Source organism: Acomys minous (assembly GCF_964271855.1).
Source record: "Acomys minous genome assembly, chromosome: 10".
NCBI classification, from domain to species: Eukaryota; Metazoa; Chordata; class Mammalia; order Rodentia; family Muridae; genus Acomys; species Acomys minous.
Window position 1 is genome coordinate 89,108,915 of NC_140491.1, and position 72,089 is coordinate 89,181,003.

At 41.4% G+C, this 72,089-nt stretch overlaps 1 protein-coding gene and 1 long non-coding RNA gene across 3 annotated transcripts; one reads left to right on the top strand and one right to left on the bottom strand.

The window, feature by feature from the left end:
• Positions 1-15,066: 15,066 nt before the first annotated feature.
• STAM2 (signal transducing adaptor molecule 2) lies at positions 15,067-52,797 on the bottom strand. 2 transcript variants are annotated; one of them, XM_084799164.1, is made up of 14 exons: positions 52,629-52,797; positions 37,074-37,158; positions 36,103-36,178; positions 35,896-35,994; positions 34,828-34,974; positions 33,673-33,742; positions 32,736-32,922; positions 26,966-27,060; positions 24,942-25,024; positions 24,720-24,807; positions 23,234-23,288; positions 20,483-20,633; positions 17,357-17,523; positions 15,067-15,428 (listed from the first exon to the last, which is right to left on the bottom strand). In XM_084799164.1, the coding sequence occupies exons 1-14, from the start codon at positions 52,666-52,668 to the stop codon at positions 15,200-15,202; spliced, it is 1,572 nt and encodes a 523-aa protein (XP_084655290.1). In that variant the 5' UTR covers positions 52,669-52,797; the 3' UTR covers positions 15,067-15,199. The 2 variants fall into 2 exon arrangements, with proteins under 2 accessions (XP_084655290.1, XP_084655289.1); XM_084799163.1 differs by lacking the exon at positions 52,629-52,797 and adding an exon at positions 46,973-47,087.
• On the top strand, positions 31,920-32,353 carry LOC311607458. Its single transcript, XR_014782598.1, has 2 exons — positions 31,920-31,986; positions 32,063-32,353. It is a non-coding gene; the product is annotated as an uncharacterized lncRNA (long non-coding RNA).
• Positions 52,798-72,089: the final 19,292 nt, after the last annotated feature.

Here is a 72,089-nt window from a genome sequence, read left to right on the forward strand (position 1 = left end):
AAATACATCAGACCATCCTCCAACAGAGGTCCCCTTGAGATAGCCCCAAACCTTCAACCACCCCTCAGTTTGATAAATGAATGGCACTAAAGCAGCCAGCTCCTCCATAAAGAGGAAAGTTTTCTTTTACTTGTTCCTTGGTTTTCTTGGTTTTCCTTGGTTTGGTCTTGTTTCTGGTACCAGTCTAAACTCCTGGCAACTAAAAAAAAAAAAAGAAAAAAAAGAAAAGAAAAGAAAAGAAAAAGAGGGGCTCAATGCAGCAGGGTCTCTGAGGCTGGAGGCTTGGGGAACACCCCAGTTCTCCATCTGGTACAGGGGGATGGATTACGATACACCCTTTCAAATTTGGGTGGGACTTTCATCTGAGAGTCCCAACATGCGGCACTGTCTTTGAAACTCGGTTTTGATGGTGCCTGTCCATGTCTGTAGTTTTGTTTAATTGCTTGATTGTTGCACTGTGTTTCATATTTTGGGGAAAGGCCAAACTTCATCTGCTGGCCATTTACCCCTTCACTTAGTTTTAACTCATTTCAAGAATTGCTGCACCTGCAGTTGGGAGTCTAGCACTCCTGGAGCAGCCCTGACTTCTGCCTGGATCAAGCTGGCAGCAAGCCCAGAGCTGGCTAGTCTGCTCAAGTTCCTCTTAAAGGAGCACCAACAGCGTCTCAGCTCCTCCAGTAAGGAAGCTGACAGCTAGTCCTGCCACAAAACCTCTGTGCCTACGAAAATTAGACTCAGCAGGTCACAAGGTGCTCCTCCCTTGGAATTATTGCTGGAGGAAGTAAGAAGAGTTTTGTCTGCTTTAAATATGTCAGTATGTATGACCACTACATGTTTGTTTCTGACTGGTCTTAAATGTATGAATTTACTATGTTCTGTATGTATATCTTGGTTACAAATTACTAGATATGGTTAAAATCTGTAGCATCCGTAACAAAAAGCTAACTTAAACTCGTAACTTAAGTGTTGCAGCCATTCTCGGAAACAACAAATTGCATAAGCCAACCAAAGATACCTTTAAATTGGGATAAGATTTTACACAATTTCTGTCCTGTCTTAAAAATCAGGTTTATAAAAAAAACAAGATTTAAAACTATGCTTGATTAATGAGTTATTAAAGCTGCACCTCCATGTGTGCAGATACCAGAACTTTTCTTGAAGGCAATAAACTTTATAACACTAAAACAATGCACTTGTTTACACTGTTAAAGTTTGGCTTTTGTCTTCTAGAATTTATGATTATGCTCTATGGCTTCATTCTTTTAAAAGGTACTTTATTTTTGATATTGCAAAAAGAGCTTTTAAAAAATATTTAAATTTATAAGGCTATGGGATATTTTAAAGTTTATCAGGTATTTTATTATAATATCTTTATTAATATATGATCTTGATGAATAAATAAACCAATTAAAAATGAGGGCCACAGCTAAATACCAGAGATTAAAGAATTCCTATCTTATGATACAATGAGACAATGACCTTAAAATCTAACAAAGAACTTAAAACAGTTTCTCAGCCTTTTGGGGGAAGTCAAAAGACCTTTTTACAGGGTTAGCCTAGGATGCCTACAAATCAGGTTTTTATTTTATGACTGATGTTGCCACAACAACAACAGAAATGTATATATTAAAAAGTAACACATTAAAGGGAAATAAAAATCACTGTTCACGAGGCTAGCGGAGACAGATTTAAAGATGTATATATTTGGCAACCTTGTTTTTACTAACATTATTAGAAGAACATTTTTTTAATAAATTGGGTCATACAGGAAAGTTATGTTCTATAATGATATGCCATATGGAGGTCAAGGAAGTTCCCAGACTGTTTTTAGGGATTTTGATGTTGATGAATCTTCACTTCAGTGGTTGTCATTTTTATTAAGATGATTGAGACATGCAAGTTAAATGTTGGTTGCCTCATGAATGATTGTATTCTTTGGAATATTCATGACTGACTGTGTTTATTGTCATGATTGACTGTCAGGGTAGGCTTTATTTGGCCACCTATATTTGTTTTCTTTCTTTCTTTTCTTTTCTTTTTTTTTTTTTGTTTGTTTGTTTGTTTGAGACAGGGTTTCTCTGTGTAGTCTTGGCTGGCCTGGAGTCACTTTGTAGACCAGGCTGGCCAGGAACTCAGAGATCCACCTGCCACTGCCTCCTGAGTGCTGGGATTAAAGGCGTGCACCACCACGCCCGGCTCTTGTTTTCAAAGGTAAACAATAACTAAATTATTGCAGAATGTTGAGGATAACCAGGACATTCAAGTTGATGATCAGCCACCTTATGGAGATCAGGTTGTTTAATACATTCAGAAGTATGTTTATAATGAAGTCATGCTAAGAACTGATGCAGTTAATTACAAGATTGAGCTTTATGTAGTCTCTTGTTTTATGCTTTCATGGTTAAGCCTAAGATGGGTAGCTACATACATACACCATTTGTTTAGCTCAGCTATACTTAATTGCCTTGATATTCTATAGTCCTCAAACCTGTCAGAGAATCTGTAGAATATGGCATTTAAATGTTTAATGAAAAAACTTACTATGACAGAGACCCCCAGCTCCTAGTGGTGACCCTAAAGTCTCCAAGAAAATAGGGACACAACCCCAAAGGACTCCGCCTGTATTGTGGTGACTTGAATCCGCCTGCCACAGGTCAAACGGATTCCAGATAAGTACACCTACCTATTACTGAAAATGAGATTTTTTTTTTCCACCTTGGTCATGGGATTCTTCACCTTCCCCAATTACTAGAAAATGTTAATTCTGTACCTAGTCTATTTTTGTCTTGGCAGATTTTCACTTAGCTGACAGACTCTATCCAGGGATCATCTGTGAACTAAAACCTGCTGAGCTCTGGGCTTCCTGAAAGCTGATATAAACCAATCCAGCCGATGTGGTTACTCCCTGTCTTTCAACTGGATCAGCTAATCAGATGCTTCTGGTAACTGCCCAGATTCTGACTAGCATTTCATTTTTCCTGAGCCCCAGTAACAATGTCCTGGTGCATGATACAAAAGAGAATGCATCGTCCATTTTCCCACCTAACAGGCCAAAAGGCTAAGTCAAAAGGGGCTCCCTGACATAAGGGAAAAATAGGTACCTATAATGGCACTGACTTGCCACCCTCATCACGAGTCTGATAGGGCCCCCTCGTTCTGTTCCTCCTGGTTATGCTTTATGCCCCTTGCGTGATAAACTCCATTTCATGCTTCATTCAAGACAGTATTAAGAGCTGGGCATGGTGGTGCATGCCTGTAATCCCAGCACTTGGGAGGCAGAGGCAGACGGATTTTTGCGAGTCTACAGAATGAATTCCAGACAGCTAAGGCTACACAGAGAAACCCTGTCTCAAAAAGTGAAAACAAAAAATGTATTAGTACTGTCAAACTTACTATAGTAAAAACAGTATAACCCCCTAGCTTCAGAAATACTTAAATGATTTGACTTATAGCAAGAACTCAAGTGGGAAATGTTGAGACCTGCTTTAGCTTTTAACATAACTATAACCATTTTGACTTCAATCTCCATTTTGATCGTAAGAGGAAATTTAAGTTCAGGTTTCTAGGCTTTGCCTCCCAATGATTAACATGCTGACACATTGTAAGGTCAGGATAACCTCTTGTCATGTCTCTATGGTTTCATTTCTCAAACTTTGTATACCTTGTTGCCTTGATATTCTGTAAAGCCCTCAAGTGCAGGACCAATCAAATTAAAGGTCGGTTAGAAATGATTTGTCTAACCAGTCAAAATGATGTAATGCTGCCCTCCCCTAGCCTTCTACACCTGGTTGCAGTTTTGTTATCTGGTTACAGTGTTACTTATAAAAAGCCTACCTTAGAAGAGGACCAGCCTCAGAGTTTGGTTCCCAAATCCACTGTGTCCCTGACCATGATCAGTCCTGGGGTGTGTGTTCAATAAACTATCCATATCTGACTAAGACTGAATGGTTTGTGTGGCTATTGTTGGACTACAACAGAAATCATACACAAGAAGTCACAGATTGTATGATTCTTTTTCTCTAAAATGTCCAGAATAAGAACAATCCTTAGACAGAAAATAGGTTAGAGATTGCTTAAGACAGGAGAGGTTCGATAAATAGCTACCAGGTTATCAGGTTCCCTTTGTTTGTATGTGGATGTATAGTATGTGTGGTGTGTGCACGTTATGTGCTCTCCTGTGTGGAAAAAGTGCATGTGGAAGCCTAACATTCAGTGTCTTCCTCAAGTTTTCTCCACTTTATCTACCGAGGCACAGTCTCTTGCTACACCCAAAGATCACGGAGTCAGCTAGTTAGCTAGAAAGCCTGGCCCAGAAGCCCCGTCTCTGTCTCCTGAGCTCTACTTCTGTGTGGGTGCTGGGGATCTGAATTTTGGCCCTCATGCTCATTTTACCCACTGAGCCATATCCCTGGCATCCAAGCGCTAAATACTATAAATACAAATGTCGTCATTATTGCATACATGTATGTATACTAAAAGGCATTGAATCATCTGAGCACACTCAGGAACCGGAGGCAAAATAAGTGCTTGAGTGTTTGAATTTGAGAGCAGCCCAGACAACACGGACTTTGTCTTAAACAAGAGGCTTGAATTGTATTCTTAAAATTGACAAATTGCAAAGTATGTGAATTCTACTAGTTAAGCTGTTATTCTCAATTCTTCAGATCTTAAAAAAATAACTCAGAGCTAAGAGCAAACAGAAGACAAACCACCTCTAATGCAAAATGTCCCTGCTCTGGGTATAATGAGGTTTTTAGATACACAAGGCTAAAGCATGACTTATCCAAGAAAGTAAAACACTGATTTGGGGGCTAACTTTACAGTAAAGCCTGCTTGGTGACAGAATTTGGGTTTTGATTAAAATTCAATTAACATTTAAAAAAATTTTATCAAAATTTTGAAAATTTCATACAGTGTTATTTTGGTCATATTCGACCCTCCTCAGGCCCTTCCAAATCTAACCCTTTCCTTTACCCAACTTTGTATCTTTTTTTTTTTTAACTATAGAGTTCAATTTGTGCTCTTACAGGTGTGGGCCTGAAAACTGATTGACCCTTAAACACCCTTAACCAAGGGCAACACCCTTAAACACACTCCCTCCCCCTCTCCCTCTCCCCCCTCTCTCTCCCTGAGTGTAAAATAGTCCTTCAAGACATAATAAGTGGTTCAATAAATGAATATGTAAGAGACAAAAGAAATCTTCAACACAGAGCTGCAGACAAATGCAGCAGGCTAAGGTACAACACTAGTGTAGGTAATGAAAGTCTCTGAATTACCTTCATAATAGTTCTATGACTCTATTTTATTTATTTTTGGTTTTTTGAGACCAGTTTCTCTGTATAGCCTTGGCTGTCCTGGACTTGCTTTGTAGGCCAGGCTGGCCTCAAATGCAGAAATCCTTCTGCCTCCCTGAGTGCTGGGATTACAGGTGTGTGCCACTACACCCAGCTCTGTATGATCCCCTTTAAAAAATTTATTTATTATGTATACAGTATGATCAGATCACATTATAGATGGTTATGAGCCACCATGTGTTTGCTGGGAATTGAACTCAGGACCTCTGGAAGAGCAGTCAGTGATCTTAACCACTGTGCCATCTCTCCAGCCCCTATGGCCCTATTTTTAAAACAAAACTTATTTTTAAAATTTTAGAATTCCAAGAGAATTTAGAACAAATTTCACAGTTGGTACACTAGGAACCTGGGACAAAGGGAACGAATTACTCAAGAGCAAGGGCAGGCTACTGTTTTATCAGGACACGGAACGCTGCTGGAGCACGGTCGCGTTTTCCTCACAATGTCCCAAGTGCTTCCTGGAGCCCAAGTACCAGTCGAGGTACTTTATATAACAAGATGATGATGATGACAACAAAGGCAGCTCAGCAGTGAAGAGCACGGGCTGTTTCTTCCAGAGGACCCAAGTTTAATTCCCAGCACCCACATGGCAATTCATAACTGTCTGTAACTCCAGTTCCAGGGGATCCAACACTGTCACACAGGCATACATGCACACGAAACATCAATGCACATAATTAAAACAAAACAAAAGAGCAAATAAAGTATTTGTAGAACAAAGCCTAGGGCAATAAGATGACTGTGGATTTATATTTAAAAAATCAAACCCTATTTTGTCTGGGGCCTATGGACTTGGGATACTGTTTGCTACGGTTCAGATCTGAAACATATCAGCCAGGTGCATGTGTTAATAAGCACTTGGTCTCCAGCTAGCAGTGGTGTTTGGGAATGCGCAACCTTTTTAGATCTAGAAGTAGCCAGGACCCACCTAAGAGTGGGCATAAGTCACTACGGGTGGGCCCTTGAGGGCTATAGGCCACTCCCCAATTTAGGTCTGGCTCCTGATTCGTGAGATACAGCAAGCTGTGCTGCAAGCTGCCTCCACCTCGGATGGAGTCCAGTTTGACGATAACATCTTACATACTGAGCCCAAGCAAAATTCTTTCTCACTTAAACCGTTCTGCCAAGCATAGTTTCACAGTAATAGAGAGATTCGAGAGAAAACGCACACCGAGGAGCGGGTCGGCTGCTGAGTACACTTGACCATGTGGTCTGCAGGAAGAATGGGGCAGAAACCAGAGCATAGGAAACTCAGAAACACTGTGACTCCATCAGTCACTGTGGTGAGAGTGAGAAAGACAAGAATGTAACAGACTGTGCACAGGCTGGTGGGCGGGCTCAGCTAGTGAAAACACTGCGTATTATGGTTTTGTGAATTAGCCTTTTACATTTATGGCCAAACGCTGCATAAATGTCCTGAACTTTTGTCTTTCTTTCTTTTCTTTCTTTCTTTCTTTCTTTTTAAGCAGGGCACAGAATAGGGTTTTATATCATATAGCATAGGCTGGACTTAAACTCAGTGCAATCCTCCTGCCTCAGCCCCCAAATTCTGGCATTGCAAGGTATGAAGCATCACACGCAGCTCTCTCGTTCTTCCTTACTCAAAACTTTTTCTAAGATTATTCTGCTCCAGTGCTTTGATCCACATATTGAAATTCTGTCTAAAAGGTACAAAAGCTATGGATATTCACAATATTAAAGATTACTATCATGAAAATGAGTGACACTTTTCTTTAAAGCTTTCTGTACATTTTATTAGCAGATATTAACTGTACAAAAGGTTTTTTTTTCCTGACATTTCCTAAAGGTATTTTGATCGTCTTCACCCACTTCCCACAACCCTCTTTTGTGCCCCTCTTTCCTTCTGTTGATACCTCCTCAGGCCTGAAAATCCCACCCATGTGAAAGCATTCTTCCCTGAGTGTAATCTTGAAGGATACGAATGTTTCAGCCGGCTATGGAAACACAGCTCAAACTAAGCTGTTAGCAGAGTCACTGTGAAGATGAGCAACACGCATCTCTTAAGTGATGGCTTCTATTTAGGTACTGCCTACTAGCTAACTTAACTATTTTACCCTGTATTTCTCTCAGCCAACATGTTTCCCAGTGTTTTTACTGGTAGCCATACTGTGTGTCCTGGCTTGTAGTCTACGCTGTGGCTCTGACATACTCCCTGGCCCAGGCTGAAGCAGCAGCTACAGTCTAGGACATACTGACTCTAGGGAGGACTGACACCAGAGAAATATCAGACACTTACGCCACCTACTAAGCTTCTGAGCAGACGTAGGCAAAAAAGAGGGAGCAAAGAAATCATACCATTAACTACCTAAAATCACCTATAGTCCACACATTATATAGACTGAGCTGGCTCTATTTATGTATTTAGAAATATACTTGCACACCAGCTAATGAAAAAAAAAAAGAGTCCATTAAGTTGAAAGTGACCAAGGAAGGATATAAGGGAGGGCTTGGAAGGAAGAAAGGGAAAATGATTTTAATCTCAAAAAAGAAAGATAATTGAAAAGACTGCAAATAATAACCTTTAGCAAGAGCAACTTGCTCAGACAAGCCAGTCCTAACGTCTGATACCATCCTGTACACCTGTCTTGCACACTTGTTCTCCACATAGTCATTCTGCCATTTTGGGTGTTTATTGTTTTATGCTAATGATTTCTATAACATTTAGATATATATTTATAAAAATGCTAAGATAGAGGATGATGTAAAAACACCAAGGAATAACATTCTAGTTTTCTGAGGCTGGAGAGATGGCTCAGTGGTTTGGAGCACTGGCTGCTCTTTAAGACACAGGGATTCAATTCCCAGCATCTAAATGGCGGCTCACAACTGTAGCCAGTGCCAGGACGCCTGACACCCTTTTGTAGCCTCTGTGGGCACCAGGCACACACATGGTTCACAGACATGCATGCAGGCAAAAACACTAATACACATTACACAAATAAAATAAAAAATAAAGTTGTAGTTTTCCTAGTCCTGTGATGTACATTTCCTGCCACTGGTTGGAAAGAAGTGTGCACTCTGCTGCTTTCTGCCTTGGCTGCCACTCTTAGGCTTGGAAGAGTGAGTGGCATTGTTGGACAAACACTGGAACCAGCAAGGCACATGAAAAACAAGGCAGTGGTTTTCTTGAGCCTTAAGCTGAAGCCTGGCCCCCTTTTTTTCTTCTGAAGAGGTATTTATTAGTATTGTGTAGGCACGATGTGGGGAGGTCATGTGTACCACAGCATGGGTATAAGGGTCAGAAGTCTTCGTTGTGGAGTTGTTTTCTTCTTCCACCTTTTAAATGGGTTCTGGGGCTAGAACTCGGGTCATTAGGCTTGTGCAGCAAACACCTGTAGCTGCTGAGCCTACTTCTATTTTAAGTGCATTGGTGTTTTGCTTGGACGGATGTCTGTGTGAGGTGGGGTGGAACTGGAGCCATAGACAGTTTTGAGCTGACATGTGGGTGCTAGGAATTGAACCCGGGTTCTTTGAAAAAAAACAGCCAGTGCTCTTACCCACTGAGCTATCTCTCCAGCCTGCCAAATGGAATTTTAAGATGTATCATAGAGCAAGTATCTTTAGGCCAAATGAAATGAAATTCTACAATAAATTGAGAAATGTGAAAACGGGGGCTGGCAAGATAGCTCACAATATGAAAGCACTTACCGCCAGGACTGAGGACCTGAGTTCTACGCCCTGAACCCACACTGGTCGAAGAACTGACTCCCCTAAGTTGTCACCTGACCTCTACATGCAGGCTGTGGCAGATGGATCTCCTTCCACCCACACATACAAATAAATAAAATGTAATAAAAAATTGCAACTAGACTCCAATAAGTGATCACATGGATAAGAGGATACCAGGCCTTGGAAAACGCCATGCAGGTCCTGGCTAAGTTCTGTTTCAATCTTCATTTCAGAATATTACACATCTGTGCCAAGCCCTAGGAATACCACTAAAAATATGACTCTGCATTCAGAAGGCTTCTGCAGACTTGTGTAAGCTAGAAACTTCAGGAGGAAAACCCTACCTCACAGCCAATTGGCAGATAAGCTGGTAGAGATCTTGAATTCTCACTCATGAAGTGACACGGCCATTCAGAGATGCTACTGTTCTAAGCCATTAGGACTTTGTTCACAGTATTATTGCTTTATCTCCTGGCATGGAATCTGTGAGGCCAAAGCTTTTCTTTGTAAACTTTTTTCTCTCCTCCTAGGAATACCGGAGGTCTAAGACCTGTGACCTAAATCTCATTGGGTCAAAAACCATGCATGTGGTCACCTCTGGCTGCAAAGGAGTCTGGGAAGGCAATTACCATTATTTTTGCTTACTGACTTTGATACAGAATAATTTAAATGAGGTGAGTGATTGGGAACGCATATTAAGTAAAGCAAATTATATTGTCCACTACAGACACACATACACACAGAACACCAGAAAGTGGAAACTGCTTGAACGTAGTCACGAAAGGAGATGCTTCAAAGGCACAGCATTGTTCGGAGCCAATTACATTAGGGCCGACCATTTAACTCATTAAATGGGCAAAAGAATTTCAGTAAGGAGAAAAATGTAACATGACCAAACAACTGTGGCATGAGGGATTTTGGGGGTATGGGTCAGTCTAGCATACAGAGGTGGAACAACAGGGAAAGAAGGCTGCATACAATCAGTGTTGAATATGGGGTCCTACGTGATGCCCCTTCCATACTCCCGCACCACACTCACACACACACACACACACACACACACACACACACACACACACACATATACACACACACAGCCTTTTGTATGAAGACACACAGGCTGTGGGTGCATCTGCTTCAACACAGACCCTCTCTACTCAGACCCGGACATGCCTTGCTATCACCAATACTACGTCATAGAACAGTGCTGGCTACACTTTGCTGAGCTCGTTTCACTGGTGTTGGAGCTATAATCTGTGTGACAGAACCACACAATCTCAGAGCGCCCATCAAGTTGTGATATCAGAACTAGCACTTAAAGGCTGAACAGGAAAGATCTCGACTGTGAAGACAGCTTGGGCTACTAAGCTAAATCCTGTCTTAGCCGTGGTGTGTTTGTGCGGTGCAGTGTATAGCATTATCTAGCTAGAAAAAGATGTGAAGCAGTGATAAATGCTATAGATGAAGTAAACAGCAAAACCATTAAGCTTAGCCCAGTGGCAAAGCACCTAACAATCCCAGGATCTAGGCATGATCAAAGTAACACACACACACACACACCATTACTTTAAGTTAAAGTTGCTATGTGAAAAAGTTAAAACACAAAAATGTCTAGTTTTCAGACCCAAGGTGACTTGTAAATGTATATACTTAACTTCCATTAAAAGTATTTGCTCTAAAATGGTTAACTTATTGTGTGAATTTCACATCAATTAAAAAACAAACAAACTAACTAACAACAACAACAAACGCCAGGCATGGTGGCAACTCCTGTACTCCCAATACTTGGGAAAGCAGAGGGAGGCAAATCTCTGTGAGTTTGAGACCAGCCTGTTCTGCAAAGAGAGTCCAGGACAGCCAAGGCTACCCAGAGAAACCCAAAAACCAAACCCCCCACCCCACCCCCGAAAAGGATCACTGATCCATATACCTAATGTCAAGTAGTGAGTTTCTTGCTTTGAAGGTTTTTTTTTAAACTTCCCATTAAAAAAATTCATAAATCTCCTTTGTCACCAAGCTCTGCCACTGTCTTTATATTCATGGTGGGCAGAGGAGTGTACAGTAAATGCAAAAGCAAGTGACCGAGTTACTTGCAAACATTCTGCATAAAGGGACCCAATACTTAAATACAGATATGGGGAAACAAGTCATTAAAATGGGATTATAGGTTAGAAGGAGTTTTAGATTCATCTATCATACGTTTTCATTATGATTTAGCACAAGTTAAAAAAAAAAACCACAAAACAAAAACTGTCCACTGGACTACATGCACTTTTCACAACTCATATGCCAACACAAGTTAAGTAACCTTAAGATGTTCCCAATACAAGGTGCCCCTAGAACTGGCTGGGTGTGTTGTCTGTGTGCTAATTTCCCAGGACTTTGTGTTGAAGGATATGTATTTTCTCCCAGTTCTGGAGGCTGAAGTCTGTCACTGCTGCGCTCACAGAGCATGCTCCACCCCAGGCTGGGGGAGGACCGAGTCCTGTGCCTGGCCCGGCATCTATGGTCCCAGGCCGTGCTTCCTTTCCTTGTGTGCGCACAGCCTGTCTCCTCCTCCATGTGAGCTTGTACACTGGGTCCCGCCCGCCCTTTCACTTTCTTGTGAAGACCCCACATAGATTCAGGCTGTACCATGTGGGAACGGTTTCTGCTCACAACCCTTAGCTAACTTTACTTCAGACTGTTTCAAGTAAGGTCACATGACATTCAAAGTAAACATGAGTTTGGGGCAAAAGGAACACTTCACCTCACGCTCTTGTGTAAGCCACATCATTTCTTTTCTTCTTTTAGGGGGGGAGGGAGCATGGGAGCTTCAAGACAGGGTTTCTCTGTGTAGCTTTGGCTGTCCTGGAACTCAATCTGTAGATCAGGCTGGCCTCAAAGTCAGAGATCCACCTGCCTCTGCCTCTCGAGTGCTGGGATTAAAAGTGTCTGCCACCACTGCCCAACCACATAATTTCTTTTTAAGACCCAGTTAATATTAAAAACAAAGAAAAAAAAACAAATTAAAAACAAACAAAAACCCTCAAATTCAAACTTAGCTTCACAAATTGATAGCAATTTTTCCTCTGAGGAAAAACAAAAACCCAGAAACTTTACTAAGTATAAGATAAAGTGAAAAAACCTACAAAATCAAACTGAGTTCTCCCTTCTATCTATGAGCTAAAACCGAAGTAAGTAAAAAAGAAAATCACCTTTTGGTAGACTCATTAAGCCAATGCTATATTAATTATAATTCATTAGCCTTACGAACAGCACTGGTGGTACACTATGATCACAGTTCAATAAACCCCGTCCTAGCACTCAGGAAGCTTGCACTTTGTTTTCTCACTAAGAAAAGCTTTAAAAGAGATTCTGGGGTGGAGAGATGGATCAGCTCTGGAGGGCCCAGTTCAACTGCTCAAACACATGGCAGCTCACAGCCTTCTCTAGCTCCAGTCTTGGGGGATCTGATGCTCTCTTCTAGCCTGAGGGTACCAGGCAAGCATGTGGTGTACAGACGTACAGGCAGACAAATACCTATGTACATAAAACATGTAAGTTATTTTTAAAGAAAGGTCCCTAAGGCCATCTTCCCCCACTTTGCAATGTTGGGGTAAAATTTAAACCCTCTCACATGCAAAGAACAAACTCTACCACTGAGTTACCACCCTAGACCACCCATTTACAATTATTTTTCAAAGTGTGGATGAAACTTTATTATCTTCAGTATACAGTACAATCATTAGTCGAATATCAAGTACTTGAAATAGTATAATGGAAATCCATCTTTAAATGCTAAGTAAAAAGATGTGTAGGTAATTTCGTAAACAAATTACCAAATAAAAAGACAACATTGGCCGACTTTGATTTTCCAAACATATTCCACTTTAACACTCAGGGAAATGTTTCATACCATAAATTCTATATATTTTTAGGATTTTCTAATATATCAAGATTTATACGAAAAATGAAAATTAAAAATTTCGTTAGAAAACATTAAATATGAACCCAATGTAGAAATCTGAAGGTAGACTATTCCTTTGGCAGAAAATAAATAGCTACAAACATCTTAAAATAAGTACAGTTCATAGGATCATGGAAAGAAAAATATATCTTTACATTTTGCATTAATACTGAAACCAGATCAATACAGATTTAGTATCATTTTATGCTATCAATAACTGCAACACAAATTTATGAATGGAAAAAATAAAATCATTTTGAGGAGGAAGAAATTTCTGCATATATTAAACTTCACAGACACCAATATACACGATTTATATACAGGTCATGTTGCATGTCTTATTATTCCAAAACAGCTGAGCTTTACTGGCTGGTCCCCATTTAATGAGTATGCAGTATTTACACTGACTTAAAGGCTTCAACTGAATAAAGCTTTTATAATTTAGACAAGAACTAAACAGGAGAGTCGCAGATGCTAAAATGAGCTTATTAAACACAGTTTTGAAGAGAAAGGTAAGATGTGTTCATATGTGCAAACGTTATCAAGAGCAGCTCTGGACTTCTAAGTTTATTTACTTAATTTTAAATAACAGCAAGTTTGTTTCAAAACAGTAAGGTGCCGTGTTGCAGTACACTCCTGTAACTACATAACTGGATTCCCCTGAAAGGAAAATGTTGCGTGAAAACAGAACATGAGGGCTAAAGGCTGGACGTGTCTGAAAACCAGACACTCATAAAACACGGGCTCCCAGGCACTACTTGCTCTCCCTTCAGTGCTGGCTACTTTATGCAGCAGTATGTTTTAGAATAGTTTCTTTGAAAAAAGAACACTTATAATCAAATATCTTTAAATAGATAAATAACAAATTTTCCAAATTGTCTTCCAATGGAGTTTTAATAGAAAGATTAAGTGCTTAAAAATATAGAGAGTAAGTGCATTCATGCAAAAATTTTTAATATTAAAAAATTAAGCTTAGAACATTTTCTTAGTCCAAATATCATGTACCTGAAGCATGTGTATTTGTTTTCTAGTTTGTGTTATGTAAAAAGTTGGTACAATAAAGTAGTATGCAAAGTTTTAAGAGAAAATTCCTATGGGTTTACCACCAGTTCCCACAGTATATGGGATACTTACTGCACAATGACCTAATTAAAAACGTGAGCTTCAGAAAAACAGCCTGGCCGCTGTCCTGTCAGTCCTAGTCTACTGAACCACAGCTTGCTGTTGCTGCAAAGGCTCAAAACTACCTCTGAGGGAATGCACAATTCTTTCATGACGACCTGTGAAAGCTTGGCTCGATGACAGCTTACCAATGCAATGTCAATCACTCTGTAAGAAAGTCACACGCCCACCTCACACTATGAGGATCATCTCCTGACTCAAATAATCCCTAAGAAGGAACATGGCAGGAAGGAAAGCCAAAGCACAGCACCTTCATTAGACACCCAGCAAAGTCCTTGAAAAGGTCAGCAGCCATAACTCCAAATACTAGGGACAAGTGTGACAGCACACTTTTTCTCAGGGAAGGCTAACACTGGGTGGGGCATCCCCAAAGATGTCAGAGGAGTGGCTAATTGCTTTGCCATATTTGCATTGACATGATTTTCACTGTTAATAACAGAAAACATTTTTGTGCCTTCCAAATTGCTCTGGCTTCTATAGACAATTATATGCTAATTATTACTCAGCATAACACTGAGAGCAAAACTGACAGTACTGAAAACACAACTGTAATTTAAGGAGCCAAAAGGAAATATGCTGGCAAGCTAAAGGCTTACACTTTGTTCGCCTTTTAAAATAACAGGGTGTGGGAAATTCAAAAAAAGAAAAAAGTGCAGACAAAAATGTTTAAAGGTCTTTAGTGCTCCTCAAAATCACATCTCAGAGGAAACAAGGTTTCTTTAAAGAGAAAATTTCACACTCCTACCTCATACCATGTAGTGTCATAAGGCTACTCAGTGAGGGCCCAGAGAGTACAACACAACTAATGGGACACATCTTTAAGCTGCCTTTGATCAAAAGATGAGCTTCAAGCAAACTGGACTGAAAAAAAATCTTTTATGGCCTTCAGAGTGAGGTGGGGTTTTGTGCTTTATTTATTCATGGGTCTTTTTGACTGAGAGGGGAAAGTTTTAATATTTCAGATTAGAGTCTCCTAGGTTGCGTGACACAGCTATGAAGATGTTCAGCAGGCCCTGGCATGTCTCTAAAGGAGAGGCTGCTGATGGTAACTTGCTTGCGGCTGTGCGGCTGGAGGTGCAGGAACTGCCACTGGAAAGCCAGCCAGCTGTGGCAAACCGGACGCCGTGTTCTGGAAAGAAGACACATCTGCTGACATGCCCATGGGCTGTGTGTAAGCAGCTGTACCAGCAGCTGCCTGAAGATGAGGGCTCTGGTTCACGTAAGAAGGATGGGAAACAGTGTCCTGTCCAGTGCTGCAAATAAAATTTTACAAAGAAAATCACTTTTACTTTTGCTCAAGTAGTGGCAACAGATCATCATGAAAACATGCCTTTTCATCTTCTTTTCAAGCTTATGTAGTCACCATACTGTTAACATATTTTTTTTGTCTATTTGGTAGGTTTTTCGATATAGGGTTTCTGTGCATAGCCCTGACTGTGCTGGAACTCATTCAGTAGAGCAGGCTGACCAGCAACTCACAGAGCTCCGCCTGCCTCGGCCTCCCAGTGCTGCCTGGCAGGACGAGAGCTGTTTACTAGGGAAACATGAGGACCTAACAAATCCCCAGCTGAGCCCAGGTCAGGGCTACAGCACAGGCTTCAGATTCAGTGAGAAATTGGTGAAAACACGAGGTGGATGGTACTGGAGAGAGAGCTCAGCAATTCAGAGCACCTGCTGCTCTTCCAGAAGAGCCAGCGTGCTTCCCAGCACCCACATGACAGTTCACAACCATCTGCCACTCTAGGATCAGAGGACCTCATATCCTGTTTTGGCTTTGGAAGGCAGCAGGCACACCAACAGTGCACAGACACTCATGATGACAAAACACCCATACACATACAATTTTAAATAAATAGTGAAGATGAGACGGAAGAAGGCCCACACACATGTGCAGCAAACTGGCAAGGTAAATACACCCACATAAACATGCCTACACCACACACAAAAATAAAAAAGGAAGGAGAGAGTGGTGGCAGGCACAACATCAAGGAGATGGGTGAGGAGAATAAGGCTTTCAAACAAACAGTGAAGAAACTCAGGGAGCTAACAATGAAGGCACAGAGAAAGGCCTAGCTACAAGTAGAAGTAAGAAATCTGACGAAAGGCAAGCTGTTCCTTCTACCTGAGATGATGGTGAGCACTGATTAACTGATTGACTGATTGATTGATTGGGTCCTATACTCACAGGGATCTGCCTGCCTCTGCTTCAAAGTACTAAGATTTCACATTTTTTATTTAGACCTCAAGGCTGCATGCAGTAGTTAAAATGAAGTGTTCTCTTGTAGTCTCTTATACATTGTAATAGACTAAAAAAATTTTAAAAAGAGAAAAGTGCTCACAAAGCAACAAAATATAAGACTATAAAGCTTAATTTAACTTGCTTTCTCCAAAACCTCTCTTTCAAAGCACTGAAAACACTGACAATGCAAACCTTTGTTGTCTGTGGCTCACTTACTCTTCAGGTACTCTTTAAGCTTCCTACTGTGGACTTTAAGATGAAAAGGGACCTTACAGGACAACTAATACTGAATACATATTTTCTGTGATAAAGTAAATAGGAAAATTTAAAATATGACTCTCAGAGTAATGCTTGTATAAAAATATTAAACCGCAGTTAACCATCCAAACTTACCTCCTTTTATAGGTGAAAGCAGTGACTTTTTGTCATTTTTAAATATTTAGGAGCACATACAAGTATATGTCCCTGGCATTACTTCATTAAGCTAACTAACCAGAGCAAGTGCTAAGAACACTATGGCATCAATCCCTATGAAGGACCACTACAGATAAAGACTTTGTCTAAGATCCTCAATTAAGAGTTAAATCTTAGCAACCAACAAGGTACTAGGTGAGGTAAAGCAGCACATTCTGCTCAGTGAGAGCGGTAATGGCCATTTCAGCAACTCCACCGTAAAAGTAAGAACAGGAGAGCTGGGCGCGCAGCACACACCTTTGATTCTAGTACTCAGGAGGCAGAGGCAGATGAATCTCTAACTACACAGTGAATTCTAAGACAGATACAGCTATGAAGACAGACTGTCTCAAACAAACAAATGAACACACAAGCAAACAAGCACGCAACGCAACAAAAGTAAAAATTGGAAATATTACTGTAAGGAGAAGAGTCTGTAGGTTCTCACTCTAAAACTAAGGAAAATTAACACAGCTCTCTAAAACTTACCTTAAATATGGAGTTTGGATGCTGTGTGCTGTTACTGAACTCATATTTGGAGGCAGAGATCTCAGCGAGCCCATAGGATCTGGCCCTAGGTTATAGCTCTGGGCAACAGATACTTGATGAATGCTAGGACCCAGGTAGTGCCCACCATGCGACTGGACTGGGTATGTCTATTAATCAAAGAAAAAACATTGATGCCTTGATCTCTCAATCATTTACTAATCTTATCTGAAACTTTAAGACATAAAGGAAATAAAACGCTTAATTATTTGAGGAACAATCTGATTCTACCAATTTTTTTACACAAACAAAAAGTGGAGAGCTTCCAACTCATGATGTCAAATCAATGAACATTTACAATGTGCTTTTAAGTGTTCTTTGATTTTGCAGGAGTTTAGGGGGAAAGTGGGGGCTGCATCTTTCAGCAGAAGGCTGCAATCTATCAGGAGTGTTGCCACAGAGCCTTCCCTAGAAGAGAAGCCCATGATTACCCCAGGTCACCTTGAGAATGGCTTCTCCAGCTCCTCCCTGTTGGAGGAGAGGGTGAGGGGTCCAGTTGTCTGGGGTGCCCTATCTCCTGCTGTGCTGGTTTGAATGACAAAAGACCCATAGGTTCACAGGGAGTGGCACCATTAGGAAGTGTGGACCTGTTGGAGAAGCTGTGTCACTGGGGGTGGGCTTTGAGGTTTCAGATGTTCAAGCCTGGCCCAGTGTCTTTCTCTTCCTGACTTCTGTCAATCCAGATAGAGAACTCTCAGTTCCTTTTCCAGCACCATGTCTGCCTGGGTGCCACCAAGCTTCCTGCCATGATGACAATGGACTAAACCTCTGAACCTGTAAGCCCGCTCCAATTAAAAGCCTTCCTTCATAAGAGTTGATGTGGTCATGGTGTCTTTCCACAGGAATAAAACCCTAACTAAGAAACCTGCCTTCAGAAGATAAAGAGAAAAAAGGAGTTGTGAGGATAAAACAAAAAGCATCCTCAGGAAACTGCGAAAGGTCACCGGATGCTTGGGTCTACCTGTACAGCTTTCACAGTAACAGCTACCTGCTTATTCATAACGACATTCAAAAGCAATCGTGTTTTTAATGAATGCCATACAGTAGCAATCACTGCTCCAGTTTTGTTTAAAGCAAAGATCACATTAAAATCTAGAATAATAGGAATGCCAAATAAACTACATTAGGTGCAATGACAGGCAACCCACGGCCAAAAGGCAGAGACTGTGGGAAAAGACTTTTGCAATTCACTGCTTGTGTCAGATGCAACTAAGGGTGTTACAGCCCTATCTACTCTTAGGATATAACGTTTTTCAAAACAACAGGAATTTCTGATTATTTCAACTAAACTCACACATGAATTAATACAGTAAGATGCTGTGTGAAAAAGTAAACCTCAGAAAGCCTTAAGAAGGAAAAGAAGACCAGCTGTACGGACTGCAACACGGAGACCTGGCACAGGGACAAGCACCCTTTACTGACACGAAGCAGACACAAGTTGGGGTACAGTGGAGCACACATTTCTACTTCTCTCTACTTTCACAGCAGCAAAAACAGAAGTCATAATGAATAAACTTCAGGCATCTTTTTTCTTTTTCTTTCTCTGCCCTCCCCCCCCCACCAGAAAGCCTTTATAAGCTCATATGTAATCTTCAAAAAGTTCAGAGCATGGCATATTTGATAAATGCTTCTTGTCTGGTATGACAGTTACCACAGTAACCATTTAAAAAAAAAACTTAGCAATTATATTGTGTTACATCATCTAATTTATGCACCCACATTCTAGTTTTTCTCCTTGGTGTCTCCTTCACACACGCCAATGAATACCAGTTTTTGTAAATTAACATGAATTTTGCGCATCCATACTTAATTTAAATTTAATTGGCCAAAATTTGAAAGATGCTTCAGAATGAGGATACTGAAAAAATGAAGTATTCTCATGTCAGCTGGCAGGCACAGAAACATGGAAGGTACTGGATAGGTGATGCTGCTAATGGGTAGCTCCTGGCAACGACGCCTCACGGCTGTAGCAACGCTTCATTACATAGACTTTTAAGTCATGAGTCTAAGAAATGTAAAGCATATACAGGGGGAGGAGGTCCCCCTCAGTCACAGGGGGAGGGGAGTAGGGGGAAAGTGGGAGGAAAGAATGGGAGGATACAAGGGATGGGCTAACAATTGAAATGTAATATGAATAAATTAATAAAATATTTTTTTAAAAAGAAAGAAAATGTAAAGCATGCTGAGAATAAAAAAGCACATTAAGTAGTCTTTAAATAATTACCTAAGACAAATCTTGAACGAGGTTTTTAAAGAAATATTTGACCTCCTTGTTGAATAGTTACCCAGAGGATTTACACAGCAGGCCCTATGTGAAAGGGTCCATACTTTATAATAAAGGACCTACATGTACAGAGGTAAAGATTTATACTCCATACGTAGTACAAAGGCATACAAAGACAGAAATCCCCTAATATGCCTAATGGTCTTTTTAATGTGTTAAAAATGAACTAGAATGTATTTGTGAAATATTATATCTAATCGTTATGGCAAAGTATCTAGACAATACTTCCTAAAACCATCAAAGTTCATGTCAAGGACTGCATATGAAGAGCCCCCCTCCCACACACCAAAGGTTTGTGTGCTGGGAGGTCTGGCTTTCACGTGCTTGGTGCTGACTATGCCAATGAACCAACCCATCAACGAGTCCACAGGTGAGTGCTGTAAGAGCTGAGAACTTGCTGGAGACACAGACCACTGCCAGACCTTCACTTCTCTGCTTGCCACCTGCCATGAGGACAGAACGGCTCTGCTCTACCACATGCCTTTTCAGGCCCAGGGCAACTGAGCCAGCTGCCCACAAACAGACATCTGAAATCACTAAGCCAAATAACCTTCTTTCTTTTAGTTGATTTTCTTCAGGTACTTTGTCACAGTGAAGGAAACAGACACAGTTCCCAGTATTATCTTTTTTGGGGGGTGGGGGGTTGTGAGCCTAGCCTTTAACAGCTGAGCCATCTTTCTAGGCCTAGTTTTATAATTTTATTCATGGACAACAGCTCTTTAATATTATGCTCTTAAACATTTAACTTTTAAAAACATGGATATTCTCACAAAAGCGATGCTCACCTGCCCTGGGACCCCAGCCGATGTAGCTGAGTACTGTGCGGGGTGGAGCTTTGAGTAGACCGAATACACAGGCCCTTCATTCACCAGCTTGTTATACAGGTCCAGAGCTTCCAACACCTTCACATTCAACTCAGACAGCTCTGAGTGCCTCCTAAAGAAGAGAAAAGTATTTTCATGCAAATGTAATGACTGTTTAAGTTTAGTGCATTTCTGTTCATACTTCAAATGGTTCTTTTCATACGCAGTGAAAGGACAGTCACAAAGGGTCCACAGTGAGGCTGATAAGTCTCTTAATAATATGGAAACGTCAGAGCTACACCTCATAAATTACAATCAATTCATAATTCTGTTGCTAGAATTTAGTTTAATACATTATAGACTTCTGTTGAAAATTCAATTACAAAAAGTCTATATCTCAGTAAAAGTCTATGCCTTAATTATAAACCTCACTAACACAGTATGCATGTGAAACCGACGTGTGACTTAAATAATCATGCACATTTTAACTTGCTTAGATCCATGAAAGGACCAACTAAAAAGTATTTAAATATTATCAAGAAAACACAGGTAAAGCCGGTATATACACAAGCTAGTCTCCACTGTTCTTTACTCACTTAGTGGTTTTGAGGAAGTAAATAAAACTAGACACCTCACTGTATAACAACAAATCCAAATAAGCATTTCCACATTCACCCAGGAAACGCATGGCAAGAATCCTTCTGATTTGGTACAATTTTTGCCTACTCTCCTGGGAATAATAAATGACAGCTTACAACCAACAAATCTGTACAAGTTAAATTTTTGTGAACGGGGCACCTAGGGTAAGTAAGTATTTAGGGAAAGCAGTAGAAAATCAGGTTCCAATGGCCTGGAACAAGAACAGGACATCAGTATGAAATCTCAGTCTTTGTGATGACAAAGTGAAGTGGACAATTTAATTTTCTAACAAGAGAGTTTTAATCTCACTCTCACCCCCCATAGGAATAGCATGCTGTTGCTGATTCATTCAAGGAAAAAATGGTTTATATTTATCTTTCAATTCCTGACAGGAACAAACAGCCAGTGAGACTGTACAGTGCTGCCCAGCACAGAAGCTGCATGTGTATGCACGGCTATGAAACACTGAGAGCCGCTCGCCAGCTCACTGTAACAGCAGCTGCCATTCAACGGGAACTGACATCAGAAACAAGAGCTGAGCTGTAATTCCTTTAGATATTTTTCTCTAGTGAGATTCTTTATATTTAACAAAAGCAATGTTATACTGTCATATTTTCCATTTACAAATGACATCATTGCATCAACAAGTGATTATCAATGGCAATGATTTCTACTATGAAACACAGAATGCTTAATTTTGAAAGCCAATTTCACACTGAAAGGCATTTTAGCTATCTGCATTTTTATGGTCATAAATAGCACCATGCTGACTATCCCAATATCTGATCACTATATATATCCCCATATGTATTTAGTATGCACTTCAAATGGCTTGGGTAAAGAATATATTTAGGTCCAGAAAAACGTGGCCTATAATATGAATGGTCATTTTCTTTCTCAACTTTTCCGATCTGATTACTCACTAATCCTTAATAGCAGATGTATAAAATAGGTGTGTGTAGCTTTCTCCAAAACTATAATCTACTGCTAATTACCTCATTTTTGTAAAATTACAAAAGACTTGTAAAAGTTCGCTGTAGAGGAGCTGGAGAGATGGCGCAATGGTTAAGAGCACTGGCTGCTCTCCCTAAGGAGCCAGGTTTGATTCTCAGTTCACAACCACCTGTAACTCCAGTGTGAGGGGCTCTAATGCCCTCTTCTGGCCTCTGGAGGCACCAGGCACATATGTGGTGCAGACATACGTGATGGCAAAACACTTACACACATGAAATAAAATAAAAATAGGTTATGGAGCAAACCATTTTTTCCTCAAATGATTCATCAAGTTTGACATTCCTACCAAACAAAACAACCACAAAACTATTAGAAAATGTAACAAGCTAATTCCTTTCTTCTTGCATTACTTATACAGCAGTTCAAGCACTAGGGGCAAGAATGGAGAGCAACTCCTTCCCTCTGGACTTCATTCCTCAAGCGTCTCCTTCCAAATTCAGAGCGTGCGGGGGAATGGCAGAATGGCTCGGAACCCCATCCACCACTGGCGCTGCCGCCCCATCTCAAGAGCAGCAAAACCAGGGAGACAGGGAACTGACGAGGCAACAGGAGCAGAGACAAGAGAGAGAGCAGAAGTTGCTGCACTGCATTTATCTTCTCAAATTAGGGAAATTTAATTTGTTATGTTGCCAAATGTCAGTCTTGGGTCTGCAGCCAGTCAATGCTTACCTAAAACACCCATTTTCATTGTCCTCGATTCACTTTATTCTTTTTGGTTTTTCGAGACAGGGTTTCTCTGTGTAGCCTGGACTGTCCTGGACTCACTTTGTAGACCAGGCTGGCCTCGAACTCACAGAGATCCGCCTGCCTCTGCCTCCCGAGTGCTGGATTAAAGGCGTGCCCCACCACCATCCTTTATTCTTTATTACTCAATTCCGGCCCCCAAAATACAGCGACTGGTGTGATAAAATGCAAGAGTCCATGGTTCTATGCATGCCACATTGCTACCATTGATGAAAACAACTAGCACTACCAGCAAGCAGTTAAGAGTTTGTAGTAACTGTAAGAGTAAACAGTAACTGCAGGAGACGGCCCAGTCCCGTGAGTGGTAAGCCTGCTCAGGACAGGGAAAGACCTCACCTATCAATCTCTTCAAGTTTTTCATCTATCATTGGACCCATCTGTTGGCAAACATCTGTAATACAGAATTACAAATACAGAAACAATGCAGCTTAAGTCAGTTTTAACAACGTTTAAACAAGAGAATATGCATCGTTATAGCTTATGCTAGAGAACATATGATAAAAGATCTATTTTTAACATTCACAGCACCTTTACTATTATATATTACTATCACAGACCAAAAGCAAGGTCAAAATTGGACTAAAGAACTCAGCATGATCCTGGAGCCATCAACCAAGTTTAAGGGCAGTGGTGGTCCCCACAAAGTGTGAAGAGCACCTACATAACTATTAGCTGAGTAAGGCGAGCTATGTGCACGTGTGCACAGACATTAAATAGGAACACTTTTCACGTATTTAAGACTTTTTCAAATGCAGGGCTGATAAGACAGCTCAGCAGAAAAAGGAGCCTGCTACGCAAACCTGGTAACCTGAGTTTGATGCTATGGACCCACATACGCAGCAGGGAACCAGCTCCACAGTGATCTTCTCTGGCTTCTAAATGTACACATGGCATGCTCACCCACACATACACCATGCACATACATGTATGTGTGTGCACGCACTCACTAATAAAAATATAAACAATTCATATATTTCCACATGTAAAAACAAACATAATGGGAAAATACTCCATATCTATAACTAAGTTTTCTTTTATTTTAAAAAAAAATTGCCTATTTACTGTATCTTTTCACAAAGGTAATTGTTTGGTTTTGGTTTTGTGGGGGTTTGGACAGGCTCTCACTCCATAGTCCAAACCAGCCTTGAACTATCTTCCTGTGTTAGGCTTCTTTGTGCAGGAATTATAAATATGCACAATACCTCCTGCCCATGCACAGATCCCCAAATACTAGGGGATAGGTTGTTTCTTTGGTTGATTGGTTGGTTTTTGGTTAGAAACCCAAGATGGGTTCTTAACACATAACACAAGTTCTGTTTTTGCTTTAAACTCTAAGAAACTGAAGGACACACAGTCAGAAGGCAGTTAAACAAAAAGAAGCCTTTTTACACTTTGATTTGATTAATACGATGTGACTTTTTTGTTTTGTTTTGTTGTTTGTTTTCAAGACAGGGTTTCTCTGTGTAGCCCTGACTGTCCTGGAACTTGCTGTGTGACCCACCTGCCTCTGCCTCCCGAGTGCTGGGATTAAAGACATGCACCACCACCACCTGGCTAGGTTGTTATTTCCAATCCTGCCTTTCCTCTGGCCAAGTTCACCAGTGATCTTACAGAAATACAAGACTCCCATTGTGAAGTGGTGATGGAGTGTGACAATATCTTTCAAGTGACACTTACACTACTTTATTATACAGGTCTGTTTCCTACCAGAATTTCAAATCTCAAAAAGCAAACAGGAGGCAGGAAAAAAAAACTTGGAGATATTCCAACAGTTCATATATATGCTAAGCAGCTTTAGGATGAGCTCATGACAATTAAGTACCTTCTAAATCCAAGAGGTCTTGGGAGTCAGGTTTTGAGTCTTTTGGGTCTATGCTCTGAAGAACCCGCAGGGCTCTATCCATTTTATCCTAAAAAGCAATAGGAGATACTAAGGAGTCCAAAGAGTTAACTTCACTGGATGGAAAGGCACTGCTCGCAGGCTTTCCCAAAGATAGCACATTTTTAAAAAGTCTTGGTAGTTTATTAAACAAAAGGACAATACCTCATCTATATAAACAGGCTCAGGCTCTGATTTCTTAATTTCCTCCACATCATCATCGATTACATTCAATTTGTCCACCGTTGCTATGGAAACAAAATGAGTTTTAAGCTCTTCAATATTTACTTTGGCAATTCAGTAGTTAATTTCTAAGTGGCCTATTATTATCCATAGGAAAAAGTGGAAGCTCCTTAGTCATCACACTTCATAACCAGTCATTCATTCATGCCACAATGTTTACTCAGCACTCAGTGTGCCAAACCATCCCTCCCGGAACTTAGATACACACCAGTGAATAGATCCGAGAATCTGGTGTTTGTGGAACTTACATTCAAGTGGGATAATGTGCAGCATTTGTGAGCACTGTCAATACAGACACTTTCCTGAAAACTGAATATTATCACTGGGCGAAAAAATATATAAGCGAATAGATTTTTATCATTAAGCCAGTTTCACTTGTAACTGTAAGTTCTTATAAATAGAAAACTCAGCCTGTACTACCTATTTGAACAAAATAATAGACCTGACTTAACCTAACTTTGACAGTTAATATAGTACAAAGCTACAACATTTCATAAAGATGTTAAAAAATAATTTGTAACTATACATATCCTGAAAACTATCTAATACAAGTTCCTTGGAGCACTGCTAGAATGTACCCAACTTTAATTATATTTTGATGGAAACTACATTATTATAAAAAACAATGTAACTAAATGAGGTCCAACAGACACTCCGAGTAAGTCTTTGGCTACCTTTGAATCATATGCAAAGAGAGTTCAAGAAAACACAGGGGTAGAAGGAGAATCAAGACCACCTTTTACTATTTAAAGATGTGTTACTGAAGAGAGGTTGGGATCAAACCTAGAACTTTGCACACACTAGGAAATCATTTCACACCACACTCCTAGCTGAATATTTCACTGTTAAAACAGTACGTCAGTCTCTCCCGAGTATGCCAAGGGAAAAGTCACTATATGGGGTGTCTTCTTTTTTATAAATTTATCTGAAAAGTTCCCAAGTTCTTAATGCACTAAGAAAGCCAGAGAGAAAGCAATGCACTCTGCATCTACATGAGTAAGTCTCCCCTCACCCAATTTCATTTCTCTGAATGCTTCACTCTACACATGTAAACACTGTACATGGTGCATGAAATTTTCCCCACATTCTTTCTGTAGAATGGGGAGGGTTGCCTCTGCCTCAGCAGCAGTTTGAGTGCAACCTAAAGCCAGACTGGAAGCTAGAATTCTGGCTCTCTCCCTTAGCAGACAAGTTCCTCCACCTCACCCTCCTTCATCAGGGCAGCAACAGGACTGACTTCACAGGCAGTGAACAATGTAAGCGTGCTGAGGGGTTGAACCAGCCAGCCATCACCACCAGCAATACTCTGCAGGACTCTAAGAGGCTTCTGTACACTTCAGCATGCCTGCAGAGCAAACGCCTGTGCACTCAGTGTGGCTGACTACACAATTTATAGTTACAGGTGCAGGTCATATTGAGATGGAGTAACATTTAAACCGTAAGCACTCACAAGGCCTGTCATCTTGCTCGACACTTGCTGACGAGGGCCTACGTGGTTCCCACCTTCACTATGGTTCCAGAAACATTTTTGTACAGATCAGATACAAATTGCTTCTCAAGTGATTTAAATATTAATTTTACACAATCATCACTATATACATCAACACTCAAAGGATTTGAAATACAAGGTAAGAGCTCCTGGGCCTGACATGAGATAAATTAGTTCCTTCATCTAGTTAAGAAGCTGCAAAGACTATAGACACACAAATAAAAGGAAAGTAAATACAAACATACTCTTTTTTTCTAGGAACACACTATGCAGACTAGGTGCACCATGAACTTACAGAAGCAGATGCCTGCCTCCGCCTCCCAGGTGCTAGGATTCAATGTATGTGCCACCACGCCCAGCTCCCATCTACTCCTAAATGTCAATAATAAAATCCAAGGGAAAAGACCTTCAACAGATTGATGTTTCTCTGAGAAACCAAAACCCTTTGCTAACTTACCTGCGTCAGCTTCCATGTCTAGGTTGGTTGTTACGAAGTTAGAGGGGAAGAGCCCCACTCCTCTGTGACTCTCCCCTTTCCACCAGTTGGCATCACTGAAACCAGAGCATGAGAACAGTCATTTGCAGTTCTCCATCCTGTCCAGAGAAAACTAAGAACACTCACAGCCCTTTCAGTTTAGCTTCCATCTGGCTATACATGAAAGTGGTTTTCCTTCCCCTAGACAGTGGGACAGACCTATAATTCTAACCACAGAAAGGCAGAAATAATGAAACTAATGAAAACATAGTTTAAAAATACAAATCAAAGTAAATCTGTATCTCCATACCTAAAATTTGAAGCAATCATCAGTGACTAAACCCCAAGCTAAACCTCCACACTAGCAGCATCTGAACTAGTTGGCAGCTTCCTCATCTGCCTATTTTCCACCCTTTCACACATAAAAAGACAACTAACCTGACACTTGTGTGGATACACGCTACCCGAGAGACAGCTTCTTAGATTTATGATTAGAACTTCTGATCCCGTTCATCCCTGTTAAAGTTCTATCACAAGTGCATATCACATTTAATTTACTCATTTCATAGGTTATTCTAGATCACCCCCAGTCTCCCAATATTATAAACACTGAATACTCCAAGAGAGGTGGGGTGGATGCTTTGGGGACATAGAGGCAGATGCCTCTCTGATTTTGAGGCCAGCCTGATCTATAGAGCAAGTTCCAGGGCAGCTAGGGCTACAAAGAGAAACCGAGACTCCAGAAAACAAAAGCAAACAAGCAGAAAGGACTGACTAGTAACCATTCTGGATTAGAGGGCCTATAAACAACAACTGCTCTAGGCGTGTTCAGGATAATGACCCGTAGGCTGGGTGTGATCCACGTATGCCTATACTTCTCCTTCTTGGAAAGACCTGCATGAGTCCAGGAGTACAAGAGCAGTTTGGACAAAACAATGAAACTGTCTCCAAAAAAAATTGATGGATGTGGGGTGGGAAAGAGGACAGATATGCAAACGAAACCACTGCTGGCTCATGGGATATAAACATGCTCAACTTTACAGATATTGTCAAATGTTCATTAAAAAGACTGTGGGAGTTTCACACTCCTTCCTCCCCAAGGAGCAAGTGAGGAAGTCATCGTTCTCCATACTTGCTAACTGTCCACGCCTGCAACTGACAACAGAGATCATATCTCATCATGCTCATCTGCATTTTTCAAGCAAGCATCCGCTTGTAGGACACTGCCTCTTCCTCAAACTTGTTTTTTTTGTGGTTTTTTTTTTTTTTTGAGACAGGGTTTCTCTGTGTAGCCTTTAACACTCCTGGAACTTGCTCTCTAAGCTGCTTATTCTTATCTTTGCCCATTTAGCTTTTCCTACTGGATCACAGGTATTTTTTCATGTATTACAATTCTTTATGCTCTTAGAATGGCAACTGCTTGTCTCAAGACCACCGCGCTCTCAGACAAATTCGGTAATCCTTTCTCTGTGTCTTACATGGTTATGCATCTTTCTCTGCCCTAAGTTACTGAGCCTAATCCCCCCACGGATTTGTCTAATAGTTCAGATTTTCTTTTCTGTCCATCTCCCATGTTTAAGTCATTAATTCATCTGGAATCAAACTGCATGTACTGTGTGAATCAAACTTCATTTTATTATATGAAGAGACAATCAATGCAACAAAAATTACTAAAAGTTCACCTTTAAAAAAAACCTAATTAATAATGCTCTGTCAAACAGTAAGCTGCATCTGCTCATGAGCCTATTTCAGTATCTCACTCTATTCCAACAGTCATAGAGGAATTCATTATCTACAGTTTTGTTTTCTGTGGCTTCAGTTACTTGGTCCAAACATAGTCATAGTCCAAAACTACTTTGTTTCTTTGTTTTGTTTTGTTTTTCTGAGATAAGGTTTCTCTGTGTAGCCTTGGCTGTCCTGGACTGGCTTTGTAGACCAGGCTGGCCTCGAACTCACAGTGATCCGCTTGCCTCTGCCTCCCAAGTGCTGGGATTAAAGGTGTGTGCCACCATGCCCTGCTCCCAAAACTTTGGACCATGCAATTTGTAAGTTTTAAATTACATGTCATCTGCCTAGGAAGTGAATCATATGTTCAATACATTCATGAAGACTCCATGGCCCTCCTGTTGTCATGTTAGTTTACTTACTGCATACCATCACATTTCCAAATTTGGGGGGGAAATTTTTCAAAAGGAGTTTAAATTGAAATGCAGATATTTATGTGATAGGAGAAAACCTAAATATTTACAATGCTAAAGTTTATCATCTCTCTATTTGTATGTTTATAAATATAATGTGTACTTTTTATTTCTTAACTTTTAAAGAATTGTATATTTTCTCCATAAACTCCTTACCTACCTTTGCAGGTTATTCATTACTAGATCACTTTATTTATTTTCTAGTAAGTGTGTGTGCGTGAGTGTATATATGTGCACCAAATGCATGCAAGGAGGCCAAGGAGGACAGAAGAGGCATTGTACCTTCTACAGTGGAGTTACAAATGGTTGTAAGTGGCTGCACTGATCCATCGAGCAAACCCAGGCTCTCTCTAAATCCTCACAACTGCTGAGGACAATTTTTGTTACTATTGTGAATGACATCTTCTCTACATTTTCTAAGCATTCCACTGATTTTTGTACATTAAGTTTGTACCCAATAACCCTAACATAAACTTAGCTGTTTACTAATACCACTGATTCTCTTAGACTCTCTACATGGTCTGTCATAGTCATCTAGAAATAACCATTTTTTGTTTACTTTCTAGAAACTTCATGTGCTGAACTGTGGTTCTTTTATTTGTTTTTGTTTTGTTTTGTTTTTCAAGACAGGGTCTCTCTGTGTTAGCCTTAGCTATCCCAGACTCGCTTTTGTAGACCAGGCTGGCCTCAGGCTTGAACTATGGTTCTTAAGGATGCTTTTGGTTTCCTTTTTCTCTTTGGTAGGACTAGGAACTATATCCAAAGCTTTTTCACACTAAAAAATAAAAATAATAAAAAAGCTCTTAACACTGAGCTGCCCAATAAGGAAGAATCTTAGGATTAACACTGAAGCAATCTCTGTGACTCTGAAGCATTTCATTTACTGAGTTTCACAAAGATATAAAAGAGTTATCCATTACCTAAAGTCTTTTTTTTTAAGATTTATTTATTTATTATGTACACAGTGTTGTGCCTGCATGTACACCTGCAGGCCAGAAGAAAGCACCAGATCTCATTATAGAGGTTGTGAGCTACCAAGTAATTGCTGTGAACTGAACTCAGGACCTTTGGAAGAGCTGCCAGAGCTCTTAACCTCTGAGCCATCTCTCCAGCCCTACCTAAATTCTTAAGACCAGAAAGTTCTGAGATGTTATATATGCTAATTTCCACATAGGAAAAGACTCGCAGTGAAAACAAGGCCTCTTCACTTGTATATGTCTGGTCCTTGGCTACAGCAAAGAGAAAACTAACCAAGACAGGTAGCTTCTAAAGACTGAAGCTGACACTTGTCAAGAGGAAAGGAAATTATAGAAAAATAACTAAAAGCACACACCTTTAGTCCCAGCACTCAGGAGGCAGAGGCAAGTGGATCTCTTGAGTTTGAGGCCAGCCTGGTCTACAGAGTGAGTTCCAGGACAACCAAAGGCTACACAGAGAAACCCTGTCTCCTAAAAAGAAAATCATCATCATCATCACCATCATCATCATCATCATCATCATCATCATCATCATCATCATCATCATCATCTGTCTTTCGTATTCTGAGATTTAAGAAGAGGGAGAGATTAAGGTTTTCCCATCTAGCTTTAGGTCTTGGGCTGGAGCTTAACTTATTTAAAAGAGCTTCCCAAGCCTGACATCTGAGTTTGATCCCTAGGACCCAACTGTGGAAGGAAAAAACTAACCATCTAGCCATCATACACATGACATAGCACACATGTGCCCCTCCCATAAGTAAATAAATAAATAAATACGTTTAAATCTCAGAATCAAGAGAACTTGAGCCTTTCTCCTTCTCTTCAGCTATGAACTCTAACAAAACAACTCCCCTGATGACTATCACAATGACAGTGGTGAAAGGAAAGCAGCTGCCCTTGATGGATAAAATCTCACCTAAGAAAATTATGTCTACCACAAGCAAAGAAGCAAAAACCCAGAAACTGTGGTGATACTGTCCCAATCACTTTCTTTTTGTTTTTTGTTTGTTGTTGTTGTTTTGAGACAGGGTTTCTCTGTGTAGCCTTGGCTGTCCTGGACTCACTTTGTAGAGCAGGCTGGCCTCTGCCTCTTGAGTGTTGGGATTAAAGGAGTGTGCCACCATGCCCAGCTGCCAATATTTTTCTTAAAGCTTCTTTTTTACTTTTTAATCAACCCTCTGGTTAGAGCCCAGACTCCTTTCAGTATCTTACAATTTGCTTTTTAAAATCAACCCAAGGGGCTAGGACATAACTCAGTGGCAAAGCACTACCCTGAATGCACAAGGCCTGGGTTCAATCTTTAGCGGTGAAAAACGTGGAACAAAAACACTGCAAGATTGATCTGAAATAAAGCAGCCCCTGGGCAAGCCTCCTCTACCACATGTCTACACCAAATGAAGACTGGCTTGCCGTGCCCTGAGATAGCCTCTCTCATGGTTCTGTCTTGCATATCAATGTCTACAGAGTCGTTTTAACTCCCTTACTTACCTAAAGTTTCACAAAGAGAGAACTGTGTCCTCATTCAATTTTTATTGTAAGTAGTCTATTACATAACATTTTCTCTATAAATAATTACAGCAGCGAAGCAAAACCATATGTATGTAGCCACTTAAAAATAGGCTAGACTGGGCCAGCAGGATGGCTCAGCGGGTTCAGTGGAAGCCGGCAGTTTGCGTTTGATCCCAGAAGCACAGGGCAGAAGGCTGACTCTTGAAAGTCGTCCTCTAACTGCCACATCACAGTGCTTGTATGGACACACACAAATTCATGCACATAAACATTAAAACTACTTATCTTTACTTCACATTCATCTCCCCCCCCCCCCCCCGTGTGTGTGTGTGTGTGTGTGTGTGTGTGTGTGTGTGTGTGTGTGTGTGTGTGTAGGTCAGAGGACAACTTGCAAGAGGCAGTGCTCTCCTTCCAGCATGTGGGTCCCAGGGACTGAACTTAGGTCCTCAGGCTTAAAGACTAAAGTCCTGACCCACTGAGCCAATCTGCAAGACCATATCCACTTCCTTGAAAAGTACAAATAAAGTTCATACAGAAATGTCAATTTTCATGCCGGGCATGATGGAGCACACCTTTAATCCCTGCACTCTGGAGGCAGATGGATTGATTTGAGTTTGAGGCCAGCCTGGTATATAAAGTCCAGGACAGCTAAGTTTACACAAAGAAACTCTGTCTTGAAAAACAAAGACAAACAAACAAACAAACAAACAAACAAAGAAAGTTCAATTCTCTATAACCTCAACATTTGGGAAATTAAGACAGAGGCCTTAAGAGCCAGGCCAGCCTGGGCCACAGAGTGAGAACCTATCTCTGAAAACAAACTAAAAAGACTAAAAAACAGAATTAGGCTCAAAGCAGATGTACCTATTTTTTCCCTTAGAATTTTAAATGATAAAGAAATGAGGGGAATGCAGCAATAATATGTGAAGACTGGGGAGGATCCAGGCATGGCTTTTGATTGCTTTGACCAAGGTTCTCATTGCCTGCTCTATTCTTCAAGAAGGATACTGCATATTTTCAGAATATTACACACACACACACACATAACACAAAAAAAGTAAAATATACCTGTCATCCAAAACCACAATAATTTCACCATGTTTAAAGGTGAGTTCGTTGTCCTCCACGGCTTCAAAGTCGTACAAAGCTCTGACCCTCCGTGCGGTCTTGTTATTTAACTGACTCTCTGAAGGTGGGTACAAAGCTCTTGTCTCTGTACACTGCTGCTTCTGCTCTTGCAATGATAATTCAATAGCTAGTTGGAAAAATTTAAATGCAAAGATATCTAGAATTAATTTTAACATCTAAAGAGCTTTAAGAATATTAGATAACATGTTATCTTGTTTAAATTCTAACAAGTTAAAATCTTGTTTCCAATTACATAACAATAAAATATATTGTTAAAATATATTTAACAATAAAGCAGCTATGCACTTCTTTTTATTGAGACAGGGTCTCATGTAGCCTTGAGCTTGCTAAGTAGCTGAAGATGACCTTTAACTCCTGATCCTCGTCTCTGCCCCTCAAGTGCTAGGACTTCAGGCATATGCCACTAAGCCTGTCCAAACAAATACTAAACGGTTAAATTCACGAGGGAACAAGGACACGTGACTTTTTTTAAATAACATTTTTGCTCATCCCTTATTATCACAGTCTGCAATATACAGCAGCTATTATTTTTATAGCAAACAGATTGTGACATTATAATATGGGTAGCTTTCCATATAGGACAAACCATGAACATATTTCTGTGCTTGAGTCATAACTTTGGCATTAAGAAAAGGTGAAATGTAATATCTCCAGAGGTAGAAGATTAAAAATACTAAAAAATGAATTAGGTTCATCTTATATCATGTCAATGGTTTTCCTGACTTTTAAGACCCTACTGCTTTTAGATTTGAGAAGAATTAAAAGCCCACTAGTCTTTTTTATAATTTTTCTTTCAATAAAACTTAGTGGTGAAGCTATTTTCAGCAGCACCAAATTATCATGCTCCATCACTTACCTTTAGCTATGTCCTCATCTTCTTTGTTTTTGTTCAATGATGTACCATTTTTGGCAGCAGCCGAGGCAGTCTGTAAGCGTATGAGTAAAATGAGCACAACTACCCTTTCAAAGGAAGCACAAGCTCTATAATTACGTGTAGATGCTAATTTAAAAATACTGATAACTCAACTCCATTTAAAAGTGAGGATCTCCATGATCATTTAAGTAGCTGTTTTGAAATACTAACACTAAACATCAGTTTTCAAGAAAACATAAGTGCACTAAAGACACACAGTGACTACTATTTTACATAGATCTAAGTATCTGACATAGAACTTGGAATAAAGACCACGGACTGTTGATGGTCTCTTATTCAGGGGAGGCATCAGGGGAGGCTGACAGGAAGAGGGTACATCGACTCAGGTCCACCTCAAGTTCTCTGCTGCTCCCTGCGGTTGGCGAGGAGCAGCCTTTCTTACTGCAGAGGACTAGAGAAGGTCCTCTTGAGTATGACGGCACCTAAGGCAGTGTCCAGCACTTTGAGCCATCAACACTCAACACTCATTTTTTTTTTCTCCTAAGACAGGGTTTCTCTGTGTAGCCTTAGCTGTCCTGGACTCATCTGTAGACCAGGTTAGCCTCAAACTCACAGCGATCTGTCTTCCTCTGCCTCCCGAGTGCTGAGATTAAAAGCATGTGCCACCATGCCTGGCTCATCATTAACTTCTTAAGCATAAGGCTAACTTGAACATCCTACACTTTTCACATGATTCCAGACTTTAGAGTACCATTTCAAACATTTTTTTTGTATCTGATTCACTTTTTAAATTTCTGGCATTTAGAAAAAGACTGAATGTATTTTTACTACATGCATACAATGTAACAGGCTCTCAGGGATGTAGAGGGAAATAATAAGACATTCCTTGCTAAGAGCAAGATAGCTCAGCAGGTGCTTAACCCACTGCCAAGCCTGCTGGCCTGAGTTACAACCCCAGGAACCACATAGTAGGAAGAGGGGGCCAACTCCCACAAGTTGTCCTCTGACCAGCACTCTTGTTTTGACACACATACCACACACAGGCGCGTGCACAAATACAACCCACATTCTTTGCGAGATTTTATATAAGATATGTACCTTCAAACAGTAGAACCATGTTCTGAAATAATCGCTCACCTGGGAACCTGCTGAAGGAAATGTAACTCCTTCTTCTTTCATAGCTTTAATAGTTGCAGATATGAGACTGAACTGGGGGTCCTTCTGGAATTCTTCTGACCATTCCACCATTAGAGATTTTAGTTTTTCACATACTTTAGGATGAGCCTTTTAAAGAAATGTTAAAGAAGAGGGAATAAAGCAAACAAAAAACCCATGTCATTCAAGTAAGCACTTACATTCATCAAGAGGGTTGGCAAGATGGCTTAGCAGATAAAAATGCTTGCTGCCAAGTGTGACACCCGGAGTTTGACCCACAGAACCACACTGTCAAAGAGAAGCAACTCCCCACAAGCTCTCCTCTAGCCTCTGCACATGTACTCTGCCATGTGCTTGAGTGCACATGCATGTACATACACTCACAGAATAAATGAAAACACTTAATTTAGTAACAGAGAGTCGCCACCAAAATTCTCTTTAAGTACATAAAGCATAAAGTGCAGTCATCTCTAAACTAGTTGGGCACTTGAAAGATGCTTGTTCACATTTTCAGATATAGTTGCTCCGTGAGAAAAAACAAAACACTCTTCCAGAATAGTTCTTGCTCAAATGACTAGAAATATTTTATACCAAAGACCACTTGCTCTGTTCTCTTAATATTCTCCTTATGACATTAGGATTTTTGCATGAACATGAATAGCAGCATGAGAATGTTGCTTTAGAGTTTATGTTTCAAAAAACCCAGAAAGTGTCCTTTGCTCTAACATGAACAGTGGGAGTCAGTGTCTGGATCAAGACCCACAGACACCAGATCTGAGTCTCAACTACGCTACTTTCTAGCTGTGTGACCTTGACAAAGCCAAGCTTCAAGAGAGGTTAAAAATGAAGCAGTGACCAGACCTTAACCAAGATGAGCTCTTACCAATAATTACGTACATATGGAAGAAAACAGCCAGGGTGCTATAACTATCAAAAATCAAGGACGAGAAATTTTACCTTAAATAAGGTGGTTTCATCGGCAATGCAACTTTATTATACATAATTAAAATAATGCACAGAACATTTATTGTGCAACGACTTAAACTTTACCTTATTTTTTATCACAGCACGTACTTCCGTTGCAAAATCACGGGAACACACTTCTAAGTGAAATATCTTTCCACAGTTTGCCACACAAGCTCCAAGAAGCTATCAAATAAAATAAAACCAACTATATAAACATCAAAGTGTTTGCAGACTAAGTTACTGAGGTGAAAGCATTTTTTAACGGGGTCAATTGACATGACATTTACTCACAGTTAACGCCTGCAGAGCAACATGAGGGACCTTATGGTTTACCCTTTTCATTATGGCTTTCAGGCAATCTTTTGCACTAAAAAAAAAAAAAAAAAAAAAAGAAAGAAAAGAAAAAGAAAAAGGAGAAAGTTAAGAATTTTCTGATAGTTTCAATTCAAATATTAAAAATAAAAGGTATTTCCTAACTAAAAGCTTTAAAAATAAAATTCTGCAAACATCTTTTTTAAGTATGATTTTACATACTATGGTTCACAGATGTTTAAAAAAACACATGTGTATTCCAATATCAAGAGAAAAATCACTTAACCACAAAGCTAGTCAACAAAGAGAACTATACGGTACAAATGCTTTCTCCTGAGACTTTCCACCAGCAAATTCTCATCTTAAAAGGCTCACTGGCACATGTGAATGTGGTATGAAAGCAGGATGCTAGCACACAGCACATCACCCTCTGCTAGAGGAAACCAGAGCAGCTTAACAGCTGTGTCCTATACAAAGGCACTTGTTTTTTTACTTTCACTTTTCATTATGTTACCTGCTGCATTTTAAAAGGTTCCCATAAAAGTCTGAGTCACAGGGAAATTCCTACAATAGCCAATGTATTATGGTTAGCACGCATCCCTGCTATGAAAGCCTTTAGTTTTCTATGTAAACACAGATCAGATTTTCTTTTTGGGGGTGTGGGGTTTTGAGACATGGTTTCTCTGTGTAGCTCTATCTCAGAGATTGGCCTGCCTCTGCCTCCCGAGTGAAAGGATGAAAGGCATGTACCACAACCACCCAGCACAGATCAGATTTTCTCAGGACAAAGTCAATACAAAACCCAACCTACTGGATCTCTTTACTTCTATCTCCCTGAACCGAACAGCTAGCTAAGTGTTACATAGTAAATTTAAATAAATGTTTCTATTAAAACTAGCATGTCAGCATCGTTCCAAATTAGCCAAGCTGCTTATCCATGAACGCCTTACCCATTGGGTGTGCTTCCAACCCTGTCACAGATGTCCATAATCAGACTCCAGTCCTCTGTAGTGTTGTACTCATTTGTGGCTTTTTCTGTAAGATATATTAACATATATAAAAATTAGAACATATCTTTAAAAAGACATTAAGATAACAAGGAAGCCCAACAGTTAAGAATCTACTTTTTGGGGCTGGAGAGATGGCTCAGAGATTAAGAGCACTGACTGTGCGTGCACAAACAGACACATTAAAGCCTTACCCTACCAAGAGCTAGAATTACAGACATGAGCTGTCAGGGCCAACTTAACTGCAGTTTTAAACTGTATCCTATAATGACACAAACTAAAACTAGCTAACTGTTCTCAGATATACCAGTAAAATGTCTTCTAAAATGAATTATCAAAACTCTACCAATCCTAGTTTGGAATAAATTGTTGTTTCTAGTACATCAAACAGTACCTAAGGCGGGCGGTAAATATCAGTATCAATCCAAGAATAAATGAATGGTGTACTGGATGCACTTCTATATCCCATGATGCTACTGCAATGGCTGCAATGTGTTGCACAGCTGCGGATGAGAACATAATCTTAAAGAGCCTGAAAGGGAATGCCCAACATGGCCCTAGTGAATCTTAGATTAGCTTGAGCTTTACTGCTGAGCAAACATCCAGCCTGCTTGCTCAAACTTATGTAGGAGACAAAATGGAGAAGGAAAGGCCTTAGAGGGCTTCAAAGAACCTCTCGTGTATGTATAACTTTATCCTGAGTCCGAAGAATAAACCACACATATTATGATGGCTTTGTGTTTGTCCTTCCTCAGCCTGTGACAGTTTTACTTATCTATACTATGACAGAAGCTACTTCTTTTCCTTTTATGATATATTATGCCATAAAATTTGAACTACTATACTTGAAACTTAATATTCACTCATATTCTTTTGTATACCTATTCTTTCTTTCTTATTTATAAGCCTGAAGACTTATATGTATATTGGTATGTATATCTTAACCTTGTTTAGTATACAGTATAAGCCAGGAATGGAAAAATATTTTCATAAAATTTGTTAAACATCTCCAACATTCAAGAATCTGTCCTGGCACTGGAGAGATGGCTAGGTGGTGAAAAGCACTTGTTACTCTTACTCTTTGATTCCCAGACCCATATACTGACTCACAACCATCTGTAACTCAGTTTCCGAGGATCCAACAGACTCACATGGTACACATACATGCATGCGAACAAAATATTCATGCACACAATGTAAATAAATAAAAACTTTAGGAAAAAAAATCTGTCCTTTCTCAGGGCCAGACATGGTGGCTCACTCCCAGGAGGCAGAGGCAGGAGGATATCTGAGTTCAAGGCCAGCCTGTTCTCAGCTACACAGGGAAAACCTGTCTCAAAAACAAACAATAACAAAAGACTCTGTCTTGTCTCACTAATCTGAGCAGCTGGCACTTTTTTGACTACCCCTATGTACAGTAGACACAAACACTGCTCAATCATTTAACCTACACATCTGTCAGGTCCAATCTTGGACCATCTAAGTTGTTCTGCCACAACACAACTTTTCATGCTTATTTTTCAAGTTTTGGTTATGTAATACAAAGAGGTACACAGCCTATTATGATACCTCCAAAATCCAACCAATAACACAGAAAGAAACTACTCTTTTACTTGATTTGAATTCCACAGAAAATGGAAGTATTCTGATTTGAATATTTCATCAAGGCTAGTTTACTCTGTATGAATAGAGGACTCCCAATTATTCTTTTAAAAATGTATAAAATGTGAAGACTTTATAATGGCCTGCCAAAATGGATTTCATTTTTCAAGTGAACTAAATAACAGTTAAATATGTGCTTAGGAATATTTTAAACTCCTGGAAAATATTAAATATTATAATTAGGAAACCTTTCTTTTACAGCATGTCACTCTGCCCAGTGCTGGAGCCGCATCTTATATTATCCAGTGTCCAATGCATAGAGGGGAGAGGACTCAAAGAGCTCGCCTGGGGTCTAAATGCTAACCTTCCAGAGTTTGGTGGGTGTAAGTCATAACACTTCATCACCAGGGTTTGATTACTGTACAGAGAGAACCTCAAATACACCATGAAAGAGTTCAGAAAGACTCTAACAATATCCTAAGAAGCACTCCTCCAATACCTACAAGGAACAAAGAGTCCTCTCTACAAAGTCCATTATGTTCACAGCATGGCTTTGAAAAACATCCAAGTCTATCCACAAAACTTTTAATACAACAGGCTGATTCAGTAATAGAACATGAACTGTATAAAACCAGAGCTTCACAAGAAATCCTTAAAGCTCCTCCTCCTGTTTGCAAATAAGAACTTGTGACTGGTCTTTGAGACAGAAAAAAATATCTGGCATCAATTTGCTACACTACTAAAAACAGCGCTAAGTAAGATAGAATGTGAAACAACTTCTGCAGGAAATGAGTAATAGGCTGAACAGTTCCAAGGTCTTTGATGGCAGAGAATGTGGAGCAAGCCTTGTGATGGCCCCAACTTTCTGTATGGAAATGCTAGGCCAAGACTAACTAGCCCAAGTGGGGAAATGAAGAGACAAGGCACCAAAAGACAAGACTTTTGTACACAGGTCCTGGGAAGGGCTGAGCTGGGCACAGGTAAGGTGAAGCACCATGAATCCAGAAAAGGTTATACAGTGCTTGGAGTTTCCAGCCTTTAAAACTGAATACTTCTACCACACCCATAATTGAGATGCTGAAGCCCTACACCTGGGAAGGCAGGATCTGGAGATAGGGCCACTATGTCACAGGATGAAGCCCTGATGCTACAAGGCTAGTGTCCTTTTATGAACAGAGTCACTCAAGAACTAGAAAATAGATATCTGCAACCCAAGGATAGCTCGCACCAGAAACCAACCCTACTGGCACTTTAATTTGGCCCAAATCATTTCTGCTCTGTAAGCCACCTGGACTATGGCGTTTTGTTGTGGCAGCCTACATAGATTAGCAAACAATAAAGAGAACACTTTATACCTTCAGTCGTAGCTCCAAAAGGCCACATCTTAAAATAGTCCTTTAGAATATAAATTTCAAAATCAAAATTATGACCAAGCTAACAAGACTAGCAAAATATAAAAAAGCACCAGACCCACTATGATTACTCCACAGATACAACCGAAGTCAATGAAAGATGATGTCCCCACAATCCGAAGCAGTAGTTATTACACACATTTCTAAGAACTGAAAGCAAAGATGGTCATAATAAAAGAGTAGGCAGCATGTCTTTGGCAGAAGCCAGGAATTGAGTTTCTTAACTAAAAAGTAAAGTATATCAACTGAAAAACTCAGTAAAGGCTAGGACTATAGCTCAGTGGTAGAGCACTTGCCCAGGACAGGTGAGGCTCTAAGTTCAACTGCATGCACTACAAAATAAAACCAACAAACAAAAACAACAGAAGACAAAACCCTCAGACTTAAAAAGCAGATTTAATAATGGAAACATGGGGTTAAGAAATAGGGATGGAAGTTATAATATTTTAAACAAGCAAATAATCAGAACCTCAACTGTATGAGGCTTTTAAGCTTACCATGGAACAACCTGACACAAAGTGAACAATTGAAAACACTACAGGGCAGAGGCAGGTAGATGCATGTAAGTGCAAGGAGAGCTTCGCCCACATAGTGAGTTCAGGCCATGCAAGGTTACATAGTATGTGTTTCAAAAACAAACAAACAAAAACAAAAACTTGTACGCACTGTTAGCTAAGAGCTCTGCAGTTTAAAATGCCAGCAAGCTCTCCTAAATTCTATGCCCAGAGAAGCATGAAGCTTATTTTTAGGGTGCTGGTTTTGCTGAACCGAATCACTATAATTAAATACAAATGTATCAGAACCAAATGGTAAGGACTGCTTGTACATTAATTCAGTTTAAATCTTTTACTAAGTGAGGATGAACTATTACAACTGGAAACAATCTAAAGTGCATAGAGTTAGTTCTCTTAACGCGTTTTTTAAAAATTGAGTCTCGGACGGGTGTGGTGGTGCACACCTTTAATCCCAGCATTCCAGAGGCAGAGGCAGGCGGATCGCTGTGAGTTCAAGGCCAGCCTGGTATACAAAGCGAGTCCAGGACAGCCAAGGCTAACACAGAGATACCCTGTCTCGAAAAACAAACAAAAACAAAAACATAACAAAACAAAAAGGCTTATAGCCTATGCAGCCTCAACGGCCCTGCTATGCAGCCAAGGATGACAGCCTACTCCAGGCTTCCTGCCTCCATTTCCCAGGTGGTAGGATTACAGGTGTGCACCACCATACCCAGTTTCTGCAGTGCTGGGGATTGAACCCAGAGCCCTATGCATGCTACTCAAGTATTTTACCAACAGAGCTAAACCCACAGCAAAACACAATATACCTTACAATCTCCAATCATGTGGTAATTAACGACTAGGATATATAGACAAAAGACAGTTACAGAAAGCAATGAAAATGTTTATTATGATTAAAATACTACTTAGCAAAGCCAGGCAAGGTGGCACACACCTTTAATCCCAGCACGCTTGAGAAAGAGGCAGGCACTGACTGGACTGCTCTGAGTCCCAGGCCAGCCAGGTCTACACAGTGAGTCCCAGGCCAGCTAGAGTTCACTGGGTCTGGGACACTGACTAGTTCTCCTGCCAGCTGGGGCTGGAACTTGGACCCCTCTTTCAATTAAATCTGCATCAGCTTTCTACTGTTGATTGTTTGCTCCACAGGTGAAGCTTATCTTTAATTCCTTTTCACAAATTGGAGGCTTAGCTGGGTGGAGTCTTGCCCTGAGGTCACCACTCCCTTTCTTCATTCAGCATCAGGCTTTTCTTTAAACTTTATGTCCTTGAGCACTAGAGTTGGCTCCATTACACTTCCTTCTCAGACTGTATTCTGTATTTCTATTTGTCCAGGAGGCTCTTTTTCATTATAGATCTGCATAAGAGTGATCACTAATAACTACATGACAAATCCAATACTAGGCTGTCTTGAAATTTCCTCTGCCAACACTATCAATCCGAAACTCTTCAATTTACCTCCAGGCAGATCTTTTGGACAAGGGGCAAAAAGCAGCCACATTCTTTGCCAAAATACCACATGAATGACCTCTAGGCCACTTATGTATCCTTTCTCTCTGGAACTGGGCTGAGCTGTCAATAATTGACACTGCTTTCTGCACCGCTGTCTCCCATGCTCCTACTAGAAGAACCCCATTTAAGAAATTCAACGACTTTTCTAGTACAAAGTCACAAAGCCCACATTGCTGCAACAAGCAGCACAGTCAGGGCTATCATAGTAATACTCTAGTCGCTGGTACCAATTTCTGTCTTGGTCGCTGTTCTCCTGCTGCCAAGAGACACCATGACCAAAGCAATGCTTATAAAACCAGGTATGTAACTGGGGGCTTACTTATAGTTTCAGAGGGCTAGTCCATCCTCATCTTGGTGGAAAGCACGGCAGCCAGCAGACGTGGAGCAGTACATCCTGATGCATAAGCACAGCTGGGGGGGCCGGTGTTGCTAGCATGGACTGATGTTTTTGTTTTGGTGTTTTCCTTTTGAGACAGGGTTTCACTGTTTAGCCTTGGAAGTTCTAACACTCAATCTATAGTGCAGGCTCCACCGTCCTCTGCCTCCCAGGTGCTGGGATTAAAGGTGTGTGCCACTTGGCTGTTGCTGGCTTTTGAAACCACAAAGTCCACCCCCACTCCGTGACATACTTCCTCCAACAAGACCAAATGCTTCTAACCCTTCTCAGAGACTGCCACTCCCTGACAACTAAACATTCGGTTATAAGAGCCAATCGGGGCCATTCTTACTCAAACCACCACCTATGGTGAGACTACGTCTCAAAACATCAAACTGAACAACAAAGAAATAAGTATCAATATCTTTGGACCTGAATCCAGTATTGTTGATTCATTTTCTGTTACTAACCACAGTAATGAAAAAACAACCAAAAAAATTTTTATCTCTCACACTCCTGGAGGCTGAGAGTCCAAGCCGAAATGCCAGCATATGGAAAAACACTTTCCTGTTGCTTCTTTATACGGCAGAAGGTGGGGCTCAAGAGAGCAAATCCATCCCCATACACCCTTCTAATGTCTTTGAAAGTATTTATGTATTTATCTGTGTGTATGGGGGTGGGGCAGAGACAGACAGACAGAACCAGGGGTGGCATTCGTGTGATAGTCAACTCTGGAATTCCACTTTGCTAAGTAGGTCTCTCTTGTTCTTGCTGCTGCACTTCATACTCCAGACTGAAGGCCCACAAGCCATAAGCCTTTAAAGAATTTATTTTTTATTGTGTGTATACATGATGTATATATGTAAGTGTATAAGCCACAGTGCATACATGGAAGTTAGAGGTCAACTCTGAGGAACTGTTTTCTCCATCTACCTTTTATCAGTTTTTATCAGTTTCAGGGTCAAACTGAGGTTAACAAGCTTGCACAGCAAGCACCTTTACTCACTGAGCCATAGTGCCACCCTATAAGGCTTTTAAAATTATTTTTAAGATATATTTTATATGCATACATATTTTGCCTTCATGCATGCATGTGTAACCAACTCCAAAAATTATATTGAGTAAGGAGACTACAGGACCAGTGAGGTGGCTCAGCTGGTAAAGGAGTTTGCCACCAAGCCTGATGACCCGAGCCACATCCCTGGAACCCACATGGTGAAAAGAGAACAAACTCCCTCAAACTGTCCTCTGACAAGCACAGACTTATTGTAGTACATGCATGTTCCCCTAAGTATAAATAAACGTGAAATTTATTTACATTTCTTTTTTCTTTTTTTTTTTTGTTGTTGTTTTTGATTGTTTTTTCGAGACATTTCTCTGTGTATCCCTCTCTTTGTAGATCATGCTGGCCTTGAATTCACAGAGATCCACCTGCCTCTACCTCCACCATGCCCAGCTAAAGTTTTTTTGTTTTGTTTTGGTTAAAAATTTTAAGATAAAAATTATTCATTTTATTTTATTGACTATTTTATTGACACATAGGAAGCTTATGGTTTTTCTCCAAGATCGCTGTGATTGAATGTGCCCTTTAGTTTTATAATCTCCAGTATAACAACATTGGAAGATGGGTGGATCCTTGGGGAAGTATTTCTCTCATTAGGGCTCTACTGCCTGAAAGAATTAATGCTAGTTTTTGTGGAGGAGGGGGGAAAGCCTGGGGGCTAGCAAGATGATTCAGCCACTAAGGGAACATACTACTCTTCCTGAGGTTCAGTTTCCAGCATCAGCTTGGCAGCTGACAGTTGCTTTACTCCAGTTCCAGAGGATCTGCTGCCTTCTGTCCTCTATTAGCATCTTGTTGTGTCCTGGCCTGGGCTAACACTGAACAACTGGGCTAAACGTCTCTCTGCCTTAACTACTTGAGTATAGGTCTACACTATGTGTCACAACATAATTCACTAACTTACTTAAGCAGTATACTGGAAGCTCAAGTGGCGCCCATCTATAATCCCAGAAGCCAGGAGAATCCAGAGTCTGAAACCAGCCTGGGCTACATTACAAGACCCTGTCTCGAAATAAATAAAAACGACATTAAACATGCCAGGCACAGTGGTCATGCCTATAAGCTCAGCTGTTCGGGAAGCTTAGGCAAGAAGACAGTTTGAGGTCAGTCTAAGCAACATGGTGAACCCATGCCTCAAAACACCTCCTGCTGCTGTCTCCCCCTTCCCATAATGCATTTTTAGCACTGGCCTGTAGTCCCAGCACTCAGGAAGCTAAGAAAGGAAGATCACCTGACCTTGGAATTCAAAGCTAGCCTCGGCAAAACATGGTGAGATGATGTGTCAAAAAACAAAACACTGAATTAAGGAGACAGAAAAACATAACTTTAAAAACCTGTAGTGGCACACGCCTTTAATCCCAGCACTTGGGAGGGAGAAGTAGGTGGATCTCTGTGAGTTCGAGGCCAGCCTGGTCTACAAAGTGAGTTCAGACAGCCAAGGCTACACAGAGAAACCTTGTCTGGAAAAACCAAAAAAACAAACAAAACAAAACAAAAAACACCTGTATCAGCATAGCTTCCCTCAAGCGTTTTAGTTTTGTTTGGCAGTGCTCTGCATCCATCAAACATAGGCTATGACTGTGCTAAGCAAGTAGAGTCTACCAAGCCATAACCCCAGGCCCACGCCTTCTTAGGCGTCACAGCAGTAAGCACTCTGAGTCACATCAACAGTCAGTCCCAACTAGAATTACATTACAGGGTACTCTACTTTCATCTTCCCTCAACTGCAAATCAAACGAAGGCTTTCTGAAACTGATAGTGCTAGCCGCAAGGCCTCTACACTAAAGAACTCTTCCCCTGGTATAGTGGACATGGATGGTACAGGGATCCTTCAAGCATTGGCAGCTACAAATCCATGAACATGTTAAGGGCACTTTACAAGATGGAGCAATAGTTACAACGCCTGGAAGAGCTGAAGATGCCAGTAAGCAATGTGAAACTCGTCTCAAAAACAGAAATGCTGCTGGGTGTGGTGGTGCACGCCTTTAATCCTGGCACTCAGGCAGAAGCAGGGGGGATCACCATAGGTTCAAGGCCAGGCAGGTCTACAAAGCAAGTCCAGGACAGCCGAGACTACACAGAGAAATCCTGTCTTGAAAAACCAAAACAAAAAACAAACAAACAAAAACACAAGTGCTTTATAGGGTGTAGTAGTGCAGACTTGTAATCCCAGCACTTGGAAAGGAACAAGAAACAGGAAGACTGCCAATTTCAAGGCCACTCTTAGGTTCCAGGCTAGCCTGGGCTATACAAAAAGATCTTATCTCCAAATAACAAAATATGGAGGCTGGAGAGATGCTTGGTGTTCAAGGACATGTGTTATTCTTACAGAGGAGCCAAGTTCAGTTCCCAGCACCAGATGGCAGTTCACAACCATCACTCCAGTTTCTTCTGATCTTCACAGGCACCAGGACACAAGTGGTACACATACATATATGCAGGCAAAACATTCATGCAAATAAATCTAAAAATATTTAAGCTAACAAAAATAAAGGCTAAAGGGAAAGAATGTAAAGGCCATATCAGATGCCCTGGTTTCTAGAACAATACTTGCTTTAGCAAAGGATTACTTTCAAAATCTTTGCTACTCAGGGTTGGAAAGATACTGAGAGACTGAATGTGTACGCTACTAGGCTGGGCACAGCAGCGCACGCCTTTAATCCCAGCACTCAGGACGCAGAGACAGGCGGATCTTGTTGAGTTTAAGGCCACTCTAGTCTACTAAGTGAGTTCCAGGACAGCCAGAGCCACATAGTGAAACCATATCTCAAAAAATTAGAGAGATACTAGACAGAAGATAGAAAGCTGGGAGCAGCAGCACACACCTTTATCCCCAACACTCAGGAGGCAGAGGCAGGTGGATTGCTGTGAATGAGGCCAATCTGATCTACAAAGCTAGTCCAGGACAGCTAGGGCTAAACAGAGAAACCCTGTCTTGAAAAAGCAAAATAAATAAATACAAAGAAAATAGACAGACAGATAAAATGTACACAAACCTAAGAGAGGACTAGAGTTCAGGTCCCAGCACCCAGCACCGATGTCTCATGACTAGCTGTAACTACAGCTCCCAAGAGTGATCCAATGTCCTCGTCTTGCTTTTGTGATCACATGTACTCAAATGCACACACACAGAGAGATACAAGTACACATAATTAGAAATAAATAAATTGTATGTTTAAAAAAAGTTTCTAACTAGATAGCATAGTGGTGACTGCGGTCTTAGCACTGGAAAATCTGATCTAGGTATGTCACAAGTCCAAGACCAGCCAGGTTTATGAGGGCAGCCTGGCTACTCAAAAACACTTTGTAACTAGAAATGGAGGGGAAAAAAAAATTATTAGTGGCTCCTGCCTCTAGCTTACCTGGGAGGGTGAAGCAGGAGTTTCGGAAGAGAGAAAGCGACTCCATCTCTTTAAACAGATGTCAGACTTAGGAACAGCAGGCAACCAAGGAAAGAGGACAGGAGTGTAGCAGAGTGGTAGAGGACTTGTCTGCTATTATGAGACTCTTAGATTTGCAGCAGAAAGGAAAAGAGAAAAGGAAGGAAAGAAGGCAACAAGGAGGGAAACATAATAGGAAATAAAGACAAAAGAAAATAACCCTGTAAGTTTGATTTTGATATGGCAATGGCTAAAACTATCACTGTCCATTCCCCAGGGTTTGACATCTACAGCACACATCTGCAAAGTCTATTCTTGGTGATAAAAAGAACACCTCTGAAGATCTTATTTGTTTGTTTTAAAGGCAGATGTTCACCATGCAGTGACACACTTCCCACATACACAGTGCTGGCCTGAAACATGAAGTGATCTTCCAGCTTCTGCTTCCCATGGCCAGCCATTACAGGCATGCACTACGTGTCTCTCTTAAGGTCTTTATTTAAACAAACAAACAAACAAACGAGCAGTAACTGATAAATTAAACACTACTACTAGAAATTCTTCATTTCACACGACTGCCTTATTCTCAGACTATAAGCATGCCCATAATAGGCGCCTTCATAAAAGCCACACAGTATTCATATTCATACAGTAGAGTATCACAGAGCCAACACAGCAATATAACATGTAACAACTGCCTAGGGCAAAAGTTGCAGGCAAAAAATATTACTCTAATGAAGTTTGAAAACACACAAAAACATATATAGTGTACTTCTATATGTAATACCCACATTTACCAAACAGAACTTTGTTTCTGGAGAGTGCTGAGCTCTGTGGAGGGAGAGGAGTGGCCAGCTCTAAGAGAACATTCTACAGTACCCTGACTATTCTTTCAAAAGATCAAACGTGCCGTGGTATTAGGCACTGACAGAGTTGGCTGCCTGGCAAGAAGGGGAGCTCATGTTGTGTTTTATACACTATGTTCAAAATAGTTCGCATTTTAAAGGAACCTTCCAAGATACGAAACTTTCAACTATCTGAAAGTACAAGCACTTTAGAACTATGCAAGCAAAACAAGATATGGGTTTTTTTTTTAATTACATTACCAAAAAGAAAAAAAGCATGTTCATCTAAACCAAAATTTTCAAAAATTTACAAATATTACAGCAACCATATGTTCAAAGACTAAATTAAATAAATGTTATATATTTAAATGTACAAAACCAATTTATATTATTAGAATGCTTCTGTTTTTATATTGATGTTCCTTACAAATTTCCATTGGAGTAAAAATTGCCTGATTGAAATCTCTAAGTTACTTTTTTTAAGGTATTATAACAACAAAAGCAAAAAGAGGGAAATTCACACACCAATCTATCTTCTCAGAAGACATTTTTTCTGGAGTAAAATAAAAGCCCAGCTTTGTGGGATACAAACAAATATACCTTTTTAGAAAATATTTATTTATTTATTATGAATACAGTACTGTGCCTGCATGTATACCTGTAGGCCAGAAGAGGGTATCATATCACATTATAGATGGTTATAAGCCCCATGTGGTTGCTAGGAATTGAACTCAGGACCTCTGGAAGAGCAGTCATCTCTCCAGCCCCCAAATATATCTTTAAGAATGGATGGAGATGGCAAATGAGAAGACAAATATTTATAGTCAGGCATGATAACATTTGCCTAAATACCCAGCCTTCAGAAAGCTAAGGCAAGATCTTGAGTTCAAAGCCAGATTAGGCAACATCAGAGTTCCAGGCAGACCAAGACACATATTATGACACTAACTCAATAAAGAGATAAAACAGGGCTGGAGAGATGGCTCAGAGGTTAAGAGCACTGGCTGTTCTTCCAGAGGTCCTGAGTTCAACTCCCAGCAACCACATGGTGGCTCACAACCATCTATAATGTGATCTGGTGTCCTCTTCTGGTGTGCAGGAAGAACATTGTATACATAATAATAAATGAATGAATCTTTAAAAAAAGAAATAAAACAATGGCCAGAAAGATGGCTCAGCAGATAAAAACAGTTGTCTCAGAAGCCTGATGACCAGAGTTCACATCCTATAAACCATGTATAAAGCCAGATGCAGTGAGCGGTACACAACCCAGCACTCCTTTGGAAAGTTATCCCAGGGACTCAGAAGCTCACTGGCCAGCCAAGAGAATACAGCAAGGCAGAAACAAGAGACCCTGTCTCAACAAGGAAGTTTCTATCTTCTACCACATGTTCCCCATGGCATATGGACATCCAAACACACAATTATATGAAAAATTTAAAATATTACACATATTTAGCAATGAATGATAAATAGCACAGAGCACAGATGATGAGCCTGGCTTGAGCAATGGGGGAAAAGTGCACCAACAAGCACTGGGGTTGGGGCTTAAAGCAGCCAAGCAATGACTTCTTACTGAAAGTAACAAGGCTGGTACTGAATATAAGCAAATAGCACATACAAGGCCCTATTTCACTTAAACAGTCTTAAAGTAAGTTGTCTATGGAATTCCTCTACTCCTGCACTTGCCCTTTTCCCCTTCCTGTTTGGCTAGACTTGGCTTTCTGCGGCAGGGTTTTCTTTTGCTTGTTTTGTTTGCAGTCTTTGTCCACCTTTAGCCTAGTGACAATCTTCTTGCTGGGGTAAATGCCCACATGGACAGCTGTGCCATTAGCCTCTTCTCCCTGCACCCATTCAGCGAAGGGTCATTTTCTTCCTGTACTTCTGGACCACTCTGCCAATCTGTTGACCTTTGCACTGTCCTCGGACAACCTGAACTTCATCATCCAGGCATTATCCTCCTGTCTCAGCTCTTTGGGAAGAGGGGGAAACATGATCTTCCTCTGAATGTGAGAAGGTGAACCGAAATGCCTTCACAGTTCTTGCTTGCCTGAAGTCACAAAGGGACTGAACTTCATTTTGGCAGCTGCCTTTCTGGTGACTGCTGCAAAAGAGGTCTACACGCCATGCCAATATCTTCTTTCAACACTAGCCACTCCATCTTCCCCGCAAGTCCTTCACGTTTGCTTTCTCCTTGGAAACACTCCAGCTTATGCCCTATTGTACATAATGGAAGACACCTGGCTGTTTCCTACTGAAGAATGCTGTCAGGAACTGCCTCCCTGACACTGCTGCTTGCCTTGCCTTCAGAGACAATAATCTTTAGGCAAAAGGAAGAATATATACCATCTTATGCATCCCTCATACTTAACATACTACATTAATCACATTATAGTACAACTATCTACTTGAGCCTGTGTCCTTCCTTGGACTTGAGTGTTTTCTGAGCAAGAACTCAGTATATTTATTAATTCCTGTCATTATAGAACTTAACGCCATGCCTGACACACAGTAATCATCCCATACATTTTTGTTGAATGAAGAGTGAACACAGGTAACACACACATGCACACAGTAACAAAAATAATGCAGAAAAAAGGACGAGGAACATTGCTGTAAAATGCTCAATGCAGCTAACGACTTTCTTTGTATTATCTAACTCTTTTACATTAAGAGTCCTTAAGATCTGAAAATTACAACATAAAATTTTCCTCTGATTCTGTATGTTTCAGAAATGGAGCGCCTTAGAATTTCATTCCATTTGTTCTAGAGGGGTTTTTGTTTGCTTGCTTGTTTGTTTCTCTGTCTAATAGCCCTGGCTGTCCTGGAACTCTCTTTGTAGACCAGGCTAGCCTCGAACTCAGCTTGCCTCTGCCTCCTGAGTGCTGGGATTAAAGGCGTGCACCACAAAGGCCCAGCTATTTTTTTTTTAAACCAGGCGTAGTAGCACATGCCTTTAATCCCAGCAGTCCAGAGACAGAGGTAGGTGGATCTCTGAGTTCAAGGCCAGCCTGGTCTACAAAGTGAGTTCCAAGACAGGCAGGGCTACATACACACAGAAACCCTGTCTTAAAAAAAAAAAAACTGGGGCAAAAAAAAAAAAAAGAGTCCACAGGTTTGATATTGTAAATAACCTGTGTTAGGGTAGAGAAATGGCTCAGTTAAGAGCACTCCCTGCTCTTCCCAACACCCACCTGGTGGCTGACATCTGTCTGTAACTCCAGTTCCAGGTGATCTGACAGTCTTCTGGCCTCCTCAGGCCCAGCACACAAATGACAAGCAACACGCAGGCAAAACACCCACACGTATAAATAACAAAACAATAAAGAAAAATAAAATAACTTCTTCTATTTTGCTTTTTCTGATTCATTTCATTAAAGCAAAACGAAAGCTTTTACTAACAGTAAGAATTACAGTCTCAAGCCTGGTGGAAACTCCGATCTGGAATGCCAGACTTCTAGATACTGAAACAAGAATTTGGGAAATCAGGGATTTGGAACTAACCTGGACTATATAGAGACTGTACTCTGTCTCAAAACTAAATCAACTCAATAAAAATTAAAAGGTACAATGTCTCTCATAGGTAATGCTTCAAAAGAGCACTTAAGTATTCCTTAACAGCAACTAAGGCTCAACATGCTTCCTATATTAGACTCTCACTTGACCGGAACAAGATTTTCAGATTCCCAACAAAACGAGGCATTCTCTGGTCTTTTCCTTTTTTAGTTATTTATATATTTTGACTTTGGCATTGGTCATTGGTGTTTTGCCTGCGTGTATGTATGTTAAGTGTCAGATCCAGGAGTTACAGCGAGGTGTGAGCTGCCATATGGGGGCTGGGAATTGAACCTGAGTTCTCTGGAGGAACAACCAGTGCTCTTGACCACTGAGCCATCTCTCAACTCCTCTAGTCTTTTCTTTCTTTCTTTTTAAGACAGGGTTTCTCTTTGTTAGCCTTGGCTGTCCTGGACTCAATTTGTAGACCAGGCTGGCCTCGAACTCACAGTGATCCGCCTGCCGCTGCCTCCCGAGTGCTGGGATTAAAGGCATGTGCCACCACGCCCGACCCCTCTAGTCTTTTCTTAACCAAGAAAATTTAGCTGAACTAACTGGTGCCACCTCACTAACATGTAGCATTGTGTTTGACTCAAATTTCTAAGTCCTAAAAACCTCGCTAGGAACCTGTTAACTACTGCTACAAAAATGTTGCCAGCCAGTTCCCTTTTTCTGTTAATGGTATGCTTACTTTGTACCCCATCCATATTTTTCTTATTCTGAAAGTCCTCCGTTTCCAGACTGAAGTTTGACTCCAACAAATATCAGTTAGTTTATTTGTGTGTTTGTTTCTCATTCTCTGAGACTGGATGTCTCAGCGCCTTCAAAACCGCCAACAAATATTGAAACTGCAACCCTCGGGGCTTAGATGTGTGCGTTCGGAAGCGAGGAGAGTTAAACCTGGTAAGTCTAGGTCTCTAGTTGGAGACTGCTCTAGGCATCTATCAGGGCGTCCACTACCGCACCTTCTTCCAAGGGGAAGGGTGTTACCCAGGTCTAGAGAAAGCAGGAAGTTTGTATCAGCACCTGGCTTTTCCCCACTCCTGCTCTGGGTGACGGGAGCTGGCTTACTCGGCACCCCAGTCTGTGTCAGGCAGGAGATGGCCGGGCCAACGAGGTTCGGAGGCCGCCCCCCGCCGTCGAGAGCGGCGCCGCCCCTTCGCTCTCCGCCGGCTTTCAAGGAACCAGGGCCACCGCCCACTTTCCCCTACACAGAGGGCGCCGGGCACCGCACTCACCCACGTCTTGCTCGAACGGATTGGCAGCGAACAGAGGCATCGCGCCGGCACCCGAGACGGAATCGCGACGGTCTGGCGGGGCTCCGACTGCTCCCGCTGCCCGACCCGCCGCGGCTTCCTAGACGGCTCGCCAAGCCGTGCCTTCACTTCCGCCGTCGCGTCTGCCCCGCGCGCGCCTGCGCGGTCCGTGCCCCGCCGCCCTCCGCTCCAGCTCCGCCGCCGGGAAAGCGCGACGCACAGCCGAGTGCTACCACCCGGCAGAACCCTCATCGCCGTCGTAAGGACCGGGCAGCCCCTAGCCCGACACCTGCTAAGGCACGGCGGCCGCCACGGCCACCTTTCTGCAGCGAGGACCAGGGCGAGTCACTGAGCCAGGGGTCCTTCGAGGCCGGAAGTTGTCGCAGCTGGAGACTCCGGAGCCCCGAGAGCTGGCTGCGCTCGGCAGACGAGGCCGGTGTGCTGCCGCTGTGTATCTCCCTCAACCTCTGGCTGTGACATCTGCTCCTCTCTCATCGGAGCTCTTCCTGGGTACCCGGTCAGGTCTTGGCCACTAGGACCCTCCGCGTGCTCCGCTCCGCGTCCTGGTTGCTATGGAAACCAATCCGCTGGCCTATAGGAGGCATTGAGAATCTGTCTATTGCTGCCTAGGTTGCTGATGCTTATAGGAGCTTTCGGTTAACCAAGCTGAAATAGTCACTGAGGAAAACGACTGTGGCCTCTTTGCTTCTTACCTCTCCTTCATGAAAACACAGTTTGGACAACAGAATACAAAGATGATTGAAGGGGCTGGAGAGATGGCTCAGCATTTAAAAGCACTTATTGCTTATACAAAGTTCAGTTTTCATATTCATGGGGACACGGAGGTTTGGAGAAACTTGTAAAGCCAAATTCCAGAGAATCGGACACCCTCTTCTGGCCTCCGTGGGCATCTACGGCCATGTGCACATAACACACACGCAAACATATATAATTAAAAATCGTGTGCTGGGACCTGAAGAGATGGCTGCTTTTCTAGAGGACCCGGGTTCAATTCCCAATTCAGTTCACAACTGTCTGTAACTCCAGATCCAGGGAGATCTGACAACCTCCCACCTATAAAACAAAACTAAATAAAAATTTTAAAAGGGGGGGCGGTGATGCCAGGCATTGTGGCACACGCCATTAATCCCAGCACTTGGGAGGCAGAGGCAGGAGGATCACTGAGTAATCTTCGAAGATGAATAAAGGACACTCTCGCTTTTGACTTACTCAAGCTTTACAGTGCAAAAAACATAATGATTTAGTTATTTATAAGAGTCATAAACGCAGGTTCCCACCAGATCCAGCCAGGCATTTAAATGAATGTAAGTGTGCAAACACTCTCCCTGCAACTTTTATTCATATCACTTATCCCTCTCTAAGGCACAACTTAATTGTGGTACCTTTATTCATTAGACTATAAATCCCATGAGTTTTGTTGACTATTGTGAACCCAGGATTCAAAAAACAAAAAGCCAACTGACCAACCAACCAAACAAACAAACAAACATCAGTATCTGGCAAACAGGTGTTCAATAAAGACTTTTAAAATGGAGCCCTGGCTTTTTAATTTTAAAAATGCACATCTAAAGCTGGCGCCTTGAGCCAACAAAATGGCTCAGCTTGTTAAAGCCCTCCCAGGCCAAGCTTGAAGAGTGATGGTCAATTCCTTGAAGCCACCGTGGGAGGAACCAACTCCTGAAAGGTGTCCTCTGACCCCACCCTTAATTCACCCACACACATCATAAAGACACATAATTTTTTTTTAATTTAAAATATCTTTAGGGTCGGGCATGGTGGTACAGACAGGTGGATATATATATCCAGGCAGGGATGCATACTCAGACCCTGTCTCAAGTAATTAATTAAAATAAATGCCTTTAAACTAAAGCTGGCAGCTATGAGTACATTTCAGCCATTCATTGAAGTATGATTCCTTCTCGGACTCACAAGTTTTTTCAGTGATTTTTAAATTTTGAGAATCATTTCAACATTAAATGGTTTTTATATGGATCCTTGTTTCAGTTTTGAGATAGGATTTTTTGTAGCCCAGGCTGACCTCAATTTCTCTGTGTGGTGGAAAATTACCCTGCATATCTATGTTATAGACAAGCAAAAATTACCTTCTAAGGAGATAACAGAATCCTCCTATGTGAAGTAATCTGGAACAGTGAACACATTATCTGCTATAAAGTTAGGTTCACAGATGAGATGGAAACATTTGTGGGTTAATAGACTAGTTTTTTAAAAAGCATCTGAACCTAGGGTGTTCAGGATATGTTTGGACAAGCTCAGTGTTCGAATGTAAAACAAGCTACCTAGAGATGAGGCAGAACTTATTAATAAGTTTTAATTCTAGCATATAAATCACTTGGCATTCATTTAGAAATATTCAGGCAACTGAGGCCACTTTAGAATGTAATCTGATATCAATTTGCATGTGAGTAAGGAGTGCCAGGCAGGTTAGGATGCTATCAAAGCACTCAAAGACCACACAAGGTAACTTAGAAGCACTTGTATTAAGAGCAAAGGGTTAAGGGTTAGCCTTTGGAAATAGTCATTTTAGAGGAGGCCCGCTCCTGCTATGTAGTGGTGAGAGCACTCAAGTACCTGCATTTACCTGCCAGCATATGTATTTAGTTAGCGAGTTCCTCTGACTGACAACAGTTTTAGGAGTGACCAGGAGCAAACCCTATGTTAGCAACAGCGGATTCTGAGGTAACTCGCAAATTTGGATGAGCAAAGTAATTATTTTTCAGTGTGTGTGTGTGTGTGTGTCTGTGTGTGTGTGTGGTTTTTTGAGACACGGTTTCTCAGTGTAGCCTTGACTGTCCTGGGCTCACTTTGTAGACCAGGCTGGCCTCGAACTCATATCAATCTGCCTGCCTCTGCCTCCCTGAGTGCTGAGATTAAAGGAGTGTGCCACCACCATGCCTGGTGTCTTCATTTTTCTCAATGCAGTCTCCTGAGTACTTATCTCCCTGGTGACAGGAAATAGGATCAGTTTCAAGTGGATCCAGTTTCTATGTTTTTCTTGGTTACTTGGGTTACAATAAAAAAAAATCTATGATACCTTTACCTTAGGCCACTTACTCATGCATGCACCAAGATCCATCTTCAGATATGTTCTGATTCTGCCAGCACACGCCGTTGGCGTTATTCTTATTATTCCAGAACAGGCAGACACTGACAGAGGTGAGTCGACTTGTTGGTAAAGAAGCACCAAAGGCAGCCTGCTAAATCTTGAAAGAGGAGGAGACATATTAGAAGCCAGCTTTCTCAGGTGAGACTTCTGCATGGTCTTCAGGCAAAGGAGGCCATTGTCTTCTGGCTAGGGGAAGTAGGTCACTTGTGTTCTTAGCATCAAGGGAAAATCTGTCAGCTCCAAGTGCCAAATGAAGGTTATGCATCCAGAGAGCCCCTTCTGGAGTCTACAGACAAGTGTGATGCAGATTCCTTCCTCCTAACTTCCAACGCCCATCACTGTTTACCTGAAGTGGGATGAAATGAGGAAAACAGCACAGAGTTCGCTATTTAACACCTCCCTCCCGTTTGCCTTCCCTGTCTTCATGGTTGTTGCACAGTGATTTATGCTACTCACTGTTTGTTTGTTAACACTGCCTACTGAATGGCAAATACTAGGGGTAGGGCACTAGGAGGCACATTATTGGTAGGCACAGATCAATGGGGCACAAAAAAAAAAATGATGAAATGACTGATTTCAAGGAGTTGCCGTCAGACAAGGAAAGAATGGCTTATGCAAATACTAGGAGAGAATACATAAGAAAAAATATGGGCAATACCCAGGTATAGCCCCCATATACAGCAATGATATCTTGGTACAGACCCATTTAAAGTTGGACACTATGACGAATGCTCGTTATACCAGCACTCAAAAGGTTGAAGTCGGTCTACAAAGAAAGTCCAGGACAGCCAAGGCTACACAGAGAGACCCTGTCTCAAAAAAAAAAAAAAAAAAAAAAAAAGGTTGAAGTCAGCCTGGGCTACATAGTCCCTGACTCAAAAGCACAAAAATAAGTAAATAAATCATGTATGGGCAATGTAAGAGAATATAGTAATTTTGGTAATTGGCTTTTGTACAATATAAACTAGGTAAGTAAATAATTAATAGAAAAAATTTTTAAAAAGGTTGTTAAAAGATTTGTCAACTGGGCACAGTGATGCATGCCTGTAGTACCAATACTCAGGGAGGCAGAGGCAGGTGGATCTCTGTGAGTTCGAGGCCAGCCTGGTCTACAAAGTGAGTCCAAGACAGTCAAAGCTACACAGAGAAACTATGCCTCAAAAAAAAAAAAAATCAAATCAAATCAAAGATTAAATTCAATAATTTGTATGTTTGCATATGTTCGTCTATGCTTTTTCCCCTTTATGAGACAGGGTGTTTCTGTGTAGCTTCAGCTGGCCTGGAATACTCTCTGTAAACCAGGCTGGCCTCCCGAATGCTGAGGCCAAAGATGTGCACCACCACTGCCTGGCTCATCTATGCCGTAAAGGAATTAGCTTTTAAAGTCCTCAAAGCCTCGTATCACTGGACTCCTAGAAGAGCTGGTTGATTTAACTGAGTAAGTTTTTACTGCCAGTCAAACTCTAGAGGGTTGTGCTGTGTAGAGGGACTAGTTTAATTTTACTTCATGATTTGTTAAACACTGAGGTTTTTAATCATTGTCATTCCACAATCTGCACAGTGGATGGCGACATTGGTTCACCTCAGAATCAGCTTCTCCAGAAAATATGCAAACTTTGAAACAAATACCTGGGTAGACCCAATTTGTCCAAAAATAAAAACATCTCTTTCTCTTTCTACCTTCCAAAGCCAATGAATAATACACCATTGTGATATGCCAACCTATAACAAATGTCAGTAGTTTATAGTGAGCAACAAAAGTAATTTCTAATGAGTCACTTTGCTAAGGAATGTCTATGTTCTGGACGGTAATATACACCTAATCATCATCTTCATCCAAAATTTTTAGTTTTAATATAAAAATGGGTATTTTTTTGTTTGCTTATTATTATGTATACAGTGGTCTGCCTGCATGTATGCTTACAGGCCAGAAGAGGGCGTCAGATCACATTATAGGTGGTTGTGAGCCATCATGTGGCTGTTGGGAATTGAACTCAGGACGTCTGCAAAAGCAGTCAGTTCTCTTAACCTCTGAGCCATCTCTTCAGCCCATAAAAATGGGTATTTATTTAGACTTAATTTTGTGTGGGAAAGTCAGCAATTTTGATTTAAAAAACCAAGAACCAAAAACTATTCTGATAAGAACCCCCTGAAGCTAGGCAGTAGTGGCGCACACCTTTAATCCCAGCACTCGGGAGGCAGAGGCAGGTGGATCTCTGTAGGTTCGAGGCCAGCCTGGTCTACAAAGCAAGTCCAGGACAAAACAAGAACCCGATGAAACTGAGGTTGGAGAGACACTGTGTCTCGCTGGCTACTACTCGTCCACGGGACCTGAGTCTGGTTCCCAGTACCCGTGTTGAATAGCCCCATAACTCCAGCTTCCGGAGATCCGGCACCCTCTCTGGTCTCTCCGGGCACCAAGCACATATGGCATATTTGATTCTAAAGGCAGAGAAATGTCTCTGTTTTTGAATAATTAGACTCAGGCAGACAGAAAGACCATGAGTCTCTGCAGAACAGTTACTTGGGTGGAGGAGATGGAAGACAGCCACATCACATCTGAAGATTTAAAACCACTCTGACGCAAAGTTTATCCTTATAACTTACGTAAACAAGCTAGAGAGTAATTTTCAACCGTGCGAATTTTCCCCTCCTAACTTTGAGGCATAATTTGAAATTCAGAATTTAGTCAAAAACCTGTGCTCATCTTTCAGTCTTGATAAAGAAGGTACATGTTTTTAAAGTCTGTGGCTAAAGAGTGGAGTTCAGGGTTAGAGTATGTGAAGCCACGGGGTTAACCTCCAGCACCAAAGCCAAAAACGCTGATATTTATCCCTCAGTTGACTGGATTCCCTTTCTAGGTTTTTATTGGTTTTGAGCCTTTTGTTTGGTTTAGTGTTTTGTTTTTGTTTTTGTTGTTGTTGTTTTTGGGTTTTTTGGGGGAGGGGTTGGTTTTTCGAGACAGGGTTTCTCTGTGTAGCCTTGGCTGTCCTAGACTTGCCTTGTAGACCAGGCTGGCCTCAAACTCACAGCGATCCGCCTGCCTCTGCCTCATGAGTGCTGGGAATAAGGGCAAGCGCCCCCTACGACCTGCTGGTTTCGAGCCTTTTGGAGAAGTCTTTGCATGAAACACCCCAAGAAGAGCTGTGATGTAGTTTTAGATCAGTCAGGATTATGTTTCTCATGTTGGTTCCTGGTAATTTTTTAAGGATACCAAGAATAACCTGTTAGCTTTCGAAACTGACTTCAAAATCCAAAATCCTTTCCTTGGGTGTAAGTGATTCTCTCTAAACCAGCTTGTTATTAATACTATGTAACAGGCTTCTTCCCCCACGCGGATAAGCTTATTCTTACTCCTGCTATTTGGTTCTTTGAAATCAAGGGAAATTGAAGTAGTGTGTCAGGTTCAGGATGTTGGGCTGTGTAGAACTCTATTAGCCTGCATGGGGTTCTAGGATCCATTTCCAGCACTTACAAAACAAAAGGAAAAATTTCCAATTGGCTATGGCAGTGCCAGCCTGTAGTCCAGCTTTATGGGAGAATCTCGTAAATTCCGGGAATTAAATTCAGCTCACCAGGTATGATGGCAAGTGCCTTTACCCTCAAGTCCATCTTCCCTGCCTTCAAATATTTATATAAAAGAAAACAAATTACAAAAAAAAAGTAAAAAACAAAAAACAAAAACAAAAACAGGGCATGGTGGTACACACCTTTAATCCCAGCATGGGGGGCGGGAGGGGCAGAGGCAGGCAGATTGCTGTGAATTCAAGGCCAGCATGGTCTACAAAGGGAGTCCAGGACAGCCAAGGCTACATAGAGAAACCCTGTCTCAAAAAAAAAAAAAAGAAAGAAAGAAAGAAAGAAAGAAAGAAAAGAAAAGAAAAAGAAAAAAAAGGGGAGGGGGGACTGGTGACGCGGCACGCCACTCACAAACAGAACAAATAAATAAAATTTAATAAACCATAAGAAATCGACTTATTGCAGAGTTTCACCACATTTTCCACAAGTATGTGTACTTTTTTCTTTGAGACAGGGTCTCATTATGTACTCCTGGCTGCCCTAGAATTGTCATGCAGACCAGACAGTCCCGGAATTGAAGAGCTCCGACTCCTCTTCTCCTGAGTGCTGGCGTTGAAGGCATTTGCCCAGCTGTATTTTTTTTTTCTAAAATGTACTTTTAAGTCACAGTTTTATCTCAGAGGCAAAATACCCTAAAAGGATTTAAATTTTGTTTACCTCTCAAAAATTAATACCAAATATATCAGCGTAGTAGATATAATGGCTCTGTTTTGTTTGTTACCTCTGCCTGACTCGGTGGGCTTGCAGTTAGTCTTGGCTAACGAGTGCATATGGACAGTATTGGTGCCCTGAGCAGTTCAGGTTCATCAACACACAGGCCTAAGTTACCTTATTACAAGTCTCTGTAGAGCCTGGAACTTTATGACGAATCTGTGTGGGTATCTCCTTCCTGCCTCTGCGTAAGAACCAGCTTGGTCTATTTGGTAACACCTGACTTCTTTTTTTTTTTTTTTCGTCTTTCTCTGCACCCTCCTCACTTTGGTATCTTTCTGATTGATACCTCTGCCTAATGGCTTGCTTCCACTTGGCGAACAGGTCTGCCTTTCAGCTCTTCCTGAGCACGCACGCGCCAACCCATTCAAACGCCTCAGCGTGGGGCCACCGAGCTCTCACTGGGTCCAGGAGGGAGAGGCAGTAAAGCTTGGGAATCACAGAATGAACTAGCATGTGGGTTTCTGTTTTTAAAGATTTTTTTAAAAAAATTTAGTGTGTGTGTGTGTGTGTGTGTGTGTGTGTGTGTGTGTGTGTGTGTGTGTGTATTTACACCATGTGAATGCCTGGCACCCAGAGAAGCCAGGAAGGAGAATCAAGTTCTCCGGTGCTGGAATTACTGAGAGTTGTGAGCTGACACGTGGTTGATGGGAACTGAACCCGGGTCCTTTACCAGAGCAGCAAGGGTTCTTAATCTCTCAGCCGTCTCTTCAGGCCCTAGAGTCAGTTTTTAAAGTTTAGGCTAATTGGAGCTCTCAAACAATATCAAGCTAAGTATTCAGTTTATATGTACATAAGGAAAATACGGATATATAGAACAGTAGAAGATAGAGGATGGTATTGTAGACACGGGATAGACATGGCACCCCCACTGTCAGCGTTAGAGCAGATCCTTACACACTGAAAATGAGCGTCATGTAAAGTTTCATAAGCTGGGTGGTTCTCAGTCTTATTCTGCTTTTTACTTACTATTTGGGAGCTAACTTTTGGTTTTTTTGTTTATTTATTTATTTATTTATTTATTTATTTTCATTTTTCGAGACAGGGTTTCTCTGTGTAGCCCTGGCTGTCCTGGACTGGCTTTGTAGACCAGGCTGGTCTCAAACTCACAGAGATCCGCCTGCCTCTGCCTCCCACGTGCTGGGATTTAAGGCGTGCGCCACCACCGCCCAGCAGGAGCTAACCTTTAATCATAAAATCACATGTTCTACTTCACCAAAAGGAAAACAACCTTCGCCTTTCAAATGAGTTAGAATACTGACAGATTCCAGCCTGATCTCTCATTAGAAGATGAACAAATGACACCATACATCCCAGTCAGCAGGTAGAGGTGCTTGCCATGCAAGCCTGACAGCCTGAGAGCTACATCACCAGAACGCAAGGGATGAATAAGCCACATCTCGAAAGTCCTTTTCTGCCCTCTACACATGCGATGCGACTTATGCACAGCTGCCCCACATCACGCACACACTTTATAATAATAATGATAAATAGTAATAAACAATAATGCTATAAGTGTGCCAGATAAATGATTATACGTATGAACGCTGAACACCTGTTTCTGAAAAAAGTGTGTCAGGCCTCTGGCTTCCTGTGTTTTCCAGTTAGGGGGATGGAATCCAGCGATAGCCTTGACTCAGTCTTGGTGGTCTGGGGACCATTCGCATCTTATTGGAGCCCTTTTCTTTGGTCATACTCTGGGGGAAACTGTCACTGGGAGAGTACTCTGGCGATGTCCTCTGCACTGGGAGGGTACCAGCATGCTTCATTCTTGAACCTGCTAGACTGGGCATCACCTGGCTAGCAACCTACAGGAGAAGTCACCTCCTGATATCTGTGTTTTTTACAGTGTCTCATTCAGCCCAGTTTTCTGGAGGTCTCCAGTGAGTACAGGTGATATTCTGAGCCACTGTTGAGTGAGATGGGCCAGCGACTGCCTAGTGTAAGTAAACTGAGAATCCTTTCCCCCCTATTCTCACTGTTCCCACAAGGACTTGGTGGGGGTGGAGGGCTGACCCCTGATTAATGCAGGGAAGGGTGTGTCTCCTACTTTCCACCCTTTGTCCCTTCTGTGTTTTGGGGGGACCAACTCACAGCACCTCTGGACTTCTGGCACATTTAAATTCAAGTCTAGGGGGCTAGAGAGATGGCTCAGAGGTTAAGGGCACTGATTGTTCATCCAGAGGTCCTGTTCAATTCCCAACAACCACATGGTGGCTCACAACTATCTATAATGTGATCTGATGCCCTCTTCTGGCCTGCAGGTGTACATGCAGCCAGAGTACTGTATACATAATAATAAATAAACAAATCTTTAAATTCAAGTCTGGTTCTTTCTTAGAGAGGGCCAAAAATTGATTAACTTAAACTCCTTACTGGAAAGAAAGAAAGAAAGAAAGAGAGAAAGAAAGAGAGAAAGAAAGAAAGAAAGAAAGAGAAAGAGAGAAAGAAAGAATTTATATTTTTGTATTTATAAAGGGATCTGGGACTTGAACAAGTGAAAAAAATAACTCTTTTTCTTTAGATAGCCCTCACATACCTGGTTTTTGTTTGCTTCTTTTGTTGTTGTTGTTGTTGTTGTTGAACCAATGAGGTTTATTGGAATTGCTAACAAAAATATGGGGAAAGAGTTGCTTACATTAGTACAAGGGACTCAAAGACAGTTGCTGTCATGAAACTTGAAAACAGCCATGTATGTGGTTTGGTGTTTTGTTTTGTTTTTTGTTTTTTTTAAGTCCCATAAACTGTCACTAGCTCTAGGACAAATCAAGTTGTAATACTGAATCAGCTACAAAAGAATAATTTCTAAAACTTCCACAATAATCTTTTGGTTGGTATATTTTTTCAGTTATGACATTCATGAGATGTCAACATTTGCTTCATATTAGTCTTTCAAGTAGAATTCACTGAGCCAAGTCAAATAAAGCTGATATGACTTTCAAGCCTTCTTTTTGGGGAGTGGGAAGTGGGCTTCTGGAGATTAAACCTAGGGCCTCACAGTGACTTATGTATGATAGGTCAATACTGTATAATTGAATTATGACTTGGTCCTCAAGTTTCTTTTAGGCAAAGACTTTTAGGACATGATAGACAATGAAAGCAAAGTGTTTAGATATCTTAATGAATTATTTTAAAGTTACTGCAACACAAGGAAGGGTTAAAAAAAATCTGAGGAAGCTTTTAAAAGTGATGATTATTGAGCTATGAGGAGATGGCTCAGGGGTTAAGAGTGTGAACTGCTCTTGCCCTGGAACCTGGGTTTGATTCCTGGTATCTACAGTCAGGCAACTCAGAACTGCCTGTAACTCTGGCTACAGAGGATCTAGCTCCCTCTTTTGGCCTCTTCAGAAATTGCACTCACATGCACATACCCACATACAGACACACACTTACTCACATAATTAAAAATTAAAAAGATAAACCTCTAAAGAGGTGATTATTTCAATGATACCATCAAGAAAGAAAATTTTCAAAGTACTGAAAAAGGTGATTAAAAAGACATTGAAACCATGATTCCACACAAATTTGTAAGAGGTCCACAATAGATAGACCCTGTGTCTGTCTAACTCTTCCTACAACTCAAAGGGAAATTGAGGAAGGAGCTCAGAATATGTGTGGAGTCAATGTAGCCAGAAGCTAATAGAAGGGCATCCCCAAAGGAGCAATGATAAGCACCCATCTAGTCCAAAGGGAAGGACCACAGGGACAACCAAGTGAGTAAAGAGCCAGGGAGATGGGAGCAGCCCAGCAAGAGGGAGCAAGAGTGCTAGAGGCTTATTCCTACGTTATGGCTACAGGCTTATCCAATAAAGACAAACACTCTGGAGGATTTGGACAGTGTTGAATCTTACGTATACCAGGAGCTTGCTGAACTCAAGAAACTGTCCAGCTGGAGAAAGCTTATACCATGGAAAGTTAAATGGCCATATGAGACAATTTTAAGTAGTGTTTCAAAACAATACATGGTTATCAAATGATGAAGAATGTTCAAAATAAAGAGGAGTTTGGAGTACAGTTTTTGATGGATGATAAGAGTTCAAAGGGATAAAACAAGTATAAGACTTAACAATGAATGAAAATGGAAGGAGAAATATCTCTGGTAAATTATGAAAAATCGATGAAACCAACCTGAGGGGTCTATAATCATGGTTTTCATTTTTTTTTTAATATTATATGATGTTTTGAAAAGTTGTAGCCTTTGCCAGACCCAGGCAGGCCCACCCATTGTAGAAGTGTCCAGTTCCTAAAGATAGCAAACAGCACACCTATAGGCATGCCTTTGATGTAAGACACCCAGTCTTAAGTCCAGGCAAGTCCCCGTCTGCCTCCCTCCCCTGACATGAATTGCCCTGGTACTCCCCTTCTAGACTTATATTGAACTAAGTTGCCTCTTTTCTTTCAAGCTGTAACACAAACTTTCTTTTCCCTTGTTCATCTTCCTTTTATTCCTCCATCCCTTCTTTTTAAAACCAAGTTGGCTTCAGTTTCTGGGCTGCTATAATTCTGCCTCAGCTTACTGAGTATCTGGAACTTACGGGTGCATATCTCCTTTTCAGTGGTGATCATCTCATGGTTATTTGCACTTGCCATCCCTGAAAAAAAGGTAAAATTCCAAGTACATTTTCAAAACAGGAAATATAGAAGGTTTGCATAGAACAATGCTTCTTGGAATATAGTCTTGGGCGTGCTGATGTTCCTGAAACCTGTTGGGAAATATGTGCAAACAAAATCAGATCCTCCCAGAAAGCAAAAAAGGCAAATGAGTTTTCATGACACAGTATGAAATGACTATTGTTAGGGGTCTAAAACACATTTGTATTTTTAATTATGTGTATATGTGCGTGGGGTGTGTGTGTGTGTGTGTATTTATGCACATGAGTGCAGTGCCTGAGGAGGCCAGAAGAGGGCATCTGATGCACTGAAATTGGACTTACAGTCAGCCACTTGGGTGCTAGAATCAAGCTCTCATCCTCAGCTCTTTTTCTTGTTTGTTTTCTTTTTTCGTTTTTTTGAGACAGAGTCTTACTATCTATCCTTGGCTTTGGAGCTTTCTATGAAGACCAGGCCAGCCTTAGATTTAAAGAGAGCCATCTGCCTGGGCCTCCCTGCTAGGATTAAAGCCGTGCATCACCACACCCACCCAGTATAGAGCTCGTAAAGGGTTGGCCATCTCTCCAGTCCTTGAGAAGGTTTGGAGTCCTCATTGTTGCTTACTTTTGGAAAACTAACAGTTGCATTTCTAATTTTCTGTAAAGGTTTTCAAATACTCCTTTTTTCCAACTAGATATTTGTGAAAGGACAGATTTTCCTCATTTGCCTGAACCAAAATAACACATTTACCACATATTGAATGCAAGTGATGTGAAATTTCTCAAAAAAAAAGTAAAGATGATTTTTATTTACTAAATTTGTTTAATTTTGAAATTTTTTGTAAAAACTTACTGTGCTGACATACAATGTGCTAATTGCTTTTTAATGAATCAGTATGTAAATATTTTTAACCTTTCTCCATTTAGTTTCAAATATAAAGTTTCAGTAATTCTTGGGAACAAAACATTACTGAGCTCACATTTTTTAAAGTGCAATAAAAGTCCATTTAAAAGATTTTTCTGGCCTGGTGTAGTAGCTCACACCTTTAATCCCAGAACTCAGGAGGCAGAGGCAGGTGGATCACTGTGAGTTTGAGGCCAGCCTGGTCTACAAAGCAAGTCTAAGATAGCCAAGGCTACACAGAGAAACCCTGTCTCGGAAAAAAAAAAAACAGATTTTTTTTTCCTGAAACAAACTTTTTAAGAGCAGCGTACGTGACCCTATTATCGCTGTTTTGCCAAATGACTGTGCTGTTAAACTGCCTCCTCAGTATGTTTGTATCCATAGATTTGTGCTGCTCCCAGCCTTAATCACAGAAGCTTCTTTGTGCAGTGGGCGGCAGTCAATGCAGAAACTCATAACTGGTGAAATGCAGTGAGAACAAAGTCTTGTTGAGTGCTCAGCCCTAACTGGAACATCTACATGAAGCCCCGACCTAGCTAAGGCTCGGGGTGGGCTACAGGAAGGGGAAAGGATGTAAGAGTGAAAGGATGAGAAGGAATGCTGTAAACTGAACCTTCTGGATGTGACGTGACCATCACACTCAGGAGCTCACGGCAGCGGGGGCTGGTAGCCTGCACCAGATCAAGCCCGTCAGGGTTCCAGCCTGGGTGAGGGCAGAGACTCTGGAGGCTAGACTCCTCCTTGCTGCGTAGTTGTTGGCACATGATGGCTGGGGGGAAAGGAGAGACCTTCTTCTTTTGGGGTACCACCACTGATAAATTACCCATGTTCCAGTAGATGGCCCATACCCATATGCAATGGGTAGCACGAAGGAAGGAAGGAAGGAAGGAAGGAAGAAGGAAGGAAGGAAGACGGAAGGAAGAAGGAAGGAAGGAAGGAAGGAAGGAAGGAAGGAAGGAAGAAGGAAGGAAGAAGGAAGGAAGGAAGAAGGAAGGAAGGAAGAAGGAAGGAAGGAAGGAAGAAGGAAGGAAGGAAGAAGGAAGGAAGGAAGAAGGAAGGAAGGAAGAAGGAAGGAAGGAAGAAGGAAGGAAGGAAGAAGGAAGGAAGGAAGGAAGGAAGAAGGAAGGAAGGAAGAAGGAAGGAGGAAGGAAGAAGGAAGGAAGGAAGGAAGAAGGAAGGAAGAAGGAAGGAAGGAAGAAGGAAGGAAGGAAGGAAGGAAGGAAGAAGGAAGGAAGGAAGAAGGAAGGAGGAAGGAAGAAGGAAGGAAGGAAGGAAGAAGGAAGGAAGGAAGAAGGAAGGAAGGAAGGAAGAAGGAAGGAAGGAAGAAGGAAGGAGGAAGGAAGAAGGAAGGAAGGAAGGAAGAAGGAAGGAAGAAGGAAGGAAGGAAGAAGGAAGGAAGGAAGGAAGAAGGAAGGAAGAAGGAAGGAAGGAAGAAGGAAGGAAGGAAGAAGGAAGGAAGGAAGGAAGAAGAAAGGAAGGAGGAAGGAAGGAAGGAAGGAAGAAGGAAGGAAGGAAGAAGAAAGGAAGGAAGAAGGAAGGAAGGAAGAAGAAAGGAAGGAAGAAGGAAGGAAGGAAGGAAGAAGAAAGGAAGGAAGAAGGAAGGAAGGAGGAAGGAAGGAAGGAAGGAAGAAGGAAGGAAGGAAGGAAGAAGGAAGGAAGAAGGAAGGAAGGAAGAAGAAAGGAAGGAAGAAGGAAGGAAGGAAGGAAGAAGAAAGGAAGGAGGAAGGAAGGAAGGAAGGAAGAAGGAAGGAAGGAAGGAAGAAGAAAGGAAGGAGGAAGGAAGGAAGGAAGAAGAAAGGAAGGAAGGAAGAAGGAAGGAAGAAGGAAGGAAGGAAGAAGGAAGGAAGGAGGAAGGAAGGAAGGAAGGAAGGAAGGAAGGAAGGAAGAAGGAAGGAAGGAAGAAGGAAGGAAGGAAGAAGAAAGGAAGAAGGAAGGAAGGAAGGAAGGAAGGAAGGAAGGAAGGAAGGAAGGAAGGAAGGAAGAAGGAAGGAAGGAAGGAAGAAGAAAGGAAGGAGGAAGGAAGGAAGGAAGAAAGAAGGAAGGAGGAAGGAAGGAAGGAAGGAAGAAGGAAGGAAGGAAGGAGGATAAGAAGTTGGGAGAGGGTTATATTTAGGGACAGGGAGACGTAGAGTGGATATGTAGGAGTAGATATGATCAAAATACATTGCATATATGTATCATCTTCTAAATAATAAATACCACACACATTTTTTAAAAAAGCATCTTCTGGTGGAGTCATTAGGGACTCTTGCGTATCAGGTCTGTTACATACAGAAGTACATCATCTGCAAGTAGAGATGCTTTGACTTGTTTTCTGATTTGTAGCCCTCCTCCTTGTTTCTCCTACATTATTTCTCTGGCTAAAACTTTAGTTCTATATTAAAGAAGAGTTAAGATGAACCTTCTTACCTTGTTCCTGATTACTGGAAACGCTTTGGGTTTTCCCTCATTAAAAAATGTCAGTTGTAGGTTTGTCATATATAATAACTTTTATAGTATTGAGATGTGGTCCTTTTGAGTTTTTAAGGACTTTTTTCCCCCTTTGAGACGGGTAGCTCTGGCTGTCCGGAGTCTTGCCATGTGGACCAGGCTGGCCTCCAGCTCATGGAGATACGCCAGCCTCTGCCTCTCAAATGCTGGCATCAAAGGTGTGCTTCACCACACCCTGGGATTTTATCAAAAGCCTTTTCTGTATCCGCTGAGATGATAATGTGATTTCTGTCCTTGAGTCCATTAGGGAAATTTGCAACTTTTGTGGATTTCCATATATAGAGCCATATGTCCATCTCTGGGATAAAAACCAACTTGACCATGGTGAATGATCTTTTTTATGTTATCTTAGTCAGTGCTCTATGGCTGAGAAGAGACACCATAACCACAGCAACTCTTATTTTTTAAAAAAGCGTTTAACTGGGGCTTGCTTCACATCCTCAGCATAGCAGACAGCACGGAGGCGCACAGGCAGAGGTGGTACTGGAGGAGTCCCTGAGAGTTCCACATCCAGATCACAGGCAGCAGGAAGAAGGAAAAAAAAAAAAAGAAAAAGAAAAAAAAAAACCGCCACTGGGCCTGACTTCTAAATTTTCAGAGCTCACCCCCAGTGACACACTTCCTTCCACCGTCACAGATGCCTTCTTGAACTTGGTTTGCAAGTATTTGGTTGAGACATTTTGCCTCTATGTTCATTAGGGAAATTGATCTGTCCTCTTCTCTGCTTTTGATATGATTACTACTAGCTTCCTAAAAAGGACATGGTAATGTTCTTTCCTTTGCGACTGCTTAATTTGTTTGCCTCATTTTGGTTAGTTCTGGAAGGTCATATGTGTCTAGAAATTCATTCATTTCTTATATATTGTTCAGTTTTGTGGAATATCTTTTTATACTTAGACTTAGAGATTTTCTGAATTTCATTGGTAACTGTTGTAATGGCTCTCTTTTTTATTTAATCTCTAATTTGATTAATTAGGATCTTCTCTCTTTCGTTTAATTTGGATAAGGGAGTGTCAGTCTCTTTATTTTGTCAAAGAAACAGTTCTTTGTTTCTTTGAGTCTTTGTAATTTTTTTCAGTTTCATTAATTTCTGTAATTCTTTTTTAAATTAAGAATTGCTCAATATTGTGGAATAAATAATCAGATCCACATTCTGCCTTAAAAATGACCAGTATCTGGGCATGGTGGTCCATACCTTTAATCCCAGCACTCTGGAGGCAGAGGCAGGTAGATCACTGTGAGTTTGAAGCCAGCCTGGTCTACAGCCCTGGCTACCCAGAGAAACTTTTTCTTGGAAAAACAAAACAAAACAAAACAAAACACCAGTAACAGAGCTCAATGGAAGCTAAAAACTACAGAGTCTCTAGGTCTTTTTTTTTTTTTAGATTCTCTTTATTTTGTATGTTTAGGTATTTTGCCTATATGTATGTCTGTGTACCCCATGCATACAGTGTCCACAGAGGCCAGAAGAAGGCATCAGGTCCTTTGGGACTGGAGTTACAAATAGCTGTGAGCCACCATGTAAGTTCTGGGAATCAAACTAAGGTCTTCTGCGAGAGCAACTGGCTCCTGACTATTGAACCATCTCTCAGCCCCTTGGCCTGTTTCTATGCACAGGTAGCAATGTGTATATGTATGCTCTCTACATGTATACCCACATGCACATGCTATTTGCATGGTATCAAGTCGGCTTAAAAGTTACTCCTCACATAAATCAAATTTGTTAAGTTAGTTCAAATCCCTTTTTGCTTATAGGACAATGGAGTTTTAGAACAAAAGTTCTGGCTCTGACATTAGTCGGCTAGGCTTGGTCACCTGTCCTGGTAAATCAACTACAGAGACAAGTAATGACAAAGGACAAAGAGAGGAGATTCAGTCAAGCAGCCCTGTTGGGGGAGGGAATTGAGAGTCTTGAAGACAGGAGAGTCAGGTGTGATGAGAGCAGTTGGCAGAAAGTTTGGTAACTTCCTCCCCCGACCACCCCCCCTCCAGGGCTACGTGAAGGGCAGCCTGTGATCTCCAAATGTGGGACAAGGTGGGCACTGTGTAAAGGAGACACAGGTGCTTACGCAGTTGGCAGAAAGTTTGGTAACTTCCTCCCCCGACCACCCCCCCTCCAGGGCTACGTGAAGGGCAGCCTGTGATCTCCAAATGTGGGACAAGGTGGGCACTGTGTAAAGGAGACACAGGTGCTTACCACTTTTATGGCTGAGCGCCATGAGAGGGGCTAAGCTTTCCCAGCCCTCTGGCCCACTTCCTCACTTGGGAGTGCTTTCCTTCTTAATAAACTATCTCCGTGTCTAACACAATCAGTGTGCCCCTAGGCCAGTTCTTTGTTCTGAGACAGAAGGGCCCGGACCTCTCAGCAGATGCCCTCTGGTCTCTGATGTGCACCTATACTGGGGGTGAGCCACCAACCAGGAGGTAAGATTTCTTTCTTTAATGTCTTAAATACTTTCATTCAAAGGAGCCTCTGAATTTCTCACTTTCCTCCTTTCCTTCTTCTCTCCTTCCTTCCTTGATTTGCTTCCTCCTTTCATTTTCCCCTGGAGGACTTGGCAAGGGTGGGAAAGCTCCCAGGTAAACCCTGACACATCCAAGGAAGGTTACAGGCCCAGGCTCCAGGGCTCCTTGACAGTGTCCCACACATATAAGGGGTATGTTTTACCCAAATGTGCCCCTCCTTCCCACTCTGCCCCACATTCTGTAAGTCACACGTTACTAACAACGTTCCTCTCTCTCTCTCTCTCTCTCCCTCTCTCTCTCTCTCTCTCTCTCTCTCTCTCACACACACACACACACACACACACACACACATGCAAGGTACAACTCTCTCTCCTGCCACCAGGAATCAGAGACTACAAGCAATCTACAGACTTTTTATCAACCATGTGCCATGAAAACTCCCTTCTTCTGAGACCTGCAAGAAGGGACCCACCATCTCTATGTCAAGGATCTGAGCTTTCTCCAGAGCTCTTGTGATGACATCTATGGCACTGAAGCTTGAACTCTCCTCAGAGACCCCACCATGTTATTTTTCATAGCATTAACAGCTCCTCAGATGAATATCAAAGGGGCAGTCTTCCTCAGTGTCTGTCTTCAATCCCAAACCCAAGACCTTTCAACCATTCTCTGCTTCCTGACTGTGGATGTGGTATGGCCAGCTGCCTGAAGCTCCTGCCACTGCGAAGTTCCTGGCACAAAAGATTGTCCTCTTGAACTCTGAGCTAAAACAAACAAGATTCAAGACTCCTACCCTGCTGCTAGTTGAACAGAAAGAGAAGGTGGGAGAGGTGTCCTATTTAGGGCTAACGTCCAACCATCACTTATTCTCAGCACTACGAGTCTCTGAAGTAACCACCGCCCACTTCAAGAAGAGCTTCACTGACCAAAGCTGAGAGCAGCACTAATCTATGGGCATAAACATAAATATTTGGAAAACATTTTGATGGGCACAGCCTGTCCATTTGGCTCAACAGTAGTAACTTTCCCACTGGGCCATGCAGGTCTCGTGGTTTATCATAACAATCTGCTGTATGATTTATTGTTTCATGTCCCAAGCAATAACATCCTCTCTCCCAGGTTCCCATGGAATGATCTCCCTCTGATTCCCAAACTTAGACCTTCTCATGTCTCCTTAGATAACGGTCTCTCACTCTTGCTCTCATACTCTCTCTCTCTCTCTCTCTCTCTCTCTCTCTCTCTCTCTCTCTCTCTCTCTCTCTCTCACACACACACACACACACACACACACACACACACACACACACTTTCTCTCTCCCTCTTTCTCTCTTGTACTCTTTCTCTCCCTCTCCCTGTCTCATGAAGTCGAGGCTGGCCTCTAACTTGTGCCGATCCTCCTGTCTCCACCTCCTAAGTACTGAAACTAGGGGCATGTGGTACCACACTTGGCTGCTCATGACTTTTGGTCCCTGGATAGGTGAGCTCTAAGTTTCTAATCAGCAGTAAAGAAATTACATAAAGTCAGGTGTGGTGGCATGCACCTTTAATTCCAGCACTGAGGA

Bases quoted from the DNA above. Each gene is read 5' to 3' on its own strand.
- STAM2 (XM_084799163.1), bottom strand. From the start codon at position 47,018: ATGGAGTCGCTTTCTCTCTTCCGAAACTCCTGCTTCACCCTCCCAG. The intron at 36,179-37,073 runs GTAAGGCGTTCA...TTTTTTTTTTAG, and splicing joins GTTGGAAGCACACCCAATGG to TGCAAAAGATTGCCTGAAAG. The intron at 17,524-20,482 runs GTGAGCATCGCT...TTTGATTAATAG, and splicing joins CGGCTGGGGTCCCAGGGCAG to ACATACCCAGTCCAGTCGCA.